At 36.7% G+C, this 72,089-nt stretch overlaps 2 protein-coding genes across 7 annotated transcripts; both read left to right on the top strand.

The window, feature by feature from the left end:
• Positions 1-30,993: 30,993 nt before the first annotated feature.
• Positions 30,994-40,607, top strand: LOC110724162 (activating transcription factor 7-interacting protein 1-like). 6 transcript variants are annotated; one of them, XM_021903555.1, is made up of 9 exons: positions 30,994-31,254; positions 31,832-31,897; positions 31,996-32,428; positions 33,041-33,176; positions 38,173-38,489; positions 38,664-38,790; positions 38,891-39,165; positions 39,247-39,348; positions 39,862-40,607. In XM_021903555.1, exons 7-9 carry the CDS (start codon positions 38,971-38,973, stop codon positions 40,330-40,332), a joined length of 768 nt encoding a protein of 255 aa, XP_021759247.1. In that variant the 5' UTR covers positions 30,994-31,254; positions 31,832-31,897; positions 31,996-32,428; positions 33,041-33,176; positions 38,173-38,489; positions 38,664-38,790; positions 38,891-38,970; the 3' UTR covers positions 40,333-40,607. The 6 variants fall into 6 exon arrangements, 3 of the variants coding, with proteins under 3 accessions (XP_021759247.1, XP_021759248.1, XP_021759249.1); XM_021903556.1 differs by lacking the exons at positions 31,832-31,897; positions 31,996-32,428; XM_021903557.1 differs by lacking the exons at positions 30,994-31,254; positions 31,832-31,897 and having other exon boundaries at positions 31,950-32,428.
• On the top strand, positions 31,868-32,361 carry LOC110724046 (B3 domain-containing protein At5g57720-like). The gene is made up of 2 exons (XM_021903445.1): positions 31,868-31,897; positions 31,996-32,361. Exons 1-2 carry the CDS (start codon positions 31,868-31,870, stop codon positions 32,359-32,361), a joined length of 396 nt encoding a protein of 131 aa, XP_021759137.1.
• Positions 40,608-72,089: the final 31,482 nt, after the last annotated feature.

Here is a 72,089-nt window from a genome sequence, read left to right as displayed (position 1 = left end):
CTCTACCTCCTGACAAAGTGTGACGACGTCTCGAGCTAGACCTCGCCGGCTCTCTTCGCCCCTCAGGCCTCGTACGGGTGTGAGAAGCAATCGGCTGACCTTGCAAAAAGAAATTAATCAGAAACAAGGTGAAAACTGAAGCATAGTGCAGAAACAATAAGTAAAGAAAAGTTACCTCTTCGATAGCGTCGTCTCGACGACAGGTAGCTGCATTCCATATCCGGACGATTTGGCTCCGGAAGGCATCTATGCATCGTGCCATAGCCGAAACCACCTCGCGTGAGAACTGTCAAGAAAAGTTAAGTCATTAAAAATACATGATAACTAAATACAAGATTCTGAATTAGAACTAGACTTACCCTGGTCTGGTGACGAGGAATCAACCGCTCCACGAAGCGCTCGCCCTCAGGAGCGGGAGAAATCATCTCCTCGATCGGCCCGTACATCCCCTGGTAGTGGATGGACATACGGGGTGGCACAAACTCAGTGGGACCATCCTGATAAAACAGAAAGAAATCAGTAAGGTGTTACTTGGGGGCTACTAAGCGAAAAACAAAAAGCCAAGAATCTTACCCTCACATCCTCGGCCAGCACAGGGGCTGGAGCTAACAAAGGAAGTAGCTCCTCAGCATAACTGCGCCCAAGGATCACATGGGGCCGCCAAAAAGAACCAGGTTCCTCAGCCATGCTCGATAACTCTCTCTCGTCGAACATGTGGCGTGGTGGAGGAACAGGAACGACAAAGACATCGGAAGAGTGCTATCTAGCAACTCTCTCTCATAAATACGCAACTGCTCCGTAGGTCCCCAGAAAGTAACGGCGCTCAGCAAAGTACTGTGCAGCTAATCCATGGACTGTCCAACCACCCCATGGTCGGTATGCTACCTCAGGTCCCTATAAAAATACCAATCGGGTAAGAACATGTATAAAACATCACAGAATAGCAAGATAAGCGCCAAAAATCGCACCAAGATGATCCGACTCCGGACGCGTGCAGTAGACAGGTCCACATGGTGGCCGCCCCAAGAGGCGCTCACTGGATACCCCCTCAGCGATGGTCTCGCCGGCGCAATGGAAGGAAAGTATTCATAGAACCAGATCTACAAAAAAGCTAAAGCATGAGTAAATGCTTACTAAACATATAGGGCTAAACTTTATAGGGAATAATGTTTACCTCTACAACTTTCCAGAAAGTGGACAAAGCGACATTCGTCCTAAGAGACCGGTGGTGACACGAGTCCCTCAGTGCGCGAATGAAGTCAGTATGGGCCAAGCTAGCCCAGTCATAAGTCCCAATCCGCCGGAGATCGCGAACAGCAGGGAGATAGTAAAGCAATGCCCTACTACCCCTATCAGGGGAGAATGTCCCTGACAATAACATCAGCACAAAGATGCGCACCCGCTGCTCTCGAGTGGTCGCATCGTCATCAAGAGCCGCTGCCAGCGTCGAGCGGCGAATCCCTCTAGCACTTAACTGAGTCGTCTCGACCTCAGCTCGAGCCCGAACAGCAATCGGCCCTAGTAGCTCCTCGACCTCTGAAGAAAAGACGTCGATACCGCCGCCGAATGGCAGCGGCACGGAAGAGAATTCCAGTCCTGTGATGAGACTGAAGTCTGTAGGAGTGACCATCATCTCACCCCATGGAAAATGAAATGTGTTGGTGGTGTCCCAAAAGAACTCCACCATAGCGCGTACTACGTGGTGACCCCCGCTGGAGGCGACCATAGCCTCGGATGTCTCAAACAGGGCAACCAACCCGCAAGACTCCCATAGGAGTCTTGTCTCTCGATCTCTGGCGATATGCATCCTATACAAATCGCCGAGACCATCGCATCCAGAGCCGTGATGTCTCGTCCTTCCCGGCTCGGTTCCCCGTCTCACCCTCTCAAAAATGTGGTGGACAGGGGCAAAGAACAAGGGCTGCTCATCCCATTCTGGGAACTAACCAAGCGAAGTGGACGGTGTAGTGTCGTTTTCCACGGGCTCATGCTCTCGTCTAGTGTTTCGGGACCGTGAACCGGAGCCTCGTTGTCTAGCCATGCTACATTGTGCAGAATCATCATAAATCAAGGTTCTATAGTATCGCAAAAACAGAGTACGTAGTACTAAAACAGAGCACAGATTCGAATTAAGCATGATAAGCATTTTTCAAGCAATCAAACAATTTCTTGCAACACTATAGTGATCATTGTGACAAATTGAACAAGAATTGCTAGCAAAAACATCAAGAACAAGCCACATTGTTTTCACGACCTTAGGAGATCCAACAATGGCGGATTGCTCATTTCTTCGCCAAATTGAGTCAAACAAGTCTCAAATTACTCACAAGGCAATATACAAACATAAACAAGCAATTTCATGGCATAAAACTTGATAAACAAAGCAAATTGAGCATTATAAGTTTTGAATTTTCATGAAATTCGTGAATGAACATGCCAATAATTCATAAAAACCGGTGTGAGTTGGAAGGAAACTTACATAGATCGGGAATATGGATGAAAAGAGCTTTGATTTGCAACAAATTTGAACGAATTTGGTTGAGAAACGAATGAGAAACAATCAATTGAACTTTCGACTTCTTTCGAGCAGCGTTCGCAACAAACCAGAGCACGAAACGAACTGAAAACGGGAATTTAAAGTGATTCCCGTGCTGGCGCCAATCCCTAGGCATTGGCGTCACATTATGTTCTTGGCAACAGACGCCAATTTCAACGCATGGCGCTAATACCATAAAACTGGCGCTGATCTATTTTCAGCGACGCCAAAGCAGCCAGCCACCTTTTGGGGTAGTGCTAGCCTTCTGCAATATTTTGGGTTCCTTGGTACGCCAGTTAGCCTTCTGAGCAATTTGACATGATTAGGTAATCAGCTTGATTTCATGAAGTGATCTACCTGATGAAAAGATCGTCTCACTAAGCTTAAAGCGCCTAAGCATTGGCTCATTAGCAAAAGGCACCGACATACAGGTTTATTAGCAAAAGGCACCGACATACAGGTTCATTAGCAAAAGGGCACCGACATATAGGTTCAAGAGAAAAGAGCGCCGACGTACAGGCATAGCAAAAAGCAATGTTCAGGCGAACTTTTAAAGATCGACGGGCGTGGATCTTCGGTATTTTCCTTTGGGAGATTATCACATCAAATGAGGATGACTTCAAGAGAAGATGTCTTCGACATCATTCCCTAGCTTGCGGAAAGTTGTCACAAAAAACTGAAGGTAATTTCAGGGCGAAATTGTCTTCGATCATAGTTCCTGAGGCATGGAACGTGATCATAATGCGGATGAGAATTATTTCAAGAGAAATAATTTTCGATGGTATTCCCTTGGACGTGGAATATTATCATGGTGGAGAGGATAGTTTCAGGCAAAGAAATCTTCTAATTTGGAAGTAGTTACAAGGCGTAGCGGTTTTCAAGCGGGATGACATTCTCTAGCTTGCAGGAGGTCATTAGAGCAATCGGTTACTTTCAGAGACGTGTGCTCGACGGTGCAAGATACGCGTTTCTTAACTCTTTTATCTGTTTAAATAATGCTAGTTTTGCAGGTATCGGCGTTATAAGATTGATTTAGGATCGCAGAACGTTCTGAATCATTCTCCGTCCCTATCGATACTTTGACTTTCGTTTTTCGAAACTTGCGTTTCTCCAAACTCAGTCAAAGTGGGGGCTTCTGAAGACATCCATTTGTGTCTCCCCAAAACAAAACCCAGTGATGAGTGCCATTCACGTCGATTCATAATCTAATGAAACGAAAGTGTGGAAAGGTCTAGTGTTGCGGAAAGTTTTATTTCTTTTCTTTTCTTTTCTCTTCTCTTATCTCTGTTTTTGAAAACTTTATTTTAAGAAAACAGCCAATCCAGTTTGGTTGGTCCATGAAATAGGTCCACTAGTGGTGTAGTTGGATGGGGCTTGCAAATACCTTTCCAACGATATATTATAAGCCCAATTCCGATGAATATTGAGGAATTTATGACCAAATTTACTAAACTGGGCCCGGTTTGAGTTTTAAGTACGGCCCAATGATCTAGGGGAGGGCCTAATATGATTATCATTCGTAATGTAATTAGGAATGGTTTTGGTCTTCTAGAACATTCTAGAAGGTCTTATCATTCTTAATTCAATTAGGATTCTTTAGAGTTTTAATTAGATCAAATAGCATTTTCGACTGAAATTATATTATTTTATCTTCCAATACAGTAAAATTATCAGATTTTCGAAAACGTGTAAAAAGCCGGTTTGGCGTCCAACCCCAGGCCTTGGCGCCTTGAACCAGGATTGGCGCCAGACGCCAGCCATTGGCGCCTGGCGCTAGCCACTGGTCCTGGCACAAATGAGCCAGGGCTGGCGCCAAGTTGTTTTTGTGATCTTCAGACTCTGTTTTGATAAATTATCTTTTTTGGATGTTTTTCTTTATAAATATCGTATCAAAAACTCCGTTTTAAAGGACGGATTTACATTTATCATTCACTAATTCTCTTTATTCTTAAGTCTTCATCAACTATCTTCATCATTCACCAATTAGCATTCATCTACAGTCAAATAATCCTTTTCATTCATCCCTTTTCTTCAACTTTCATCATCATTCATTCATTCTTTCTTTTCTAAACTTTTCTTGTTTAACATAAAATTCCGCATTCACAAGATCTTGATACACCTTGCCATATTCGAAGTTGCCTTCGCCCTCGACGTGAAAGGTTTTAATTTCTGAGGGTTTGGTCCCAAATCTCTATTTCAATTATTTAGTTTAATTGCTTTTGTTTATTATTTTCCTTGAAGTTACTAACGTGTGTATTTTGTAATTAAAAAGAGGTACGAGGCGTCCAAGTAAGTACTTTATTGATTAATTGATTTTATGATGTAGACATCATGTTTATATTGTTATTATGATATTACGAGTATCATGTATAGGGTGTTTTTAATATTAAGCATGATTAAGAATATGATGATTCCTATGTTCTTTCTAATATTTATGATTATGATTGATGATGATTATTCATTATGTTGCTTGATATGCATATTATTATATATTGTTATTGCTTGATCACCTTTTATTGCAGGTTAAAGGGAATTGGTATTTGCAACCACGCTTAATAAGATAATTAATAATCTTGTTAGGTTAATTGTGATTATAATTCAAGTGATCGCCAATAATAGTTTATTTGTGCATTAATATTCAACCAGCATAGATAAACAGGTTTAGGGTTAATCCTATTGATTGCATGTTAGTCAGAAAGCGCACATGAATACAAGCAGAATAAAGTAGAGGCCTATTATTAAGGCAGGTTCAATCTCTTTTAGGTTGGATTTGTACCATCATCCCCGAACCCTTATTTGGTTCATGACCTTATGGAGTTGACGATCTCTTGGATTGTTAAGGGGTGTAACCTTCACCTCGTGAACGGTTTACAAGTTCCTTAAAATCTTGTTGGCGACTCTTTTGCTCTATCTTCTTCCCTTTTGGACGCCACCGTACTTTAGTGTATGATCACAGTGGGGTTCAAGCTAGTGGGATTTTTAAAAACTTGAAACTATTCCCTACACTACTGTGACTGAGACACTGAAACTTCTCGCACTCAAGATCGATGATCCCGTAAAGCAACAACGGATGGACCTCATGCAAGAAAGCTTGAGCAAGCTATCTAGTGACTATAAATTTCAGGGCATGAGTTCGCAAGGGGTCTCGCTGGACAAGGAACTTCTTCCGCATAAGTTCAACGCCACTGACATCCCTAAATTCAAGACAACAGATAACCCTTACTTCCTAAGATCTTTCGAAACTATAATGAGCATTAAGGGTATCGATAAGAAGATTTTCCCCTCTCTGTTCCCACTATCTCTCGAAACCGTTTGTCAACAATGGTTCTTTTCTCTCGAGAAAGGAAAAACTTCTTCTTGGGAGTCGATAACAAACGCTTTTATAGATAGATATAAGTGCAACATTCAAGACGAGACAGACCATAGACAACTTGAGATGTTAAAACAAAAGGAAAACGAAGGGTTCACTTCTTTCTTCAATAAATGGAGGGAAACTTCTGCTAATATGGTCAAGGCTCCCACTGAAAAAGAATCTGTGAGGATGTTTATCAAGAATCTCCAAGGGAAGTATTCAAAGCACTTAAAGTACCAACACAACTTGAATACTTTCAAAGCTGTTTATAATATAGGCATTGACATTGAAGATGACCTTCTGAAAGATAATAGTGCAAGAGGAAAGAAGAGCGACCATCCTTCTTCTTCCTCTAATGAGGTACATGCTACAAACACCTCTAAACCACGAATCCAAAGATCAAAAAGGGTGTTCACTCCACTTGGTATAAGTTATGAAACGTCTTTCGAGAAGCTACATCACAAAGGACTAGTCATGCCCATAGGGCCCATCAAAGATCCGGTTCCAGAAGCCAGACCACCTAAGTGGGATCCTAATAAGCACTGCAAATATCATCAAGGAAAGGGTCACGACACTGAAGAGTGTTGGAAACTCAAAGAAGCTATTCAAGATCTGATCGATAACAATGAAACTTCCGAGATTCTAGCTATCGAAGATGACCAAGCATCCTTTGATCCTCACTTCTTATCACACCTATAGGAGAGCCTATGATCGAGACAGCTTATATGACCTCTCTCGATGAAGTGGCCATAATTAAGGAGGATGGAAGTCTTTACTTAGAAGACTCGTCAAGTCTAAAAGAGGAAATTCGAAAACAGCAAGATGTCGTTGCCATTTTTTTGAAGGTGGTAGAAGGATTAGCAAATCGGGTGATGGCCATCGAACAAAATTCTTGCCAAGAGTTTAATGAAGAACTCAATGCTCGTAAACCACAAGCAAAATGGACCGTTGAAGAATACACACCAATAAGAATGACTTACAATGAAGCTTTCGACTGCCTTCACAATCAAGGATCTAAAAGGAAACCCAGGCGAGAGTTCACACCCGTTGGAATGACCTACGATGCTGCTTTCGATCGTCTCTATGATCTAGGATTAATCAAACCTATTGGCCCTACTAAGGATCCAACACCAAAAAATCGATCTTCGAGATGGAATCCAAATTCCTATTGCAAGTACCATCGAGGAAACGGTCATAACACTGATGAATGCTACAGGTTTCAAAATCTCATTCAAGACCTCATAGAAGCAAACAAGGTCACATTGCCTCTAGTTAGCAATAAGACTGGGTGATGATGAAGCGAATGACACAAGACAAGAGGCGAGCTGCAACGACAAGATTTCATGGCCACTTTTTTCTATTTCTTTTTCATCTTTTCTTTCCCCAATAAGTCTAGCATAGGCACCTTTTTCCTTTCCTTAGATTAACTTTGTGGATTCTTTATTTTCTTCTAATAAAATGAGCATTTAATTCCTTGCATATGATCGTTTCAATACATTGCACAAAAAAAAATAAAAAATAAAAAATCCATGTCGAATTAAGCACAAGGTATACCGAGGATTTGAGGCACCCCTTGTAGCCACATCATATCTTCTTTCACCTTTCAAATTTACAATCCTTTCTTCATAAACCACTTTGAGCCTCGTCTAACGATAGACCCTTCTTTTTTCAACCTACATCTACCTAACCTTGGGATGGGATGGTGTGTAACTTATGCAAATTTAAGAAAGCTTGAGCAAATTCAAAATAAAGCAATAGAAAAAAATAAGCAATAATAAAAAACGAAAACAAGTGTACAAAAGGGTAAGTGTTCCAATGTCTTTGATATGAAAGTATCTTCGATAAGAACATGTCTCAGATTGCGTCTCTTATCGAGTGCTCGGTACCGTGCCTGAGAAACATGAATGCCAAGTGAGTGATAGACCGCATGATCGAGATTGCTCACACTTATTAAAATAAAATAAATTCTAAAGCAAGAAAGAGCTAAAAAAAAGAGTAGAAAACCTCAAGCATAAAAATACAAAGATTCAAAAGCGAAGTTGCACACCCTGGGGGGTTATCTAGGGTCTTGAGCCTTTATCCCCTTCTTCTTCTATAACCTTTATCCTAACCACGTTACAACCCTTAAAAAGATCTTTTTGAGGTATACACACTTGTGCGAGGTTCGGCTAGAGCTACGTTTGGCCTGATTCCTAACGGATACGTAGGCAACATTACATCGAGGTGCGGCCGTAATAAAAATGCATTCATATTCACATTCACACACTTACACCATGATCATATCAAGGGATATCCTATGCTCATCCCTATTCACTTAGAGCTATACTTGGGGGTTTGATCACTACATCATTAGCTTACCTAGCCTAAGAGTCACCATTATTTGGCTCTTCTAAATATTTTCCAACACACTTAGCTCTTGCGGCCTAGCTTTAGTGTCACTATCACACACCGCACAGATACATGACTAAATATACTTCCCTTAGGAACCCTTTGTCATGGAATCTTAACACAACGTTGAAGCATGCCTTATCATATCAACATCACTCATCAATCATAATCGTCATTGCATCACGAAGCATGAAGTGCTTAGCCTCCATGCCTAAGTTACCCAAATACTTTCATCATGGAGTCAACAGTTGAGATAGCCTAGGATGAATTAATCCTTGAACCTTGAGAGATAGTATCAAACAACATTTGACTAAGCTCATTCAACATGCATCTTCAAACTTTTGATTTTCTTTTTCACGTCTTTCTTTTTCGGGAGAAATTCGGTACCCTCCACAAAAATGACGAAATTTTTTTTGCATTTTTTTACTTTTTTGGCATTTTCGAGTCTCACATTACAATGCACACACGAGTCATATTGAGTCATGTCATGTCATATCACTTTGATTTGAGTCACACATGTCATTTCACTTTGAGTCGAGTCAACCTCGAGTCAGTCAATCATAGCGAGTTAAGTTTATGCCTTGAGTCGTGTCAAGTTGATAAGTCAAGCTACATTAAGCCTTAGGTCAACCCTAAGATAATTTTAAGCCTTAGGTCAACCCTAAGATAATTAAAGAAATTGCCAAAGTTCTATAGTAAAAAATAAATACAGGTGTAGCAGAACAGGGAAGACCCTATCACAGCGTTCGGCGACAGAATCAATTATTGGCGCCAGAAATATCTCAACAACAACAGAGCTCGAAGCCTCTCAGAAAGGTGATTTCGACTTCATACAGCAGTTTTATGTTCCTTGGTGCGCCAGTTAGCCCCTATAAGCAATTTGACATGGTTAAGTAGTCAGTTTGATTACAATTGCAATAAGTGATCGACCTGATGAAAGATATTCTCACTTAGCTTAAAGCGCCTAATCACGGAGACACCGACATACTGGTTTTAGCAGAATAAAGTTCAGGCGAGCTTTAGAGATCGACAAACGTTGGTCTTCGGAAATTTTTCTACAGAACATTATCGCAACAAACGTTCAAGTACTGAAGCTCTATTGTTCATAGACGCGTGAACATTTCCATCAGAAGCTCTTTTGTCCAGAGACGCGTGGGCATATCATCAAAGCTCTTTTGTTCAGAGACGCGTGGCCAATCCTTTTCAAGCTCTTTTGTTCAGAGAAGCGTGGACATTTCCTATTATCAAGCTCTTTTGTTCAGAGACGCGTGGACAATTCATTTCAAGCTCTTTTCTTTAGAGACGCATGGACATTCCCTATTTTCAAGCTCTTTTGCTCAGAGACGCGTGGGCATCCTATTATCAAGCTCTTCGTTCAGAGACGCGTGGACACATCATTCAGAAGATCATATCAAAAAGAAGCACTTTGTTCAGAGACGAGTGAACATTGAAAAGGCAAGGTGGCGTTCCCTAGATTGTGGAAAGTTGTCACAAGCAACTGAAGGTAATTTCGGGCGAAGTTGTCTTCGATCATATTCCCTTAGGCATGGAAGGTGATCATAAAGCGGATAAGAATTATTTCGAGAGAAGTAATTTTCGATAGTGTTCCCTTGGACGTGGAATATTATCAATGCGGATGGAGATTGTTTCGAGAGAAATAATCTTCGATAGTATTCCCTTGGACGTGGAATATTATCATTGCGGAGGAGGATATTTTCAGGCGAAGCAATCTTCTAATTTGGAAGCAGTTACGGGCGTAGCAGTTTTCAAGCGGGATGGCATTCTCTAGCTTGCAGGAGGTCGTCAAAACAACAGCAGCAGTAGCAAATCGGTTACCTTCAGAGACGTGTGCTCGACGGTGCAAGATACGCGTTTCTTAACTCTTTTATCTGTTTAACTAATGCTAGTTTTGCAGGTATCGGCGTTAAAAGATTGATTTAGGATCGCAGAACGTTATGAATTATTCTCCGTCCCTATCGATACTTTGGCTTTCGTTTTCGAAACTTGCGTTTCTCCAAACTCAGTCAAAGTGGGGGCTTCTGTAGACACCCATTTGTGTCTCCCCAAAACCAAACCCAGTGATGAGTACCTTTCACGTCGAATCATAATCAAATGAAACGAAAGTGTGGAAAGGTCTAGTGTTGCGGAAAGTTTTAATTCTTTTCTCTTCTTCCTGATTTTGAAAACTTTATTTTAAGAAAACAGCCAATCCAATTTAGTTGGTTCATGATATGGGTCCAATAGTGGTGTAGTTGGATGGGGCTTGCAAAGACCTTTCCAACGATATATTATAAGCCCAATACCGATGAATATTGAGGAATTTATGGCCAATTTACTAAACTGGGCCTGGTTTGAGTTTTAAATACGGCCCTATGATCTAGGGGAGGGCCTAATATAATTTATCATTCCTAATGTAATTAGGAATGGTTTTGGTCTTCTAGAACTTTCTAGAAGGTCTTATCATTCTTAATTCAATTAGGACTCTTCGGAGTTTTAATCAAGATCAAATAGCATTTTCGATTGAAATTATATTATTTTATCTTCCAGTACGGAAATTTATCAGAATTTCGAAAACGTGTTAAAAGTCGGTTTGGCGTCCAACCTTAGGCCTTGGCGCCTGGAATCAGGATAGGCGTGTAGTAAACGCAGCTTAAACACTATCATTATTCCAAAACCAGATGCCAGCCATTGGCGCATGGCGCTAGCCACTGGTCCTGGCGCCAATGAGCCAGGGCTGACGCCAAGATGGTTTTATGGTCTTCAGACTCTGTTTTGTTAAATTATCTTTTTTGGATTATTTTCTCTATAAATATCGTATCAAAAACTCCGTTTTGATTCATAAACAATCAGTTTTCTTTCGTAATCATTAAGTCTCTAATTCTCTCTTAATCATTCACCAACTCACATCAAGATTTTATTAATTATTCTCTCTCTCTCTCTCTCTCTCTCTCTCTTTCTAAACTAGCCTTTTCTCAAATACAAAATTCCGCATTCACAAGATCTAGAAACACCTAGCTATATTCGAAGTTGCCTTCGCCCTAGATGTGAAAGGTTTTAATTTCTGAGGGTTTGGTCCCAAATCTCTCTTTCAATTATTTAATTTAATTGTTTTGATTATTATTTTCCTTGAAGTTACTAACGTGTGTATTTTGTTATTAGAAAGAGGTACGAGGCATCAAAGTAAGTACTTTAATGGTTTTAATTGATATTATGATGTAGATATCATGTTTATATTGTTATTATAATATTCCTAGTAACATGTCTAGGGTATTTAATATTAAATATTATTGTTGTGATGCTTCCTATGTTCTTCCTAATATTTATGATTGTTAGTATCATGTTAGGGATAAAGATTTGATTTTTATCGCTTAGTGACATGCTAGGGTTTGTTATTAATCTTGTTAGTATCATTCCTAGGATCTTGCTATTTTTATTATGCTTTAATATTAACATGAACATGATTATGATTATAATTGTTATAATTTATGATGATTATGAATATTATTATTATTATTTTTATTATGATATGATTATTAATTATTATTCATGATATTGATTATGTATTATGTTGCTTGATATATTTATTTGTTCTTTATTGCTTGATCACCTTTTATTGCATGTTTAAAGGGAATTGGTACTTGTAATCACGCTTAATAAGATATTTAATAATATTGTTAGGGTTAATTGTGATTATAATTCAAGTGATCGCCAATAATAGTTTATTTGTGCATTAATATTCAACCGACATAGATTAAACATGTTTAGGGTTTATCCTATTGATTGCATGTTAGTCAGAAAGCACACATGAATACGAGCAGAATAAACTAGAGGCCTATTATTAGGGCAGGTTCAATCTCTTTTAGGTTGGATTTGTACCATCATCCCCGAACCCTTATTTGGTTCATGACCTTATGGAGTTGACGATCTCTTGGATCGTTAAGGGGTGTAACCTTCACCTCGTGAACGGTTTACAAGTTCCTTAAAAACTTGTTGGCGACTCTTTTGCTCTATCTTCTTCCCTTTTGGACGCCACCATACTTTAGTGTATGATCACAGCGGGGTTCAAGCTAGTGGGATTTTAAAGGCTTGAAACTATTCCCTACAAGTTGATTTGGGGCCAAACCCTCAAACAGTTCTACCTTTCACGCCTTGGCTTAAGGATAGAACCACGAGTAAAGTATGGACTCCTTGGAGTGCTTGAAGAAGGAATTTTGAAAGAAGAAGGGTAGGCTAGTGTTTAGGCTAGAGCATAGAGGAGAGAGAAATAGAGAATTAATTGATGCCCCGTACATAAGAAATGAGGGGGTATTTATAGAAAAAATGTGCTGAGGGAACACACGAAACCCTAAAAAGATAAAAACCCTAAAAAAGTATACCGCGACACGGCAATGTATATCGTGACACGGGAAATCCCACCGTCAGACGGGGAACATTCCCGGGACACGGTGTACTGCTGTGTGACGCGGGAAATATTTAGTGAACGGGGAAGAAAACGCGTTAAGGGTTTTCGCGAAAAGGACACGGAAACCCCCGTGTCACAGTAGGTGCCCCGTGTCACGGGGAATATGATGAATGGAAAACTAGGTTGTTATCTAATCTTCCCTCGGTCAAACTAAATTTATAAACACTTAACAAACCTAAATATTAGCATAAAGGCAAGTCTATGGTCGAACCCAAAGGAACGGTAATGTTCAAGAACTTTTAATTATGCACCTAAGCTAGGTCAAAATCGAAGGCTATATGTAACACTAACAACTAACGAAACAAGTAACCCAACAAATAAAACACTAGGAACGGGGATCAACAAGTAATCATGTCAATTGCAACAACTTGGAAGAGCATGACAATCAAAGGTTGTGGGGATTAATGATAAGAACAATCATTTGGAATCAAAGAGATATCTCCTAATTGTTAAGCTAGGGTTCACTATGAATAACAATTTAAGAGAATCACAATCAAAACTAATCAATAATTGCAATTACTAAATCAATTGTTCGTGTCATTAGCAATTACAATGAAATCCAGCATAATTCTCAAGGCCGAATCAAATTACACACATGCAAACCTTCATTAATCACTTTAATCTCAATAATCGATTAACAAAATTCCCAAATTAATCACAATTAATCAATCATACAAGTTTCACCCAATTCCTAGCCAACAACTACTCTATTATCATCATCTAATCAACAATAAGCTAAAGAAATCAAGAATTCACAAAATATCAAGAACAATTACACTCAACAAGCATTAAACATCAAAATCAATTCAAACAAACATGAAATTGAATAAAGCAATAAGGTGAGGTAGAGTTAAGAATGCTCATTGATAATAGAGAAGATCTTGAAAACAATTGTCACACTTGTATCTTCAATCTCTCAATCACCATTGAAATCCTTCACTTTCTCTCTCTAAAACTACTTCTAATCTAGCCTAATCTAGAGAGAGAAGCTCTCAACCTAAGAGAGAGAAAACTATTCTAAAACTAAGAATTACGACAAGAATGAATGATAGTGAAAACCCCCAAAAACTATCTATAAACAAAAGGAGAAAATAAGTTTAAAATCGTAAAAGACCCAAAACCCCGCCCCCGTAGAGGGGAACGGACACCCCAGAAGCCGCGTCCACGGGGAGCCCGCGGCCAGCCCTCATGGACTTACTGCCCAAAATCGGCAGAAATAGGTTGCGGCAGATTTGCAGGGCCAACTTTGGAAAGTTGTAACTCACAATCTAGGAATTTTATGAAGGCATGCAACCTATCATTAGAAAGCTCTTCAAGTCTAATTTCCAATCCAACTTGAATCACCTCAATCCGATTTGTTGAACTCGAGATATGGTCAAAACAATGCACAAAGTTCCTTTTTAATACTTTGCAAGCCTTCATTTTCCTTTGTTTCTTGGATTGGCTTAACTTGCATGCTTGGCTTCCCTAACTTGGCTCCGTTAAATTCCTTGAATGAACTTGAGCTCCCTCCTTGATGATTAAATCCCGGGAAGCTCGACACACCTACAAAACAAGTCAAACAAACGGAGAAGCGAGGGAAATAGCCGAGAAATGAATAAAATAATAAGAAAACCATTAAAAGCACGCATTTCTCTAAACTAACACACAAACACGCAAATCAATCATTATTCCCTAAAAACACGACATCAACGACTAAAAACGAGCATAGAAATATAAAGAAAACATAGCCTAAAGGTGCCATAAATGGCACGGATCAGCATCCCACCGTAAGACGGGACACTTTCCCGTGAGGTGGACAGCTCCCGTGACGCAGGAGTCTTGGTCCATTTTTCCGTTTAAATTCATTTTTTAACCTTAATTTCGCTCAGCATTTTAAGTGCCAATTGATAATTTTGGGCCATTTCTGATTTATTATTATTGTTTGGACTAAAATAAGAAAATAAGTAAATAAAATAAATAAAAGGTTTGGGCTGAAATTAAAAACTATGCTTTGACTAAACATCAAGAGTGATCCATGGATTATTCAAAAATTAAATTAAATATGATTTTTTAAGTGCTCTCGGGATTAAATACTAAACCCGACCAATAATGGCGGTGAAAGGTTATTCATCATCGGGTTTGGTTTTGGGGAGACATTTTTAGGTGTCTAAAGAAGCCCCCACTTTGACTGAGTTTGTAGAAACGTTAGTTTCGAATAATGATAGTCAAATAGTCGATAGGGACGGAGAATGATTTAAGACATTCTGCGATCCTAAATCACTCTGTATATGCCGATACCTGTAGAAAAATGTTAATTCCACATATAAAAGAGTAAAAGGATAGAATACGTATCTGGCAATAGTGTATCGGTGACAAATGAGTTTGGCAGTTTCCTATGGTTGAAGGAATCCACCGGATGACGTTCGTTGAAACGCTTTCCATGCCTGAGGAAAGCCGACTGACAAATTTGGTAGCTTTCTAAGCCTGAAGAAACCTACCGGGTGATACTTTCCATGCCTGAGGAAAGCGGATTGATGAGTTTGGTGTCATTCTATGCTTGAAGAATTCCACCGATAATGCCATCCATGCTTGGGGAAAGCCGACTTGGCGGTTTTCTGTACTTGAAGAAAAATCCACCCATAACGTTTTCCATGCTTGAGGAAAGCCGACTTGACGATTTTCTATACTTAAAGAAAAATCCACCGATAACGCTATCCATGCTTGAGGAAAGCCGACTTGGCGGTTTTCTATACTTGAAGAAAAATCCACCGATAACGCTTTCCATGCTTGAGGAAAGCCGACTTGGCGGTTTTCTATACTTGAAGAAAAATCCACCGATAACGCTTTCCATGCTAGAGGAAATCCGACTTGGCAGTTTTCTATACTTGAAGAAAAAACCACCGATAATACTTTCCATGCTTGAGGAAAGCCGACTACTGATATAATTATCCCCGAACGTTGGCCGCGGATGATTCACACCTTCAAGTCGACCATCCGACCATATTAGGTGTTTAAAATGTCGGCAAATTGACTTTGACGCTTGTTAGGGGTAAAATAGTAATTTTGACTTTAAATGTCAGTTAGAATTTTCCGCGTAATTTTACTGAAAAACTAACTATCCAATTTGTGCGGAAAATCGTGCAATTTTGGTCAAAATTCCAGGAATATTCGCTGACAACTTCAAGGAGCGTGCAGGTCATGCGCGAGACTATCCTGTCACGAAGGAAAACTCCCGTGACACGGTAGCTAGTCCCGTCACGCGGTATAAGATCCCGTCAGAATTGTAACGTTACACGGTAACGGTCACCGTGGCACCGGAAACGGGGATGTGTAACGGGATGCTATTCTCTTTAAATTTGAGCTTTCTTTTGCCATTTCACTTCATTTTGATTGCTCTTCTCAAAATTTCATTTTTCTCCTTCTTTTCTCTTATTATTTTTTTCATTTTTCCTTGCTCAGTCCACCGAGTCACGTCGTCTTTTCACCATGACACGCGCCGCAATACCGTGTCGCGGCGGTCTGCTACTACTGCTGCTTTTTTTTTTAGTCGTTGTGCGTTTGACAAACACCGTGACTCTTTTGAAACCACCGCGCCACGTTGCTTCCCACCGTTACACGTTGTGTACTACCGTGTCGCGGCGGGGCTGCTGCTGCTGTCAGAGATTCATCGCGACACGAGACTCACCGCTATTGTTCGCTGCTGCTGCTTGAAGGTCTCCGCACGTGACACGGTAGTACACAACGTGACACGGGAAGAGTAACCGTGTCACAGCACCTAGTGCCGCGCCGCGGTGCTGTTGCTGCAGTTTTTCGAGCTCTGGAGCTCAATTCTTCACCCAATTCGGCCCAATTTTTTGTTGTTTTCCTCATTTCCGATTTCTTACAAGGATTCATGTAAGTTTTCTTGCCTTTTGTCTTGAATTTTCTTCAAATGAATAATATCATGTAATAACCCTTAAAAATCAATTTGGGGTTTTTTGATTTTGAGGTTTTATGTTGAAATTCTTGCTATGAATTTACTTGTATATGTATGTATGTGGGTTTGTGAGCGATTTGAGATAAAAATTACGTGATTTGGTGAAGAATTGAGCAAATCTCCCCTTTTTGTACTACTTTGGTGAAATGGTGTTCTTGTTATTTTTGTCATTCCTTTGCACTTGTATTGATGACATATTGGTTGTAGATCTTGTAAAATATGCCATGATATGTCGATCTATTGTTTTCGTGCATGCTTTGTTTTCTGTATGTACTATGTTGTCATGGAGAACATAGTATCATGCGGCTAGGAAAACTGTAGTATTAGTTTTTCATGGAGAAACTAAATACTAGTAACAATTCTATTATTTTGGTAATTTTTTTCCTTGAGGTAAAAATTTAGCATATAATAGAAAATGCAACTTGAGATACCTGTTAAGTTGTTTTTGAATAAATAACCAAATTACTTAGGAAATGATGCTAAGTATTTAGATTTATATCTTGTTTGAACATAATAGCATGCCTAGACAACGAGATCGAGACATTTCTACTCGTGGCCGGCTTGGGCCTTTCGAGAGGACACTCCCACGATTCTCGAGGGTATGGATGACGACGTCTTAGAGTCTGAGCCTCGACTCTCTATGGGTAGGGGTAGGTGGGCTCTAGCTCCGTGGACACCAGACAAATTGGTTTTTCTGTCGTGAGAACCAATTATCGTCTTAGTCGGCGGCGTGCTTCGTAACCATGGATCAGGAGCTAGAGACTTGATTCCTCGGCTGTACGGGATCATCATAGGAGATCCTGTCATTAACGCCTTGTGGGAGTCTGCTGGTTTAGTAGATTTCTATTCTGCGGTCGTGGGATTTCGCAGCCCCCGAGGTTGTGGTTCGACAGTTGTTCGAGCATTGTTGGAGTATTTTTGGGATACTACCAACATTTTTCACTTTGCTTGGGGGGAGATGACGGTGACCCCTCTAGATTTCAGTATGATTAGCGGCTTGCGCTTCACCACTGGGTCGTTGAGCAGATGTCTGATCTTACTTGGAATTCGAGCCAGGTATTCGAGTTGTTGGGTCCTATTATTCCTTATATCAGGACTCAGCCGGTACCCCGGGGTGGTCTTCAGAGCAGGCGATCAGAGCTGGCCTCCGTCCTTGCTCACGCCTTCGACATTGATGACACGACTCCTCAGCAGCGAGTACGGGTGTTCATACTGATTCTTATTTCCGGGACTCTTTCTCATGATAGGAGTTCTCGCACGATTCTCTGCTACTTGACCTCTTTGGCAAGGTTGGTGAGATCGGTTCCTTTAGCTGGGCTAGTTTAGGGTATGCTCATCTGCTTTTGTCACTGCAGCATGGTAGTTGGCAGCTAAGTGATCAGTCTCCTGTTTCTGTCTTCGGCCTTTGGAGAGTCGTGGAGGTGATGATTTTTTTCTTCCTTCGTGTTTTGCTCCAATTCCTATTAGCTCATATACTTATAGATTACTCTTGTTAGAGCTTTGGTTCTATGAGTACTTCCCAGGATTGGCTCCTCGACGGCGCCGAGGAATAGCCCGCGACTTTCCCATTGGTGCCATTTGGCGTGACTGTGGCGAGTCTCATATGGAGTCGGTGCCGAGTCTACGGGGGTTCCTGCGTCGGGGCACCACTATTGTTGGCGTAAGGCTCGACTTTATCCCATATCCTTTATGGTTATGATGTTACCTCGCGGTATTCATTGCAACTTTGTTTATGGTTTTCAGGTCTCTGTCGATGTTCAGTATTGTCCTTGGCCTGGTTTGACTAATCTTCCTGAGGCTATGGAGATTTCTTCCTATCCTACTATGCTCTTTGGTACATTACGACTCGTTTGGTACCTCGGAGAGCGTGTAGCTAGTCAGCATAGTACCGACCATTTTGTAGTGCCATTGCCTCCACCAGAGTCGATGTTACATCCGACTAGGTTGGTGTCTCTCGTGGGCAGAGGAGAGCGATATCAGTTTTCTTGGCGAGAGCTCGTGGGATGCTGACTATTCTGAGGAGCTCCTTCCTTACTTAGCCCCTCCACCGCGTATTGCTGTGGTTTGATTTTCTTTGAGAGTTTTGTTGCTAGTCTCTGTTTAAATCGTCCAATAACCTGATTATCTGATCATGTTTTCAGACGACTGCTCGTTGTAAGGGGAAGGTCGAGGTCCCATCTCAGTATGTCAGTTACTCGGGGCCGATTCGTATTGTTGAGGAGCACATTGCTGATGCACCAGAGGGTTTTAGGCAAGCGTAAGACTCTCTGCCTGATGTGTTCGAGCCGGTAAGCTCTTTGATACCTCTTTCATTCCTTTTGACGGCGCTTGTTATTGACTTTTCCCTTATTTTTAGGTTACGAACTCGGACATGATGGGCTTTATGAAGGTGATCGATGCTCTGAAGCATTATGTCATCATGCTTCGACGTGGTGCGAGTTGTCGGAATGGTTCTGGCGATGTTCTCGAGGTATATTCACCCGTTTTCTCATATCTTACCATTTGATCTATCTTGCATTATTGATTTCTTCTCATTTTGTGTCTTTCAGGAGCGACGGAGGTCTCACTCTCTCTCGAGGCATAGAGGTTCGGACGAGGGAGAGCCTAATCATCGCAGACGTCCTCCTTGGGTTCATCGGCATTCTCAGACTCAGGGGCAGCCTCAGCCTTCTTAGCCATTCCAGGAGACTCAATGGCAGCCACAGCCTTCTTAGCCATTCCAGCACTTTCAGGCTCAGGGGCAGCCTCTTTCATCTTCTCAGCCATTACTCCTGTGGACCAGGGCTCATTTTCAGTTCCATTGTCTGGGACGCTGCCTCCTCCAACGCTCCCTTCATCTTGGGGTCAGCTTATGCAATTTACCAGCTGGGCAGGCCCTGCTTTGAGCATGTATTCTACTGGGGCTACGGGGACTAGTAGGGACACTACTCCTTGTACCCGGATGATACGGGGTATTTTTGGTTTCCCGTTCCCCTACTCGCAATCTCAAAATGAGACTGACCCTAGTTCAGAATCTGAAGAGTATTGAGCGAGGGTTTTAATTATGTACTTTGATTGATGACTCTTGACACTATCTATGTACTATGACTCTCTTTGTATATTTTATTCACACTCTATGCCTTTGACTTTATTAATGAGTATGTTAGTGTGTGCTTGAGACTGATTGTGTGTGACTGTGTGTTTATTAGCAACGCAAAATAAATACCGTTATTTTTTCATAAGTGGAGGGTACCGACCTTCTTAAAAAAAACGAAAAAAGAATTTAAAAAAAATGGGACAAGTTTTACAACTTCCCCAAAAATAGAAATAAAAATGGGGCAAGTTTTACAACTTCCCCAAAATAAAAATAAAATAAAAAGGGAGAAGTTTTGAACTTCCTTGTTGTATGGATTGAATTGCTTTTCTAGAAGATAATGTATGCATGATATATGTTCTTAGGCCAGGAGGCTAAGGACAATTACATCATGTGGCACGATAGATGAATGAACTTAGGTCATGGAGCTAAGCATCACATATGGTGTAAAGAAGCGATCTTGAACTTCACTTAGGTCTGGAAGCTAAACACGTATATAAATGTTGATTAGTTCAAGGAGCTAAGCACAATATTCCTTGTATGATTACAAATGATTGATATATAAATGTTGCTCAACATATTATGCGATGTGTGAAACAATGAACATTGCTCATGTTACGAAGCTAAGCAAGTATACAAAGTTTGAATGTTGTCTTTAAAGATGATGAAGCATGCGCGGTAGAGAAACAAGATTCCATGATAAAGGGTTCCTAAGGGAAAGATGATATGGCTATATATGTGTGAAAGAAGTGTGTGAAAGTGATACTAAGGTGAGGCTGCAAAGGTTATGGTGATGGAAATATATGTGTGAAGAGTCAAAGATGATGACTCTTTAGGCTGGGTAAGCTAATGTGATATGGGTTCAAGCCCCTTAGTCAAGCTCTAAATGAGTAGGGTCATGGGATTAAGTATTGGATATTCTTCGACTCAATCATGCATATGAATGTGGCCGCACCTCAATGTGAGGTTTCCTACGTATCCGTTAGGAATTAGGCCGAACGTATCTCTAACCGAACTTTGCACAAGTGTATGTACATCTCAAAGAGGTCTTTTAAGGGTTTTAATGTGGTTAAGCTGATGGTTTAAGGAAGAAAGGGGTAAAAGGCTCAAGACTCAAGTGAAGCCCCGAAGATATGAAATTGTGAATTTGAAAAACTTGAATTCGCAAGTCTTATTTTTTCACATTTATTATTTATTATTTATTTTCTTATTTTTTTAATCAATGTAGGCAATCTTGGATCATGCGGTCCATCACTCACTTAGCATTCATGTTTCTCGGGCACGGTACCAAGCACTCGATGAGAGACGCAATTCGAGACGTGTTCGTATCAAAGACATTGGAACACTTGCCTTTAGACATTGTTTTATTACTCTTCATTCTCTTTTTATTTTAACTTTCTTTTTGAATGTTACACAAATTGCATACCATCCCATCCCAGAATAGGTGAATGAGGGTTGAATAAGGCCAATCGTTAGGCGAGGTTCAAAGTGGTTGATGAAGAAATGGATATGTGATTTAACATTTAATGGGGAATGAATGGGTCGCAAAGGTGCCTCAAATCATTGGTGTACCTTGTGTTTAGTTCGGCAATTTATTTTTTTTAATAAGAAAGTAATGATCAAATCAAACACAATGATCAAATCACAGAAAAAGAAATCTAAACACTAAACTCAGGAAGGGAAATCTATGCCAGACTTGAATTGGGGAAAGGGAAAACTAATAAATCATGAAATCTTGAGCGAAGGACTTGTTGTGCGCCTTGTCTTCATTGTTGTTTGTTACTTCTTACCACCTGGAGGGACTGGAAGTTTGTTAGCATCAACAAGATCTTGAATAGTGTCCTTTAAATTCCAACATTGCTCAGTACTGTGGCCCCTTCCTTGATGGAACTTGCAATGGGCATTGGGATTCCACTGTGCGCTCTTTTCTTCAGGCTTTGGCTCTGGAAATGGCCCAATAGGCGTGATCAATCCTTGACCATAAAGGCGATCAAAGGTCGTATCATAAGTCATTCCTAAAGGAGTGTTGGTTCTCTTTTTCTTGGGCAATGGAGTATCAAGAGCTAATACTTCATTGAGATCAACTTGACATATATTCTTTGTAGTATTTGTGTGCTTAGAAGAGGAAGAAGAAGGAAGGTCGTTCTTCTTGTTTTTCCAAGTGTTTCTATTGTTACTACCAGCAGTCTTTATTAGATCGTCCTCAATATTAATGCCAATATCGTACACAGCTTCAAAGGTGTTCAAAGGCAGAAACTTTGAATGTTGCTTGTACTTATGAGTAAGATTTGTAATAAAGAGGCAAACCATCTCCTTCTCCTTAGGAGGATCCACCAAGAGTGCAGTTGTTTCTCTCCACCTGCTTAGATAAGTAGTGAAGCCTTCATTCTCCTTCTGTTTGACAATGGAGAGTTCACGTTCAGAAGTCTTGGCTTGGATGTTACACTTGTAACAATTCATGAAGCTTTCAGTAACGTCCTCCAAGTCGCAACATGTTTGGACTCTAGAGAGTAGAACCATTGTTGACAAGCATGCTCCAGGGAAAGAGGGAACACAGTAGGGAAGAGTGTCATATCTACTCCCTTAAGAGTTATGGTCGCAGAAAAGGCCTTCAAGTGGAAGAGCAGATTATCAGTAAGCTTGAACTTGGGAATGTCAACAGTGGAAAACTTCTCAGGAAGTTTGTCGCTTATGGACGAAGAAGTGACAAGTTGTTCCACATAAGTGAACTCTTCAGAGATCCTACTGATCTGTTCCTTATTCTTGTTCATTGCAGCGACAGTGACATTGTTTTGGTTGTCTTGCTCTACCGTGCTGACTCTAGTGGTGAGTGATTGCATCATGTTAGACAACATTTCAATTGTCCTGTTGATGTTCTCGATATCTTCCTTAGTAGCCATTGGTTAAAAGTAGACTGGAGATGGATCTTGTGGAGATGATTATGGTGGTTTCCTTGTATGCCTCTTTGATATAAGAGGTTGTTGAGGTAGGGACTCAAACCGCAACAATCTACCCCTGTTTCTTGACCAAGTGCTATGACATTGAAACAAACGCACCTTTAATGACTAGACTCATCCTTGACCCATCCGGAAAATAAAATGAAAAAAGGTTTGAAAAGAAAGAAGCAGGTATGGGAGGATACCATCCAACTTACTCCTAAAAAAAATGCAAGACTTTCCTAATATGCGGTCACAAACAAAGTAGTGCATGACTCAAAGAAAGGTGTGTGAACTCGACATGACTTGTGAGTTGTTAAGTGAGGTTATGGGCGCGTGTTATGACCGTACAACTAGACATGACACCAAACTGGACACATAAACCACATACGTACGCACAAATACCAAAAATGGACTGACGGGACACTTCTCCTAGGCACCGTGTCACGGTGCTGACTCTCGTGACACGGTGCTGACTCTCGTGACACGGTGCAGTCTACCGCAGCCGGTAGAAAGTGCCGTGTCACGACACCGTTCACCGTGGCGCGGCAGGACTTGTTGTGACATGGTGCTTAGTTCCAGGTCTTTTTTGTGAGTTTTTCGAGATTTTAATCGATTTTAGGTCCGTACTAATTACTATGTGGAAATTAAAAAAAAAATCCTCGGTCTGGTCAGCCTAAAAACAAAATGAACAAACACATATGGGTTAGCACCAAATAAACTACGTAGCCTTTAGTCACGATGATGCAAAAGAATTTCTCAACCTAAGGTCAAGTTCTACGTTTAACTATTGGTCAAGCTTTGGGTGTCAAAAGGGTACCATGGTTAAGAGTTTGGACGCATTAGCAAGGCAGCCTCCCTTGAGGGTGTATGCCAACGGGCGGCTCTGCAAGTTCGTGATGAAATCGAATTCGACTCCATTTTGGGTGGATTTAATAACTCGGATGAACCCTTATTGCCATGAGCGTTTTTGGGTTGATAGAGCATAAATCCCCCGGGGCTAAGATGTATGTAGAACACACACGTTTTTTCAGAAAAATCGAAGAAAGTTGACTGTAAGAAGATAAAACAAGCCACCTAACTGATTTTAGGACTGACGTGACACGGTAGAGAGCACTGTGCCATGGTGCTGCTCACCGTCAAACGATGTACTGCACCGTGACACGGCAAATTCTGCCGTGGCACGTCATTCAGACAATCTGACTGGTGCCCTGTTTTCCTTCGTACGCAATCAAGTTATTCAATTTTTCCTACGGGACAGACCTTAATGCGACGTTAAAACGTCTATGCTTATGCAACAATGCCAAATTAATCACAGGAATATTTTTCAAGAATCTTTCAAGTCTCATCCACTCATCTTAATTAAATACCGATCACTCAAATCGATAAATAACCAAGAATCCTCCCCAGTGGAGTCGCCAAATTGTAGGCATCGCTCGAAGTGCGCCTACATTAAAGCATGTGGTGAATATGCTTGGCACTCATAGGAAGTGGGAATTGACAATATACGATTAGGTACAAGGAAAGTAGGGAGCCGCAAACAAGTTTTTAAGGAACTTGTAAACCGTTCACGGATCATAAAAGGCAACCACAATAAAGGGACAACAAATACAACAATGATTGACACGTGAAGGTTACACCCCATTCATAATCCATGAGATTACTAACTCCATATGGTTTGGAACCACGAAAGGAGGATCAAGGATGATGGTACGAAGTGAGTCATGGAGTCACATTCGTCCATATTGGCCTCTACTCGATTCTTATAGTGAAAAGTGATTCCTGTGATCTCAAAGGCATGCAAACAAAATATTCAATTTTCTCCAAACTATTATTATGCTAAATTGGTTTAATGTTAATGTAACATATAATTCTAAAATATTTGTGATCACTTGATTAAACAACAAGATTAAAAAGGAACCTAAACCGGTTGTCCAAATTATCTTATTAGGCGTGATTTTCAATTACATATTCCCTTTAAACATGCAATATTGTGATCAATAAATATAATAGAATAAACATTAATATTGGAAGCAATTTAACAATAATTCCAACAATATAAAATCGTTAGAAAAATAATTGAAATAAAAGGAACATAATTCTTACTTTGATTCTGTTAGCTTGCAACTATAAAATAATAAACGAGTTAGTAACTTCAAGGAAATAATAATAAAACAATAATTAAATTAAATAATGTAGAGTTGATTTGGTGCCAAACCCTCAAACAGTTCTACCTTTCACGCCTTGGCTTAAGGACAGAACCGCGAGTAAAGTATGGACTCCTTAGAGTGCTTGAAGAAGGAATTTGAAAGAAGAAGGGTAGGCTAGTTTTTAGGCTAGAGCATAGAGGAGAGAAAAATAGAGAATAAATTGATGCCCTGTACATCAGAAATGAGGGGATATTTATATAAAAAATGTGCTGAGGGAACACACGGAACCCTAAAAAGACAAAAACCCTAAAAACGTATACCGCGACACGGCAATGTGTACCGCGACAGGCAATGTAGCGTGACACGGGAAATCCCACCGTAAGACAGGTAACATTCCCGTGACACGATGTACTGTTGTGTGACGCGAGAAATATTTAGTGAACGGGGGAGAAAACGCGTTAACGGTTTACGTGGAAAGGACACGGAAACCCCCGTGTCACAGCAGGTGCCCCGTGTCACAGGGAATCCCACTGTCGGACGAGAGAGTTTCCCGTGACACAGTGGACAGCTCCCATGACGCAGGAGTCCTGGTCCGTTTTTTCGTCTAAATTCATTTTTTAATCCTAATTTCGCTCAGCATTTTAAGTGTCGATTGATATTTCGGGCCATTTCCGATTTATTATTATTATTTGGACTAAAATAAGAAAATAAGTAAATAAAAGGTTTGGGCCAAAATAAAAATAAAAAAGGTTTGGGCTGAAATTAAAAACTATGCTTTGATCATCAAGACTGATCCATGGATTATTCAAAAATTAAATTAAATACGATTTTTTAGGCACTCTCGAGATTAAATACTAAACCCGACCAATAATGGCGGTGAAAGTTCATTCATCATCGGGTTTGGTTTTGGGGAGACATTTTTAGGTGTCTACACTTGTGTGTATATGTATGTTTTGAACACTTATGCAGGAAAGTGGAACTTGCTTAAGGTAAGTTAGCAGCGCTGCCTTCAGTTTCCCACACTCGATGAATTGCTTGTGGGGTTGTGGCTAGATGCTTAATACCTTGAAAAAGCATAACTTTTTGATAATGCCAAAAGCGGGAAAAGAAGAAGCAAACTTAGAAGCTGAAGTTGTTCTGGGTTCCAGTTGAGAAAGTATTAAAAATTTCTTTTGATATGATATGATGCCAAGTAGCTTAGTTCTATTTATGTTTTGTTTTCTGTTTTGTTTGTTTATGTTTTTTTTCTTGTTTTTGTATTTTTTAATTTTAGTTATGTGTTTACTTTTTGTCAATAAATCAAAAACACAAAAATACGCCATTCTATTGGTTTTAACTTTTCTCAAGAGTTTGCTTAAGTTTGTCATCGTCAAAAAGGGGGAAATTGTTGAAGCTTAAAGGTTTTGATGATGATGAACTTAAACTAAAGCAAACTCAACTAATAAAGGTTTTTAAGTGTTTGATTAGTTTAGGTGAAATTGATCTTAGTGATGGAAGAAGTAACTTGAGCTAAGAAGACTAAAGGAGCCTTTAAACAAAAAGTTAAAACAAGTAGAAGAAGAGTTCTCTAACAAGAACTAAGTTCCCTAACAGGAACTTGAAGACAGCAAGCTGAGGTGTCAGCCTGGACTGCGAGTGAAGATAGCAAGTTCCTTTAGGGACTTAGCCTACGTGACGCCCAAGTAATATACCTTATAGAATATGGAGCATCAATATTATTTAGTTAAGATTTTATCTTCTAGATTTGTTGTTAAATATGTTAAGTAGGTTATGCACGAGATTCATTAGAAGCGTGACAAATTGCTTGGTAAAAAAAAGATAACATTGGAAAAGATAAAAGATAGATTTTATGAAAAAGATTTTATTTAAAATTTTAATAAATCGGTTTTAAAAAGAATTTTTTTTTAATATTTATCTTTCTATCTTATTTTCAAGAAAAGATTTTCTCTAAAAATATTTACTTAAATCGTGTTTTAAAGAGAAGGAAAGTTAACTTGTTTATCTTTGAGAAAACCAACTCTATACAAGTCATACTTGTATGAATATTAGAGATCGAAATGGTTTAAGGTTTTTGTAAGTTTAAGCGTGGAGAAATCACAGAGCTTTAATTGAGTAAGTTTACCAAGCTTCTAACCTTGTCATATTTAGGTGTTATTACTTGTATTGGTTGGGTTATTTTGGTGTGTGTGTGTTTAATTTTTACATACAGTTTGTGTAAGCTTCTAGTGTGAAGCTGAGATTTTATGTACTTTTGGAGTACGAGTGAATCTAAGTGTGGTGCTTAGATTGGGTAGGATAAGGTCCTACTGTATAGCAGGTTTGTTTTGGAACTTATGAGTAAAGGTCTGATTATAGTAGGTTGTAACTTGGTGTTTGCCCTATTATAGTGAAGTTGTTTGTGTTTGAAATCCCTAAGGTAGGGTCGAGGTTTTACTTCCAGTTGTGCCCTGGAAGGTTTCCTCGTAAAATCTGTGTGTCTTTGCAAGTTCCTAAAAGCATTGTTTTATTATTCCGCGAAAAGTAGTCACTAGGAACTCACATACAATTCACCCCCCCTCTTGTATTATTCTTCTCAACTAACAGTCACCTGATCGGCTAAGAAATCTCCCTAATGCTGCCAGGTAACCGGTTCACTTCTGAACTTCCTTGACAGTGAGGGGTGACTTCATGTCAATTATCGCCTGTATCTTCTCGGGGTTAGCCTCTATCCCCCTTTGATAATTAGGAATTTGAGAAACTTCCCAGACTCAACACCAAAGACGCATTTCTTGGGATTTAAAATGACCTTATGCTGCCTGAGGGTGGTGAAGGTTTCTCGGAGGTCGACAAGGTGATCCGTCTATAGCTTGGATTTTACTATCATATCATCAATGTACGGCTCTACATTCTTCCCAATTTGATTAATGAAGATTGTATTAATCATACGTTCAAATGTAGTAGGAACATTATTCAAGCCAAACAGCATCACAGTATAGCAGAAGAACCCCTGATCAGTGACGAAGGCCGTCTTTTCTTGATCTTTTTTCCACAGGGGTATCTAATGGAAGCCAGAGTAGGCATCAATAAAACTCATCAAGGCATGGCCGGTTGTAGAGTCGACTAGGTTGTCAATCTTTGGAAGCGGATAACTTTCCATTGGACATGCCTTGTTGAGGTTTGTGTAGTCAACACACATATGCCAGGTATCATTCGGCTTCTTTACTAAAGCGACATTTGCAACCCAATCTAAGAAGTTACATGGACGCATGAACCCAGCGTCTAACATCTTTTTAACTTTGGCAGTTGCCACCTGACTTCTTTCCTCACCATGGTTTCTTTTCTTTTGCCGAATAGGCTTCTTTTTTGGACTCACGACGAATTTGTGGACATCAAGATCCGGGCTAATGTCGGGCTTCTCTTCCACTTAAAAGGAAAAAATGTCTTTAAATTCTCTTAGTAGACGATGCAAATCTGCACCCAGCTTAGCAAAGGCAGCCGTCCCCACCTTAACAATACGCTATGGACGGCATTCATCCAAAGCGAGGTCCATGTGCTCACCAGCCGGGGACGGAGCTCCTCTAACCACTCTCCGGTCAGTGATTGCTATTTCTTTTCTTTATTCACCTCCACCAGCTAATTAGACATCCACTTTTTTCCGGTTGCTGGTGGGGCTAGGTCGGGATCCTTGACGTCTTCAAGGTTTACTGGCTCTTGTCCTTGGCCGGATGAGGCCACGATGGGCTTGACGGATGAGAGAAAACATTCTTGAGTCGTCTTTTAGTCCCCATCAGGGAGACAATAGAACCATCATCCCTTTCATACTTCAGCAGCATGAGGGAAGGGATAATGACGGCCTTGGACTCGTTCAGAGTTAGACGGCCTATAATGATGTTATATGAAGTTAACTCCTGTACTACCAAGAACTTGACGACTAGGTGCCGCCTTTCTCCTTTTTCTCCCAGTCAGATAGGTAAATCAATCATGTCGACTAGGTACACCATTCCACCCCCAAAACCAACCAAGGGATGGGAAAGCGCATGCATGCTGCTGGGCTTGTACTTCAGCTTTTGCAGGCACTTATAGCTGATGATGTCCGAGGAGCTACTAGTGTCTATAAGTATCCATCCAACCAGTTGGTTGGCGACCTTATATTCAATGACAATCGGATCGTCATGCGGACGGCAAACGCTACCCCGGTCCTTCTTAATATTAAGGACGTGTGGGAAGGTTTTGCTGGCAGACGCCTGCTCTTTACTAGAAGCTTTGGCCATCTTCTTCAGATGGTCCTTGGTGCCCCGAATAGTTGGGCCACCACCTAAATCCTCTTGATGTGGTGTAGACCGGCTCTTTGTCAGTGTCCGAGCTATTAGTAGGTTGGATAGTCTTGGACGACTATCCCGAGTTCTTCTTATTAGTCCCTTTGGACGTAGAGATATAGGACTTCAACATCTCTTTGTCAGCCTGACCATCTAACGCCCGCTGAGGCTGAAGCAATCGTTGGTGTCATGGCTAATCTCCTCATGGTATTGAAAAAATTTATTTTTATTCCGTGACTGAATGGAACTTTTCATAGGATTCGACTTCTCAAGAGTCAGCCGGTCCTTAATCTCTATGAGGATGAAGTTGCAGTCCTTATTAAACTCGTACCATAGGGAGTACGGTTTGAGTTCCTTCTTTTTCTCCTAGGACAACTAGTCAGATTCATTAACCGCCCAAACATCTTTTCTCTTTTTGGTCTCTTCTTATTTCTTAGCCGGTTGAGCAGTTTGACTATCTTTTTTATTGTCAGACTTCTTGGATTCCGATAGGTTGCTAGGCGATCAGAGGTCGGTTGCTGGTATAAAGCTTTCCGCCTCTATCAACACCTGCTGAAGGGTGAAGACCCTCTTTCTGACGAAGTCGAACTTGAAAGTTGACTCGTCCTTTAGACACTTAAAGAAGTCTATAAAGGCTACTTCGTCAGACAGCCCCTGAATTTGGATTCTAGTCAGGTTGATTCTTCTGACGTAAGAACGGAGCCCTTCCTTCTCCCCTTGCTTAATAGTGCTCAAGTTCAAACTTGTTTTCTTTGTAGGGATGTTCATGGAGAAGTTGGACGCAAGCAGGTAGTCAAGCTTCTTGGAGCTGTCTATGCATCCGGCTGGCAAGTTGCCAAACCATTGTTGGGCTATGCCATTCATTGTGGCTGGAAAGCAGCGGCACCATGTAGCATCATCTAACCCTTGTAAATACATGAGGTTGGTGTATGCCATGAGGTGAGTTAAGTGACCATGAGTTTATTTTTTTTCCCTAAAAAAAATATAAAAAATATTACTATACATTAACATTTGAAAAGTAAACTCATGGTTATAGGTGAGTTAAGTGACCAAAAAACTTAGGTCGGGTCCTTAAAGGTGGGAAAATAGACATAAGGTCCTTAAAGGTGAAAAATGTCAAAGTTAAGGTCCATTTGATTGGCTTAACTCTTATAATTATTACTTACTTTATAAATTTTCCTTACAAAATTCTCTTCTTATCTTGTTCATATAATATTCCTTTACATTATCTAATTTAACCCCCTTTTAAACCGCACCATGGTGTGTTAATTGCCTTTAATTATGGGACAACAATGCCTTTAGTGGTTGGGATTGTTTCCTTGAATTTAGTAGAGTGGAGTCCATTACTGAATCAACGAGCAGAGACCGTGAAAGTGATGCGCGGTAAACCAATGATTCATAAATTTCTTAAAAGCTATATTTTTGTAAATCATCCTGCAGATAGCCCATAGACTATTACATTTGGTGTTTCAATAATAGTAGTAATGAAATCTTTTATTCGTAACTTTGTAATGCATTTTAATTTTTTTAATAATTTTTTTTTAAAGATCCACAAGGGCTGGTGATGAGAATCGATTCCAAGATCTCTTGCAACCGGGAGGGGAGATCTAACCACTAAAGCTATCCCTCACTCTCTTAGTTTTTTTAAATATTTATAAGACGTTTAATTAACTGAAATTTTTGGGTCTAGATTATATTAGTAAATTAATGTTACAAATATATTTTAAATAATAAAAATTGAATTAAATTAAGAGGGAAACATTAATTATCCATAATTTGTTTAAAAGCAAACGATCAAGAAAATCTTTTTTAAAATTTAAAAATTGTGTTTTTCGCTTGCTAATTCTTTGTCCCTCTGACTTCTCAACCCCACCCATATTATATTTTTTAAGAGGAAACATTAAAAAGAGTAACTATCCTTTTGTTTAAAGTACTCCGGTGATAAAGATCAAACCCTAACATTCATCTAAAATCCATTTCTCAACTCCGGCAACATCACCACCAAAGGGTAAATCAATCAAAAAAATTGATTCTTTCCATTTCCACTGTAGAAGAATTTGGTTGCGCTGATTACTATCGGAATACGATAACTCTCACCCACAACGTAATTTCCTTATATGCCTTTTAAGTAGATATATCTACATGTAATGATGTTTTTAATTATAGAACTTGAGTGTTTTTTGAATATTTAGAGTGTTCTTTGTTTGAAAAAACATTCAGATGTGGTGTTGCGTGTACTCAAGATTCCAACTACTTATGTTATGTATTTAGATCTGCTTGATTAAACAATCGTTGTTGTGAATCGGTGATTTTTGAAAAAATAAATTATTGTGTTGTTTTTTTGAAACTCCGTATTATTGTCTTATATCTTTAGATCTGCCCAATGTTTCCAAATTATTGTTTTTTAATCATTAAATTTGCTCATGTTCTAAATACATTTGTTTTTATTAAATAAGTAACCCTCTAAATTTTAGCCGCTTATATAATTTTATATACAAATATTTACAAAAATCGAGTCCTGGTTACTATAAATGGGATATAATTTGTATACATTGTTGTGTATGATGTAAATGTTGAGTCCCTTTCATTTTTATCTAGAATTTATAGAATCTTGCACGTGTTAGAATGACGGATGACTAATTAACTATTTTACATAATACAATCTTTAATTAAATTTATAGATAATGCCGGAGGAAGGTTAAACATGGTTCACCGTCATGAATAACTATGAGAAGCAGTGTGAATTGGTAAGCAATGTCATTAAATTAACACAACTTAAGTATAATCATAACAAGTCTTGTTGTAAAGCTTAAATTTTAACATGTACTTTAAAATCTTATACCAGTTTGTTCCAGAACGAATTAGTAAACTCTTTCGAAGGAGTAAAGAAGATGTTGGAGTATATAGAGGAGATAGCACACAGATTTACCAGTTTAAGTGGAACAAGATTAGAGATAAATTTGGCATAGAGATATATTTTAAGGAGGGATGGTATGATTTCGTGAAGGACAACAGTATAGAGGCTAGTGATATACTGGACTTATTGTATATGGGTGATGGGGCATTCAAGGTACTTATTTGGCGTGATAGAAAAGATATCACTAGTGAATTTATTGAGATATCTTCTGATTCTTCGGAAGAGATTGAGCCAAAGGACAATGATGCTGAAAGGGAGAAGGCAGAACTCAACTACACTCGTCATTCCAGATAACAGGTGTAGCTAGATAGCGAATTTTGAAGTCATATACACAAATCCATACAGAGCAGTTGGTAGGATGGTATGTTGTGGTTGAATTGAGTATATAATGACAATCATAATACATTGTTTGTTTAACAATATAAATAAGCTTATGTTTGTGTGCTAATTTTGCAAAATGTGCCTCTTAAATTTGCAAGGCTCCACATTACAAAAATAGGGATATTTAGCTACCAAAAATAGCTATGTTTATATAATTGGTAGCTAAAATAGCTACAACTATAATACATTGGTTGCTATTCTACAAATCCCAACTTGTCCATTCAAATTTTGGTTGCTAAAATATATAGAGACAAAAATTTATCATATTGGTTGCTAAATCTAGACAACTAAAATCTATTCATTGAACACATTGTTAAAAAGAAAAAGAAAAAAGAGAAATTTTTTTAAAAATTGGTCACTAAATTTTTATTATGGCGCAAAAATAAAAATTTTGGCGGAGCCTAAAATTTTTAGAATGAAAATTTTACTTTTTGAAATAACAAAAGGACCAAAAGCATTTTATGAGTACTGAGTAGCTTCTCTCTCCAACATTACAAACCCTTTACATTTTACTGTGCATAGTTGCTAGTTGCTACCTCTTTCTATGTCAATTTCTCCCTAATTTTTATTTTTTTGCAAAATTCGTGGTCAGACCATCTCAATTCAGCAAAAGACTTACAATTTGATGAGCATTACGGTTGCTTTGACGAAAGGATTTATGCTTAAGATGGAGAATAAGGGTTAACGTCGTCGACTTAATTTCACCGTCCATTAGTTAGCAATTTCAGGTATTCAAGCCTCTCAATTTATTTGAATTTTGATAAAATTAAACAATTTAGCAATTGTTTGTGATATAGTATCTTAATTTTTCTGGGCTAATCTTATTTAGTTATACACAATAATTGTGCTTTATTGGTTAATTGTGTGTAGTTCTTGTTGTGATATATCATATGAAAGTAGTTTTGCTTGTTAATTTACAATACTGAGTGAAGTATTATTGGTCACAATCTATCTATAAATTTGCTATTCAAGTGTTGTTATTAATTTAATTGCTACAGATTTTATGCGATTGTATTTTGTTAAATTACAAAGATAAATGGCTTATAGATAGTCTATGCTTTGTTCTGATCACACATGAACCTGCTTAGTTATAAGAAAATATCTTACTTTTCATTTGGGAGTTTCATTTATTGAGTAGATATTTAGCTTGCTATTTTTACACCAGAAGTCAAAATGTTGTTTATTTCTTAATATATAATTGGAATATAGCAAGTCAAAGTTTGATTTCTATAATGAGGTGGTTTCCACATGATTCTAGATGTGTTTAGTGAGCTTACTTTATTATACATCATTAGAATAATCCAATCATTGACATAATGCGTAAGACTACTACACAACTCACAAGGTACTAATTTGCAAGTTCATTATAATAATCCTATTATTTCAATATACAAATCATAACTTTGCAACAAGTTTAATCTTTCCACCACTTTATGTTGGATAACGAGTAAACATTTATAGTTTTATATACTAAAGTACCTATTATATAAGTCAATGATATACTATGAACCAACTATTATATATCTAACCACACCTTATGGCAGCTTATCAAAGTAACTAGCTACTTTGTTAGTAGAAGTATAGTTTTAGTTTCTAGTTTACTTTAATAAACATGAGTAAACAATTATAACACTTAAAAAAAAAGAACAAACTAACAAAAATTAATTTGCAGCAGTATGAGTTCAGATCGAGGATGGATGTATAAGAGACTTGATGATGGAAAATTTCTTAGTTCAATTTTTGTTAACAAAGTTGATGAATTCATTGATTTTGCTAGTGTCCAAGAAAATGTATTGATAGATGGCTTAATGAAATGCCCTTGTTCAAAATGTGAAAATATCCCATATCAAAGTGTAGACACCATCAAGTTACATCTTTACAAGAATGGCTTTCAACCTGATTACTATCGTTGGACATGTCATGGGGAAGACTACTTTCAAAATATAACTTTAAGTAGTTGTTTCACCACTACACCAGAAGAGTCTAACCCCTACAAGGACATGGTAATGGATGCATTTGGACATGAATATGTTGTAGAAGATGTTGTAGATGAGGACCCACCTCTAGAGCAAAAAAAGTTCTTTGACATGTTGGCAGCTGCAGAGAAACCTCTATACAATGGATCTAACATGTCTTGGCTTTCTGTTGCAGCAAGAATCACAAATATCAAATGTGAATATAACATCCCTCATAGAGTTGTTGATAGTGTTACATCTTTAATGAAAGATATGTGTCCAGAGGAGAACAAGATGACTGATAATTTTTATAAGACTCGGAGACTACTTGATGGACTAAAACTACCGCATCACAAGATAGATGTATGTCCCAATGGATGTATGTTATTTTGGAAGGAACACAAAGATCTTGTAGAATGTGTTGTTTGCAACGAAGGTCGTTTCAAGCCTTCAAGGGCAAATGGTAAGAAAAGTCCTAAAAGTATGCTTCATTATTTACCAATTGCTCCAAGATTGCAAAGGTTGTACGCTACCAAATCTACGGCAAAGCAAATGAGGTGGCATGCAGAGTTTAAGCGACTAGAAGGTGTAATGGCTCATCCGTGTGATGGAGAGGCATGGATTGATTTTGACAAAACATTTCAAGATTTTGCAAAAGAATCAAGAAATGTTCGACTTGGCCTTTGTACTGATGGGTTTTCACCTTTTGGTAAGTCAGGGATTCAATATTCTTGTTGGTCTGTGATTGTAACTCCTTATAATTTGCCACCATGGTTGTGCTTGAAAAAGCCTTTCATGTTTTTAAGTTTGCTCATTCCTGGCCCAAAAAGCCCTAAGGGAAATCTCGATGTCTTCTTGCAACCTCTGATTGATGAGCTAAAGATGCTCTGGAATGTAGGGGTGCCAACTTATGACATCTCTAAAAAACAGAATTTTCAAATGAAAGTTGCATTGCTTTGGACAATTAGCGATTTCCCCGCTTATGGTATGTTGTCCGGATGGAGTACGGCCGGTCGACTAGCATGCCCATATTGCATGGAGAAGACAAAAACATTCACTCTTACTCATGGAAATAAGCAAACATGGTTTGATTGTCATTGACAATTCTTAACCCATGACCACGTTTTCAGAAAAAATAAAAGTGGGTTCTACAAAAATAGAATTGAGTGTTCTTCCCCTCCACCAAGATTGAGTGGAGAGCAAATTAAGGAGAGATTGTCATCTTTGCCAAAAGTTGAAGGTTGTTCATGTGGAAATGTTAAGATTCAAGCAAATGGAGTGAGCTTGATGAAAGAGACCCAAGAAGAAGTTTTGCAAAGATATGGCAAAGAGCATCATTGGATAAGGAAAGTATTTTTTGGAAGCTCCCATATTGGAGCAAGCTCTTGATACGTCACAATATTGATGTCATGCATATTGAAAAGAATGTTTTTGATAACTTGTTCCACACTATCATGGATGTTAAAGGGAGAGTAAAGATAACATGGAATCAAGAAAAGATCTAAAAAAGTTTTGTAAGCGGCGGAAGTTAGAAGTTCAAGATGTGATTTCTCGTGATGGAAAGTCAAAGAAGCAAGTGATGCCAAATGCTTCATATGTCTTGCCTAAGGAGAAGAGAAAACTTGTATGTGAATGGGTGAAGAAGTTGAAGTTTCCTGATGGTTATGCATCTAATTTAAGTAGATGTGTTGATACTAAGGAATGCAAGTTATCAGGATTGAAAAGTCATGATTGTCATGTCTTTATGCAACGTTTATTGCCAATTGCCTTTAAGGATCTTCTGCCTATCAGTGTATGGAATGTTGTGACTGAATTAAGTCAATTCTTTAGAGATTTATGCTCGGCCACTTTGAAATTTTATGAGATGGTACGATTAGAGAACATATTGCTGAGATTCTTTGTAAGTTAGAAAGAGTACTTCCACCTAGTTTCTTCAATTCCATGGAGCATCTTCCTGTCCATTTACCATATGAGGCAAAAGTTGGAGGACCAGTACAGTTTAGATGGATGTACCCTTTTGAAAGGTAAATATACATTCATCTTTACTTTCCTTAATTTTTATTCTGGCATATTTTCCTTCTACTTCAATATATGTCAAAAAAAAATCAAGTAAAAAAAATCAATTATTTTTGTTTGTTAGGTTTTTATATCATTTGAAGAAAAAGGTAGGAAATAAATCTCGAGTTGAAGGGTCCATTTGTAATGCCTACCTAATCGAAGAAATTTCAAACTTTTGCTCTCTGTATTTTGAGAAAGATGTTGACACAAAGGCTAACACTCAAGAATTAGTTGATCCATGTGTTCAAGAACACTTAGACCTACCTGAGATTTTCTCAAGCATTGATGGGCATAGTTCCTCCAACGGTAAATTTTGTTATCTTGATGAGAGGGATTACAACACTGCACACAGATATGTCCTTAATAACTCTGAATTACTTTCAGAATATGAACGGTAATTACATGTCCAACAACTTTTATACACTTTCATCAAATAGTTAGTTTTTTAAGATATACTAAAGCAACCTTTTAATAGCATTTTTGAGGAGAAAATTATTAGAGAACATAGTTGCGGAAATGAGGCTGAAGTTTGGTCCAAGTATGAAGATAAATTTCCTAGTTGGTTCAAGGAATATGTAAGTAGCATACTGGCTATAAATTTGTTACATTTCTATTTGAGGATATTTTAAATTGGCTTTAAGAGTGTATCTTTGGTATAGGTTCTTGCAACGGGCACAAACGACGACATAATTTATTCTTTGGCACTTGGTCCTTCAACAAGGGTTCAAAAATTCAAACAATATCATGTTAATGGGTTCCATTTTCACACATTTGACTATGGAAAACATAAGTCTAACATGAATTATGGTGTATGTGTGAAAGGTGTTCAAGGAAATGATTACTATGGAATTCTACAAGAAATCATAGAATTAGTGTATTTTGGGGATAAAAAGTGTTTTAAAACACTCTTATTCAAATGTGATTGGTTTGATCCAGGACAAGGTACAAGGACACATGAGAAGTATAAAGTAGTTGAGGTGAATCATATGAGAAAATATCCAAAGTATGATCCATTTATATTGTCTTATCAAGCTGAGCAAGTGTATTTTACTCCATGTCCTAATACTAGCAACGAAAGAAACCAATGGTGGGCTGTGTTTAACATCAAGGCAAGAGGAATTATCGATGCACCAAATGTGGAGGTGGAATTTCAAGAGGATTTTATTGATAATCCATCCTCACTTTCTGATGTTGATGTATACATTCAAGAAGATGAATTTACCTTTGAAGAAATATATGGAGAAGAAGCAGCTGACAGTGTCGAGGAAGAAGAAGAAGAGGACGATGGAATGGATGAGGATGATGACGATGAGGAAGTAGATGAGTATGAGGATGAAGACGAAGATGAGGTTGAGGATGAAGAAGAAGATGAGGATTTAGATGTGGATGACTGAAAGTTGATCTTTTTTGGACTGCTGCTATTTTTATACCCTGTTTAATTGATAATCTATGACTGTTTGTATAAGTTTTTGATCTCTAAGTTATAAGTTTGTAGGGAATCTGAACTATTATTTTATTATCAATGTTAGTCTTTTTTGGACCGCTTGCTAGGCCTATGTTGATGATGATGAATTTTTTTTTTTATTGATTCTTTTACATTTTTATAATGTTAATTTTTCATAGCATATCTTTCTGTTTCAGGTTATATGTGTTAATTTTATTTACATTTACAGAGCTATTTAAAATTTTCACTTTGTTTGGATTTGTGCAGAATATGTCCAAGTGTAGACGCAGAGGTGGCTATAATGGGATGGGTCCAATAATTCGACATATACTTGTTCATGTGCCAGTTAGCCACTTTCAATTTCCACCACCAACAGAGCAAGAGAGTGACCAGAATGTGCCACATGATCATTCTTCTTTACAACAACCTCACTTTTCTGATCATGAGATGGAAACTAACAATCATGAGGAGGAAGCCAACAATCATGAGACTGAAATAAATAATCATGAAATAGAAAATAGTATATCTGATGAAACAGGGAATTCTGCTAAGGGAGATAAAGTTCTGCATCCTACTAGTTTCTGGTAGGTTTAAGTAATGCTTAATGAACGATGTATGGTGTGGTTTGCGATTGTACAAAACTGAGAGTTAAGTTTGAAAAAAATAGTGTGGTAATTATGCTCAACATATTATTTCAATGCTGATGATAAGAAGGGGTTTGAATAATTGTTTCATAATAATTAATGTTTATGAAACAGGTTTCATGATTCCGAGGTTGTTAATGCAGTCGTGAATACATCATATAAGATGTACTTTCTTGGACCATGGTGTAATTGGTCAATGGTACCTCGAGAAGCTAAGGTTTTATGGTGGAATGCCTTCAAGGTGAGCTATCTTTTTTTTTTTTTTTTTTTCCGTTACTAGCTTTTCTTTCCTTATCCTCCATGTACTCTAAGTTTTTTTTTTTCCCATGGTGATATTTTAGAAAAAGTTTTCTTGGGATCCCTTAGTGGCTAAGGATGGGAGAGGAAATGTAAGAGGCGATTGTCAAGTATCATAAGTTCAATGTGCACATCAACAAAGTATGATGCAAAATGGTGCGCTCCTAGCATAAAGACTCAAATTATGCAGCTTAGAGAAGAAGATGAAGAGTTCAAGAAGAAGTCGAAACAATGTTCTCTAAACAAAAAGAACCCTGAAAAGGAAATGCCTCCTCACTGCCAAGGATCTAAACCAACGGAGAGATTAAGGATTGATCTGGTAACGTTATCTTTCCCATGCACATGTTAATATTACTAACTCTCTGTAATTTTACTATATGTTTACTTTTTAAAAAATTAGGAGAAAGATTTAAAGCGCAAGGTAACTCCAAGCGAGGTCTATCGAAAAGCTCATGTGAACAAGGACGAAAAGTTTGTTGATAAGACTTCTGAGACTGTTTGGGTATATTCTCATTTTTAAAAAAAATATTCTGCAAGTATTATTCATTGATCTGAATTCAATTATTATAATTGCTTTGAAATCTCATGCTTTGTTATGAAAGTAAGTTAGTTTTTTCATAATTAAGCTTCTTTGTTATACCGTTTGGTCTTGTTTTTTTACATACGTACACCTATATAATTTGATGATGATATATAGAGCAGGTGCTAATAAATTTTCTTTTTCACCTAGTAGTGGTCATATAACTTTCTTGCCCATAAACAAGAAAAATAATATCACATTTGGTAGTACTTGCCATATTTTTGCATTTATATCTGATAAGGCTCAAAAGAAGATCAGGTTTTGATCTTAGTCATATATATATATATAGTATAAATTTTGGTTTGTCTATACATAATTTTTTTCTACAAAACTTATTTTAATTAATGTTGTTCCTACGTGTTGCTTACCTATCAACCTTGGTAAATATTATGTTTGTTTTTAAAACATGTATGTATGTTTTATCTGTTTTATTAGGCTGATTTTGAGAACAAAAAAGCTGCTAACTTGGAAAGTGAGGATAAACGATCAGAAGATGAGTTGTTGTTGGAGGCTTTAGGAGGGTGGAAGCAAGGGAGGATATATGGTCTTGGTTCGGCAGCAACTACAGTTTTTGATAAGTCTCAAAAAGATAACAATGCAAAGAAAGCACGAATTGATCATGTTAATCAATTGGAAAGCCACGTTGAGCAACTAAACTCAGAGAATTTGCAACTAAGAAAAGAGCTCGATGCTGCTAATGAGAAGCTTGATGCAACAACTCAAAAGCTAGATGTTACAACTGAGAAGCTTGATGCAACAAACCAGAATGTAAAGACTCTACAGGAACAGTTCCAGCTTATTATAAGTGGGCGTTATACTTTAAATGATCTTGGTTCGTCCTCATCACAACCCCGTCAGCCTTCATATTTGCTCCATCTAAACTATAAACATTGGTATTTGACTTGAGGGCTAATTTTGGTGGAATCATGAGAACATTATTTCAAATGGGTCATTTTGGCATACAATTGCAGTGTTGAATATGCACATATATGATGTAGTTGGGGCTTTTTTTTTGCACATGATACATGATCTTTAGTTTGAACATGTTCATTATAGGAAGGTACTTTATAATTGAAGTTTGTGGGTATGCTTTTTATAGTGAGCATATAATTATTTTGCTATGAAGTTTTTACAATTGTAATGTGCCACTAACGCTACATTTTGTTAAATAATGAAGTATATTTTGCAAATGTTTGTACATTTTTACAATTGTATTATTAGTTAGTAGGTTGGAGTATAATGATACACAAAACATAATCCAATTGAAGTATTATTAAAAATATTATTTCTAATTTAAGTGGAGCAACAAAATTTCATTTTTGGTAGCTAGCTATCTTTAGATACAAAAAATTAATTTTGGTCGCTAATGTTAACAAAATTTCATTTTTGGTAGCTAATTTTAGCAACAAAATATTAATTTTGGTCACTATACCACTAAATTAATTATATAATCATCTCTTTGTGTAGCAACGAAATATAATTTTATGGTTGTTATTTTAACAATGAAATTTAGTTTTTTGGTCGATAAAATATAGTGACGGATTTTAAAACCGACTCTAAATTAGCAACCAAAAAATGAAATAGTTAGTCTCTATTTAAGGCTAGCGACCAGCTATTTTATGACCAATGTGATTGGTAGCCAAATTGGTTGCTAACTATTTAGCAACCAATAATTGTTGTTTAGCAACGAATTATTGTGGTAGCTAAATTCCTTATTTTTTGTAGTGCCACTTCAGTTTATTTGGATACGAGAATTGTGCTGAAATTTGGGACAAAATAAAAAGTGGGAAGCAAAACTTTTTGTGAAACGAGACTCTGATGGGAAAATTGTGTTGTGCAACATTAGAGAAGGGGTTAAGGAGATGTGTGGTGAAAAGATTAGGGCTGGGAAGAAGGTAATTGTCCAGTTGCTTCGAAAGAATCCCCTCGCCTTCAAGTTCTCAATTGAGTAGTACATTACCAACACATCTCTTTTAAGGATAGTTTAAATTTCTTGTGGTAATGTTTGTGAAGAACAGTTATGTCCCCATTTTGTCTGACTTGTATGCTAATTAGGTGCTCTGAATCTGAAGGTAATTTTTTAGGTTTGATTAAAAAATTACCATGTGCTACACAATGACTTTATTCTGTGTATCATACTTGTGCTTGTTTCTGATCTCGTTTGTGAAGTATATTGCTTTCTGATAATTTCTTAGGGTAGTTGTATTATTTTACATATTTGTTGGTTCCCCATTTAATTTATACATAACATATGTATAAATTAGGTTTCCTATATGAGTTATGAGAAATGGATATTTATAAGAACTATTTTTTGTAAAACAAATTACAACAAAGTCAAAAACTAATGAAATTATTCTTTGTAAAACAAATTACAACAAATTCAAAAACTAATATGCACACTAGTTAAAATACCATTATTTTGTTAATATATTTTGGACTTGTTTTGATTTAAGAAAGCCTTATCTATTAGGTGATTATGTCTTTGTTTATTTTAATTTTGCTTCAATTATGTTGGTATGTCAAATGTTCTAATTGTCACAATCCAGTTAAAGGAAGTAGTACACTCAGTTGACTTGTAAGTTATAGATATCTTAATAAAGAGGTAAGGACATGTTATTTTTCAGCGTTGAGGACCTATTGACACTTTACCGTTAAGGACATGTTATTTTTATTTTCACCGTTAAGGACCTATTGATACTTTACCGGTGCAAACTAGTTTAATTCACTAATATTTTTAGTTTTGGAGAAAAATAAATTTAATCATAAGAATGACGCAAAATATCTAGCTAAAAAATGTAATCATATTGGTATTGAGAACAACTACAAAATTGGCTTAATCATCAATTAACATATGTTAGGTACATAAAAAGAAGCTTAATTTTTTTAGTTTAAAATTTAATTTAATTTATAATTATATTTTGACATATAACTTTAAATTAATTGATTTGGTTGATCAATTTTAGGCAACTTAATCTTCTCATGCAACTACTTCTTATTCACATTTCATCGATCTTCCTTTATTTTTCCTTCAATCAACTTAGCCGATGATTATAATTTTAGCTAATAATGTTATGATTCTTTGCAAAAGGAGGGTTAGAATTTTTTGGAAAAAACTTATAAAGAAAAAACTAATACAAAATTTTGTTAACAATTACGGTGATTAGGTCCATCTTGTATGCATAACTCCCGAAATGCTTACCTTAGGTCCTTATGCACAACTCTCTTATTATGAGGTCATTAAGGGTAAAAAAAATCAAAAACTTTGGACCTTAATGTAAGCTCAACTCTCTTAATAAATGGGAAAACCCCCATCGACTTGAAACAAAATTGGACCCCGACTTGATCGGATATTCAATAATTTTTTTCCTTCTAATTGTTGAATATAAACAATAATTTGATTTCTAAAATATGAGATGCAACAAAGAGCATAAGTCAACACAGAAACATAAATGATCTTTAGTTCACAATAAAGGCAAATTAACATCAACATCAAAAGCTAATTGTCATAGAACAAAATACAGTCCAAACATTGACCAAATCTTCAATATCAACTTGAAAAAAGTAATCTAGTGCATTGAGCCTGATTAATTGGGACGACTTGTGCCTCCAGTGCTTGTAAGCCCTGCCATTTCAAATTCATATTCATCAAAGTACACAAGTTGTTACGAAATATTTAGCAAATAAAATAAGACTACATTTGTTAGTCAAAAAATACTCCGTACAAAATTAAAACATATTAACTGTTGATACGAATTAGAGTAAAGGCGATTAAAATTATAATTACCCTGCATGATAACATTAACCACTGAATTTGGGAAAATGGTTGGACGATGCTCCATCATTATTGCACCGGGATCCCATAGAAACACCTCCGTTGAAAGAATTGACCGGCGTCGCCAAGTGATAATACCTCCCCCTGACTTGATTGATCATAGCAGCCACATTCTCCCCCGCGTGCTTGATCTCCAATAACACGATTACTGTTGGGTTGTGAGCCTTGCATAGGTAGTTGAAATTCGCTACGAAGAAGGTCTTGTAATTCCCCAAACATTCCAACAAGCTATACGAGTATCAGGGCTGAGGGGGGTATAACCCAACTGAAATGGTGGACAAACAAGAGGATCCATGATGACAGTGTGGAAAGGTGCTCTATAATAAGGGAAATTATTACCATGGTGTGAAACCTTCAAGCCTATGACAGAGAAATGAAGTGGTGCATCAACAACCTGCAGAGCATCAAAATAGGTTGTCATACATAGGTAAAGCTTTTCAAACATAAGCTTAAACCTTGGTGTGCCAAAATTTGGTTGGGGTTTTGGGTCAAGGAGTTTAAGAAGGTGGGGAGGAAGGGCGTGATAATTCTGGAGGTACGACTTGATTGCATTTTGGAAACTTGTCGGAAGGGGGTGGCAATCACGGATGCTTGGGAGGTGGGCAGGTTGGACCACAGTATCCGCACCGGATGTTATCATCTTCAAGTTTCGCAGCGAGTATGATGAATTTTGGGGCTTAAGGATAAAATTGGAAATAGTTTCTTTGGACACAATCTGTTGTCGGCTATTACCTGAGACCCCGGTGTGGAGGTATGTAGTTTGGTTTATATCCAACTCAAAATCAATGTCACCTTCACCTCCACCATGAGGTTTGAAAAAACAAATTATGGGATTCCTGCGAATTTCGAAGGAAAAGGGGGGAGGCATAGTTGAAGGTTTTTGATTTTTGACTTGGAAGATGAAGGTGAATAGCTGTAACAGTGAGATTGAAACTCATTATAAAATAACACAGCTGGTTGTTGGTCGTACACGTGTGAATCAATCCGACCATGTATATTCACGATTATTGAAATCCTTACTAGTAAATTTCGGGCGATTAATTTCCTTTGTTAATTAATTAAATTAAAAAAAATCATCACTTAAATTAAATTAATGTATTTATTATTGTTACTGAAAAAGAGTTTTATGAAATACATAGGGATGTCTATCGGGTTTTAGGTTCAGTTTCGGATTCATTTTATAGGTTTTCGGTTTGAAACGAGTCAGTTTGTAACAGGCTGGATTTATGAACGAGTCATTTTGGGTCGGTTCTAAATAACAGGTGAGTTTAGTTTTATGTTATTACAATTTCTTTTTGTTTTTGGCTTCTAAGCGGATCGGGTTATAATAGGTTCGAGTCATAATCGGTTTCGATTGTAATCAGTTCAAGTTAAACTACAATCGGTTTGACGTATATTGTATAGTATATCCTAGTTTTAAATGGGTTTCGTTAACGTATATCGTATAGTATAACCTCAATATTCTTTAATAATTACCCCAGTAGATCATAAAGAGTATTAATTAGTGGTTTCACTTTATGTGCGTTTTTGGTTTAATGATTTTAAGGATCAAATAATAATAAATAATACAATATAGTGCTCCAAAAGGCATTACTCGTTAGAGGACAAAAGAAAAATAGTTTATCATTCAAATTAAACACTAACGTTTTACTATTAATAAAACAAAAAAAGAATTCAAAATAAATACATAAATAAAATTCATCTGTAATAAGGGGGTACGTACTTACAGATTATAAACATTTCAGTTATAACTGGTTACGGATTGTAAACGGTTCGATCATAACTTATTAAGGGTAACGGTTCAATCCTAACTTGTTACAGGTTGTAAACAATATGGGTTTATCGGGGTTTTGTCATGTTTAAACGGTTTCGGTTAACAACGGGTTGATTTTATTTTTCATGTTTAAACGGTGGCTATCGTGTTCTAAATTACCCGGTTCTTCAAATGTACCCGGTTTGGGTTGTTCTCGGTTTCAGGTTGTCTCAGATCTGCTTGATATCGGTTTAGCAACAATATTCCTTCACATCTATTTGCTATTTTAGTACACAACAAAATGGAATTTAATAAAATAATGAACATAATGAAAACATAATATCCGTACTGTAGACACCCATTTGTGTCTCCCCAAAACCAAACCCAGTGATGAGTACCTGTCACGTCGAATCATAATCGAATGAAGTGAAAGTGTGGAAAGTCTAATGTTGCGGATAGTTTTAATTTCTTTTCTCTTCTCTCTATTTTTGAAAACCTATTTTAGGAAAACAGCCAATCCACTTTGTTTTGGTCCATAAAAAGGGTCCAATAATGGTGTATTTGGATGGGGCTTGAAAAGAGCTTTGCAATGATATATTATAAGCCCAATTCCAATGAATAATGAGGAAGTTATGGCCAAATTACTAAACTGGGCCCGATTTGATACTTATATGCGGCCCAATGATCTAGAGAAGGGCCTAATATGGATTTATCATTCCTAATGCAATTAGAATTGATTTTAGTCTTCAAGTTTCTTCTAGAAGGTTCTTTTCATTCCTAATTCAATTAGCATTGATAAATTGACTTTGGTTGACTTTTTAGAGTTTTAATTAGAATAAAAGAGTGTTTTTAAGGAAAATACGATTTTTCCCTTCTATATGGCTAAATTTTATCAGAATTAAGAAAACGCGTGAAAATAATTTCTAAAAAGTAAAGGCCTATTATTAGGGCAGGTTCAATCTATTTTAGGTTGGATTTGTACCTTCGTCCCCAGACTGCCAGTCATGGTTCCAGACCTATAGGAGTTGACGATCTCCTGCATCGTTAAGGGGTGTAACCTTCACCTCGTGAACAGTTTACAAGTTCCTAAAACTTGTTGGCGACTCTTTTGCTCTATTTTCATTCCCTTTGGACGCCACCATACTTTAGTGTATGATCACAGTGGGGTTTAAGCTAGGGGTAATGCTTGAAATATTCCCTACACGTACTCATTTGGAATCGTTGCGGTTTAGGGTTTAGAAGGGTTAGGAATGGTTACAAGGGTATGTAATCGTTGCGGTTTAGGGTTAAGAAGGGTTACGAGGGTATGGAATCGTTGCGGTTTAGGGTTAAGAAAGGTTAAGAGGGGGTTAGAAGGGATATCCGTACTCATTTGGCTTTATTATACAAAAAATACCAAAAAGATATATATGGGGGGTGGGAGTACAGCAAAAAAATATGGAGTATAGTAAAAATATGAAGATAGACCAAACGGAGAGAGTAAAATGGGGGAGTTTGATGGTTGACAAGACAACTCAAAGCTAATAGGGTTATTGCATTTGTCTTGTCACAAAATACTAGGGATATAGTATAAAAACTAAAAAGGCAAAAGTTGTACTCTATAATTTGCGTGAAAACCAATAAATATTTTCGAACAAAGTAGAAGATCTTTTAAAATACTCCGTAGCAGTTGTGAGAGAACAACTGGAGTACAGTAAAAAACGATGGACGGCATGAAAAAGGAAACCACCTCTACTAAACTGTAACATGCCCATGTGAAGTCGTACTCGACCCGAAAGTGAAACAGAAGTTGCAATGACCCTACAAGTTACTAGGCGTCCAGTTTATTACTACTCTGTATTAAAAATAACTTAATGATAGAATCATAGAATTGTGTTGAAATAAAATTGAACACCAGGGAATGTGATTAGTGTAATTAAAGTACGACTATTTTGTTTATTTGGCACTTTGAAATGTGGGGGTCAGATGTACTTCAAGTCGGTCAAGGATTAACAAGGTAAACACGAAGTATACGCTAAGTCATTAAATAACATTAACTAACGTAATTAGAGACGAACAATACGCTATTTCATTAATTAACATTAACTAACTGGCCAATTCCAATACACTTCATATCCATGTTTGGCAAAATTTTAAATTGAATTAAGACCATGAAATGTTATTGTAAAAGTAGAGTTACAACAGGGTTAATTTATGATCGGGGAAATGGTCAAATCTTAAAAAAAAATAAGTTCGGGGTCAACAACATTTTGATAATATAAGTTTGATTAAAATCATTTTGGTTAAATTGATTCAGTACTCCTTAGTAGTTAAGGTTAGTTTGGTTACAAAGCGGGATAAATCAGATCACTTGCAGTTCAAAACCAGTAAATTTATATAAATTTGAATACCAATTTCGGTTCTTATATAATAGGTTTTTTTAATTCCATAATTAGTGACAACGCATATAATATTATCTGGTTTTATTCCACACAGTTATGAGAAATTTGGTTTTAAAATACTCAGGACGACTAAAATTGGGTAATAGTTTTATACTTATAAGTTTATATGAAACAATGTCAGTTTATCGATCAACGCAATTAGGGAAATGCACAAATTTGGTTACATGTTCAAATTTTTCATCATTAGTATTCATTTCCAAATTTTATCCATTATCTCTCTAACAATGATGTTATGATCTTTAATTGTTTTATATATATATATATATATATATATATATATATATATATATATATATATATATATATATATATATATATATATTAATGTTAACAATGTCACCAAATGTTTAACCTAGTTATATAAATGGCTTTCTCACAAACCTAGTGGGCTTATAATTAAGCGTAACTTTTATCCCTCAATAAATGCTCCTATATAAAGGAGTGTTGTACAGGCTCCCTCACCACCAGCCATCTAAACAAACTAGTAACAAAATGCCCTCCTCCTCGAAAGCTGATGTCATTTCCTAAGGTGATAGTTAGAACATGTGTGACGACGCTACATCTCGGACCAAACCAAAGGAGAAGACAAATGGTCTTTCTCCCAGTAAGGAAGATAAGGGCAAAATGAAAAAAGGGTTAACTGAGAGTGCAGACAAGGGAAAGGCGGTTGCCCTCCCCCCTTTTGATGCCTTTCCCCTAGTTGTTGGTAAGGGAAAACGCAAGTCGCTTGCCTTTAAAGAAGATAAGGACAAGGGAAAGGTTGAAGAAGGGATCTGCAAAGATAAGAAAAGGAAGGGGTTATGCCAGCCAAAAAGGCGAGAAGGTCAGCCCGAAAGAAAATAAAGTTGGAGTCGAAGAATGCTTCTTTAAGCGTGTCTGCCGGGGTGCATCCTTACTATCGAAAACAGGAGATGAATCCTTGTGTGGAAAGAAAGGTGCTGGATCATCTGAGGACGTTTTTGGGCAAGGGGAATAATGAATCCTCCAATAGTAACTCCTCCAGCTGCAATGAAGATGAATTTGAAGGAAAAACCACCATAGGAGAGTCCTCCAATGTAGGCCTTAAAAATGCTGGTGAAGAGCTTGGGGTGATTGTGATGAGCTTCACCTGGAGACATTGGTGTTATGTACACTATCACCATTGATCAAACCTTTGATCACATCTACAACGACTATGCTGCTAGACTTGGATGTCGTCCGACGTCCTTTTGGTTGTCAAAGGAAAAAAATGGTGTGCCTGTTGATGCAAAAGACACCACTCGACAAGCTTTAATTAAGAATGGATCAATTTTAATTGCAAATGGGAAGGTACTTGTGTTCTTATGTAACTTTGATTGTTTTTTTTACTTAGTTTTATGTGACTAAATATATTTGATTGATGGTACTTGTGTTATTATGTAACGTTAATTGTTTTATGTAGGTATTATTTGTGACTACATAAATTAGATTAATGGTAATATATGTGACTACATATACATTAGATGATTGGTAACCAAGTAACTGGTAATATATGTCAGTATGTCACTACACAAAGATTAGAGTTTGTTTGAAAAAGTGTTTTGTAAATCTAAAATTCTATAGATATAATTAAGATCTTTTTAATTGTATTGTTATATTTTTTTTAATTTTGTAGATCTAATTATGTTGTTTTATGTATTTGACTTCTAATTATGTTGACATAAAGTTCGTGACTTATTATGTTCAAATCATTTGTAGATCTAATAAATTACATTTTATCGTTTTATTATTTTATTTTGTAGATGTAATTATGCTCTTTTTAAGTTCCTGATTTATGCTAAAAGTGTTTAGTAAGAGCTAGATAAATTTAAGTTTTTTTTTATTCTTTTGTTAATATAGTCCAAATTTAATTTGGTTTTTGGTTATTACTTATTTTGCTGTTAATCTGTTTTATTAATTGTTTTTTGTAATTTAGTTAATAAGGATCCAGAAGCCAACATGGATACAACAATGAGGAAGTTCTATCTAGCTGATGTCAGTGGATCTTCCAAGAAGATGAAGGTTCAAACACAACTCCATGTCAGAATGAAGAAAATATACTACATGGCATCTGATATTTTCAAGGTTGATGTTACTTGCATTGTCCTCTTGCACAACAATATGATCTTAACACCACAACACACGGTTATGAGCGCGGGTATTAGGAACCGCAAGCGTGTGTATATCCTTCCCATGAAGTGGTAGGTAGAAGGTGGTGCGGTGAACACCGTTGTTAGGGTAGTATGACCTGACATTGTTGGCTGCTATTATTAAATAATATGGACTAGACTTGGGAGTTGGCTGAAATGTGTCCATGTAATGTGTTGTGTTGTGAATGGTTTCATGAAGTACGTTGTTAGACTAGCATTGTTGGACTAGACTTGTTGTGGTAATGTTAATGGTTTCATATAATGTTATGGACTAGACTTGTTGTGGTAATGTTAATGGTTTCATATAATGAATTGTCTGTGATTTAAATTATAATAACATCTAAAAAACCAAAACTTATGCTAAGAGGCCCAATATCAAAAATTTCATAAGCCCATTAAATAATAAGGGCCAAAATCCCATTTTCCAATAAGTAAATTGGGCCATTTTCCAATAAGTAATTTGTTAAGTTGCATAAATAGGCATTTCCTTATTTGGGCCAAAATCAACAAAGCAAATTACCCAAACAAAATCCAATAGTAATTTCCATGTTTAGGCAAAAATCAACAAAGCAAATTACCCAAACAAATGTCCGAAGTCCATTCGCTGCAAATCCTTTTCCCAAATTCTACGCGCAACTATCAAACCCAAACCCAAAATCCCAAAAATAGCAAAATATTTCAAGTTCTACACTGGCTCAACCATATGATGTGTCTATTTTATATAGTGTTTTACCCCCGTCCCTTAGTCGTAGATATTGTACTTGGTAAGAAGGTCGTGCGGGACCTAGATAAACTAGCGCTTTGCGGGAGGCAACCCGTATTTCTTGCTTTCTAGACTAGTTTTCCTTTTTCTATTTTTTTTTTATTTTAGAGAGGCGAGGAGAGTGAAATTTCATCATTTATAAGTGTTTTTGTACATGTATAGGTTTAAGAGGTCAAAAGACTTAGAAAAATTTGAAGACGAAGAAAAAGCTAAGGAAATCTGACTGGGCAAGGGAAATCTCAGCTTTAATTTCGCCCGATCGGGTGTGGCTGCCCGATCGGGCACGAAAGAAGACTTGGAAGTCGAGCAATATTTCGCCCGATCGGGCGACGTTGCCTGATCTGGCGCGCAAGTGCAGTCAGACACTCGAGCAAATTTCGCCCGATCGGGCGAGGTTGCCCGATCAGGTGCAAATTGAGTGAAGGAAAAGATATGTCGGGTACACAACTATGGTTCTGGAAATCAAGATTATCCGCCCGATCGGGCGAGGCTTGCCCGATCGGGTGCACCTATTTGGCCGTCCCCTTTAAACTTTTCCTCTTCTTTCTTTCCTCACTTTCTTCTTCTTTCATCTTCTTCTCCATTACTTTCTCTCTCTAAAACCTCCATTTTTACACCTTCAAACTCACTTATTTTTCAAGATCTTCTCCAATCCTTCCATCAAAACTCAAAAAAAATTACATATTTTTAATCCTTTTATCTTTCTCTACAATCTACACCCAATTTCTACCATTTTCTCTCAATTTTCTCTAAACCCTAAGAGAGAGAAACCATTCAATTCCTATATTTTCTAATCTCAATGGCTCTCAAGAGATCAAGAACGGTAAGGGGGGAAAGCTCAAGGCAACAAGAGGCGAGAATTGACCCGGATTTGCAAGTTTCGGGATGGGAGAGGGTGGTCATCACCACCCAAGAGCAAAAACAAAGGATGCTCAACCTCACTACGAGGCAGGTAATTCCCACTCGTTTTATTCATCACCCTACCCTTATTAGATTAGGAATTGATAAGCATTTAGAAAAATTAATCAAGGGAGTTGGCATGAGTGGTTTCTTTAACATGCATTACGATACTTATGATTATTTAACCTTCGAATTCGTTTCTAGTTTTTAATGTCATAAAATCAAATGCTTTAATTTCTCATGTTCAATTTCAATTATTCAATAATGATGTTAGATTGACATTGAAAGAATTTGGTAAACTTTTTGAGTTGAAATCGGATAGGCCCCTTGAACAGCCCCATGACAACATTGCCGTTGTCTATCAATCCCTTACGGGGGATCCTAATTTGAACCTTTAACATACTATGGGCACTTGGATACAACATCCCGTGCCAAAGATTTGGCAACGGTTTATTGGCCTTACCATTTTTGGAAGGCATGAACCCGCCAATGTTAGGCGGGATGAGCTTGAATTGCTAGGGTCATACATGATCCCTAGGAGTGAAAAGCTCAATATAGTCCACAAAATGGCCAACCACTTCTAACGGGTGGGCAATGCGGCCGAGGCGGGTAGGTCTAGGGTACCCATTTACTTTGGTGTCCTAGTTACACACATAGCGGTCAAACACCTTAGCTTTGTCCCTAACGATGACGGTAAGGTAGTCGGCCCAACTATTATGTACCTACCCTATTTAGGTGGCCTTAATTGGATTAATGTCATGGGAGGGGAGACTTGGTAGGTGATTCAACGGGAATCGGGTAGGAGAGATAATGATTTCACTTTACCCAACCCCACCTTCACCAAATTTGAGATGGGGAAGCCTTCTTAAACTTTCGAGCTTAACGGTCAATGTGAGGTTCAACCACCTCACCCTTCACCTCAACCCCACCAATCTCCCGTAGACCACTCACCTCATCACCATTCACCACATTATCAACCACCTCCACCCTTTACATACGATATTCCCACTTCCTCTACCAACTAAAACATAGACCCCAACGCCCCTTATGACTTTTCGGCTTTTAGGAGCCAATTAGATAGGATTGATATGGGGCAAGGGAGAGTTGAGGGTTTGGTTAGGGATTTGGACGCTAGAGTAGGGTCTCTAGATAGAAGGGTAGGGTATGTGGAGAGGAACCTAGGGAGGGGTTTATACCCCATGTATGATGACTACGCCCGTCGGAGGGCTATTCCCCCCGATTCACTTGTCCCCGATTGGTTCCAATATCCGCAAGGTGGATATACGAACCCAAGTGCCATTGGTACCTACGCCGACTACTCACCGGCCCATGGTTATGGGACCGATATACCTTTTGGTGGGCTTGGGGGGAATGTGGACCCTAACTACTTTGCAGGTGGTTCGGGTTATGGAGGTGGTGGCTCTAGCCATGGAGGAGCCGGTTCTAGCCACGAGGGGGCTATTCGAGGATGGATGAGAGGAGTAGGTTACACTCCCAAGTCAATGAGGGCATTGCTTGATTTGGCTTGGGGGGGAGTGTTCTTTCACTTGGTAATTCTCTTCCTTTTCTCTTTTTTTTTTTTATTTGCTTTCTAGTATAATTTTTATTGCTTTCCTATATATGAAAAATACAAAAAAACTGAAAAATAAAAAAAAAATCCAAAAATACGTACCAATGAATTGTAAATTATGCTTCCCAGTGCCCCTTACTTGAGAAAATTGTTTTGATTCATGGTATTTGATGATAGGCATTGTGGATTAGTTGATCATGATTTGATGTTTGATTGCCTTGAAACCTTAACATGCGTCAATTTTGTCCAACTATTTGTGAATATAGTGCTTGACTAGTTGATTTGGTAAGGAATGTGTGATAGTTCCATAGTTCCTGGTCTGTCAATGAATTTGAGTATTGGTTTGCAACTATTAATAATGTTTATATGATTCATTATTATGCACATTGTGGAGGACGAAGGCATTTGTTCCTTTAGGTAGCCTCCAGATATTGTAGATACATTTGTTCCCTTCTTGCTGCCCATGTTGTTGCCTTGACTTTTTGTTGTTTACTAGCCATATTACAAGCCTATTTTGCCCCATTGGTTACTAGTCCCAAGCTTGGCTTGGGGGAGCTATTAGTGAGTGAGGTGAGGGAGTTTGTAGTGTGCTTATTATTTGCACAATTTGGGTGGGCTTTTGAGAAGTTGTTTTGTTGTTATTCATGTTTATTTTTGATAAGTTTAAGAGTTATATTTTCTTGAAAAAATAAAGCATGATATTATGAAAAAAAAGAGAAGTTCAAAGAAAAAAAAATGTGAAAAAAATAAGTAGAACTTCGAAAGAAAAAAATGTTCAAATGTTCTAGTTGGAGGTTGATCAAAAGAAAAATAATAGAGCTTCAATGAAAAAAATATTCAAGTTTGAAAACTAAAGTTTGTTTATTCACTCTACTTCTTCATTATTATATCTTATGAGTGAAATTGTAAGTGTTGGGATTGTTTATATTGTTTGGAGTATATTTGGTTGATGTTAGAGTTGGTTATGTAGGAGATGTATGATCATTATTTATTTTGATCATGGGTTTTATTAGGATATGGCTCCTTTAAGCATAGCTTTTCTCTCACTTATTCCCAAATTTATCCGACCCTTTACCCTAACCTTACATTACAAGCTTTAAAGACCTTCCGATCTTTGTGCATAGAATTGTATGAATGTGAAAGTGTTGTTTATCAATGCAAGTAATGATTTGGCATATTTCGAGTCGACTAGTAGGATTGAGCGTTCATTGTTTTATACACACGAGAGTGTGAGTTGGGAGGGCATTGTTCACATAAAGGGGTTGGATGGAGAGCGATCGAGTACATCTTTTACTCGCCACAAAAATGAGAGTTGAGTGCGTGAGCAGTAGTCTTGAATTCTATATGCTCTTGTGGTTTGCTCTGTTTGACAATTGTTAGGGAAGATTGGTAATTAGATGGATTTGATTGGTTGATTTTGAAACATGTTTATTTGATTTACCCTGGATCGTTGTGCTTGATTTTTACTTTTGGGGTGAAGCATGTTTATTGATTCGTTGATGAGATCTTTGCTTAGGGACAAGCAAAGGTTTGGCTTGGGGGAGTTTGATGTGTCTATTTTATATAGTGTTTTACCCCGTCCCTTGGTCGTTATTAGTAGTGTTTTTGGCTCTTTTGGGCCACTTTTATTACTAATTTGTGTTTTCTAGTGTTTTCGTAGTTTTAGTTGTATTTTACAGGAAATTGCACTCTTGGAGCATTTTCCCGGGCATTATGGATCGACTACGGAAGCTAGAAGGACACGACCACTTTTGAAGCCCAGGATCGGTGAGAGCCGATGATTAAGGGCTCGGTAATTGGAATCCCGAGGCTTTGGACCGAGTATTCAAGACCCGAAGAGGAAATCCGGATTGGGCCGAGAAATCAAGCCCAATCGAAGTCCGAGCCTCAAAGTGAAGCAAGCGCCCGATCATGCGAGCCTCTAACACGATCGGGCGACGCTGATGGGAAGGAATGCGAAGAAAAAGTCGGGCCCGATCGGGCGGCCCTTCGCCCGATCGGGCGCGTGTTTTTAAATGACCTGATTAGTTTAGCCTTAATTTTTGTTTTAGGAAAACGTTTAAGTACGATTTTTGTACGGATTTTTAGATTATCTTCTTTCTTAGACTTTCTCTCTCTACTTAGGATTTTTCTCTCTCTTAACTTTTCTCTCAACCTTGTTCTTGTTTATTTTCCATTAATACATATTAGTTTGGTAACGATTTCTCTTTTCTTAATCTTAGTTACTTACTTTACTCCTTCCATCATGACTTGTTTTATTACTTTGATTAGTTTAGATTTAATTATGTCTGAGTAGTTTAATTCTAAGGTTTATGGGGATCCTTAAATAATATGAAGGGGTAATTTATTGTTGTTAATTATCAATGCTAGATTAATTTCCTATTGATTGATTTAATGCTCTGTGACTGGATTAGGCCTATCTTTTATGCATGAGTTTGACAACATTGATTCAAGATGAGAGTTGATGTTTAGGTCTAGTTTCAGTAGGCAGATTAATTTATAAATGGATAAGTCGAGATTCGAAAGATGAGATTTAATACCGGTAAATTAATTGTGTGATTGTAATACGTAGCGAAAGCCCTTTACAATCTGGTTAATTGATGTATTGATGATTGACTATTATTGATTATTGGTATTGCATGATAATTTCTTATTGAATTGTTTTAACGTTTTACAATTGCGGCTTGTAAAAATATAGCAATATTAAATTGATGAATCGAGCAGATGTTAATTTGATATTAAAGACTATTTTCAATAAGAACTTAGATCTAGTAAATTGCGAGAGCCTGTTAGATCTATGTTGATTAATAAATTGCGAGAGCATGTTAATCATGTTATTTATGCAATGTCAATGATTGATTACTATGTTTTACCCTGGAGTATTATTTATTGGTGAACCTATACCCTAGATCCTTTCATATATTGTTTTCTCTCTATTCTCAATCTTAGTAGTTTAGTTTCTTATTCGAATATAAATATTGGTTACTTAGATAATTTAAATTATAATAATTAATTAGGAGTAAAAAGACTTGTTTCCCTGTGGAGATCGACCCTACTTCCCTATCTACTTTAGTTAGAGGATTTAGGAATTATTTTTGATTAGGGGATATGACTTTACCCTGTCACCATACTACCAAAGTGGTATAATAAAGATAAAGGATTAGTAGTTTAAAAAACCAAAATCAATCATATTGATTAGCACCAAATCATCACCAACTTCTTAAATTGTTAAACTTAAACCATCTATAGAATCTTAAATTGTAAAGCTTAATCATAAATATTACTACTAGATACTACTGATACAGAAATATTATACAAACTTCAGAAATACAACACAATATTCGCATGGTTAACCTCAAAAAGCTTCAGAACTCCCTTTGGTCCATTCCATGCTGTTCGTGTCCAGCACCAAGTCTGCATCATCAGCAAGGCTTACCCTATCACCATATTGGATGTTGCATACATCAACATCATCACCCCGAGTCAAATCCATTTCCTGGTTGGTATAATTAAACAGACAAACAAAATAGAGTTTTAAAAACAGCACGCACACTTGAGTAAAGCAGCGTAATGTACAAATTGTTGTAACAAGAAGAAATATACCTGCAACTCCCCCAGCTCATCATCCTGCTTCGCACCCTGTTCATCAAAATTAAAGAAAATATGAGTTCACTTCAAATAATAAAGCAACATGAAATTCATAAAACATATTGACCTCACACAGTATTTACCTTGGTTTTCCTGGTCTTAGGTGGTTTGTAACCTGTTTCAGAAAGTGGTTTATTCCTGAAACCTTTAGGCCTTCGTCGGGCTCGTTTTCTTAATGGGTGGATCTAAAATTGTTGCTTGTTGATTGTTAGAGGAAGATGGTTGACATGAACTTTGGAGCCTAACTCTGACTAAGGAGGTTCAGTAGAGGGAGGGTTTGTTGTAGCAATTAACTCCGTGTATTTCTTTTTCCTCTCCTTCACTTTGATATGGAGTTTAGATAAAGTTTTGACGACTATGTCCATTGTAACATCATCAGCAGCTGCAGCATCATCACATATTGGCTCAAACACATTCATCATGTTGTTGAACTTTATAACTTCTGGGGTTTGCGTGGGATCATGGTACGCAACCCTCACTCTAGTGTGCTTTCTAACAATATCTTCACGCCACCTATCGACAATGTATTTGACAGGAATCTTTTCCACCTTGTTCTTATCCAAGACACGTATGCAGTGCTTGCACATGATGCCATGGGTTTCAAACCTTCTATAGTCACATGAAACCTCCTTTGTCACTAGATTGAATAAGACGGAGTAGTTACGATGTCGATCAATGATCACTTCCTCGCTTTCACCTTCTGGTACAATCCAAACCCTATCATCAATCACATAATGAATCGTATTATCATCAATGACACTAACCTCACCATCATAACAGTATATCATTCAGGTAAGTTCTCTTTAAATTTCCTAAAACTTAGCATCGGTGTATAAATTCTGAAACAATTTTTCATGTTTGAAACCCCTCACAAGGCGTCTGATAAATTGGTAGCTTTCGCATCTACTTCAATCTTATCTGTAACCCTCTTCTTCATTGCCCTTGTGTAACGTAGAGGGAATTCACACAACCTAGTTTTCCGATTAACAAACCCATCAAAGAAATTGTTTAAGCTCTCCACTCGTTGCGTGGTTTTCATCCCCGCCCAAAAATACTCTCACATAAAGGCCAGAATCCACATATGTCTCTCCATAAATAAGCCATCCAACCACTCATTCTTCTCCAACTTGTATTTTTTAATGCACTCGTGCCACCTTCTTTTAAACTCCTCAGCAGTAAAACTCTCATATATTATGGCCTTCAACGGGCTCTTGAACTCTTTGTACCTATTGTGACATAATACACTCAAACATGAAGTTTTCAATAAAAAAACTTTGATAGTGTGGTAATTTCAACATAGACATATGTAAAACACTTCAAAAATAAAATGAATACAAGACTCACAACCACACACAGAGTTACATGCATCATCGGAAACATATACAAGAATAAAGTAAATCAAAACTCAAAACAACCACAAACAATGACATTAAAGTATTAACCGGGGTACTTACTTGTCGCACTTTCCTAGTTTATCACCAAACTTCCTGATAATATTCCATATACACCAACGATACCTAGAGTTGGGCATTGTTTCTACCAAGGCCTTCCTCATGGAGGCTGCTTGATCAGTCAGAATTGCAAGTGGAGGTCTGTTGCCCATGGAAGCAAGCCACTGTCGGAAACCTATGCGTATGTCTCCACATCTTCTCGCGAAACTAGTGCACAACCCAACAGGATGGATTGCCCGTGATGATTCACACCCACGAAATTCGCAAATGGAAGTTCGTATCAATTTGTTAAATAGGTAGCGTTAAAGCAGACTACATCCCCAAAGTACTCATATGAAGCCCGACTCTTGGCATCCACCCATAAAACATCCTTCAACCTACCATATTGGTCTAAGTGGTGACAATGGTAAAAATTCTGATTGTCCGCTTGCATATGCTAAAAATTAGCCTTCATGGCTGTCGCATCACCCCCCCTCCATTTTAAGTCCCCTAGCTTTATAAACCTCATGTTCCATGTCCTTCAGTGAAGGCAAGACCTTCTTCGTATGTGACAGACCATTACGAATTTTGGAAAAAGGTACATCCTCTTCATAAAAATTTATCAGTGTCTTTCTCACATTTGAGGTGTAGTTCTTCATCCTATATTATTTAACTAACACTGCATTACTGAGCTTTTGGTCCTGATTATGCTCATTAAAAACCTTCCTTAACTCCCATTCCCCATCTTCATTCACCCCGGCATATATCATAACGGGGCAGTAACATTTCTTTGACTTCCTCTTGCCTTGGGAATGCTCTTGCAATCCTATGACTCCATTAACATTTCCTCCACACCCATCAAAATCCATCGCCTTTGCCCTCTTTTTCGCCTCCCTTTGAGCCCTCATGTTAGGGGCACCCCAACACTCACACCTCCATGTTATGCACTTACGCTCATTGGTAACTTTAGATTTCGTCCCTTGCACCCTCGTAACCCCAAACCCCTCTTGTTCACCATACTTTTTGTAATAAATCTCTATATCCTCCCATGTTCTGAAGACCATGCCAACTTTAGGGTATTCAACTACAGGGCCTAGACTACTCTTATTAGTTGATACTACTGTCTCTATAGTCTGCATTGTATGAATGGGAGAACGGTATTCAACAACTTTAGCATGCATATTGTTCTTTGCGGATTGGGGACATTGGAGGCAAAAGATCAATATCATCCATGTCATCTGCATAGTCAGATCAACACCCCTCACCACCCACGTTATCACAGTCAGAAACCATAGCATCACAATAGCCATCCATAATATAAAAAATGGTCACCAGTTAATACCTAGTTATAACATTACCTGTAGCACAACATTAATATTATACATTAATTAATACTGCTGAATATACCTAGTAAACCAACGACTTTAAAATTACATTACATTTACAGAATATAAATAGTAATCCATTTTCCAACTATTATTGAAATCACATTAACTGCAATATGCTAACTTAAATTGATCCATTCTTAAATGAAATCGGCCTAAGGCGTGATCTTACAAAAGCTATTTTTAAACATTTAAACAATCGATGGATTTCGCACTATTGAACATCACTCCCCTCAATTGAAGCTAATATGTCCACAACAAATCACAGAATTAAACCAATTTAAATTAACATTATCCACCTCATTTTCGCACAATTAAGCCAGTACACAGAATAATTTAGCTTGACTTCCCTCACACCCGGAAGTTTACTAGTCTGAGTAAAGCTAAATCGTCAAAATCAAATCCCACAAACCCTAAGGTATAAAACATTACTTTAATAAACTAATTTTAAACAACAACATAACAAGTACCAACAATGAAGAACACCCATTGCACGAATCGACGAGATAAATTACCTCAATTTGATTTCAGAATTTTAATGGGCTACTCGATCGATCTACCTGTTAATGTTGATTTTCATTTGCTTTCTCCTTCATTGATCAATTTCGAGCTCTATCCATTATTCTCTCTCTTCTCTCTTCTGACAAAAGTTACTCAATTTACTTTCTCTGTCATGGTAAAAAGTTAACGCTCATTTTGACGATCCTTTTTTTCCGTTTCAAAGGTCGTCAACTCCGCATCCAAGCCAAAACATTAACTCCAAAAGGCATATTTGCACATGGGATTTTTAATCAATTGTTTGCGCATTTCAAGGTAAATTGTTTACGATGCTGCCATTTGATTTACGAAAATTGTTTACCACTTTGAGTAACCGGGGCTCCCTAAAAATAACTATTGTAATAATTTAAGGTAAAAAATAATATAAATATAAAAATATGATGTCATTGATTAATTTATTTTTAAATATCACTAGGTTAGAACCCGTGTGATGCATGATTTATATAAAACCTATTTTTAATTTGTACATTTTAATAATAATCGCTATTATATATGAACATAAATAAGAATTACGTAAATTTTGTTACTTAAAATATTTTATTTTCATCAAAACTATGATATAGTATCTGACGTCGTCTAATTCATATTTAAATGTAGGAGATTATTTATTAGTGTGTTATTAAAAATTGTTTCAATTTCCTACGATAAATTGATACTCGTAGGTTTTATTTGTAAGATAGAAGCTTCTAATATTTAAATTTCAAAAATGTTAAAATAGGATAGCACTACAAAAAAAAATGACATCATCATTGCATTTAGGCGGGAAATTTTTTATTAAGTGAATGACATCATCTTTTAGTAATAATTAATAGATAGATGTGACGTAGGGTCAATACAGGAATGTGAGCTTTAGTTGTTTTGAACAAAATACGCAGCCAGCCCCCTCCCTTGCGAAGGGGAAAATGGCACCAAAGAAGAAACAACAGCAGCAGAAACAAAAGCAGCAGCAGCAAAAGAATGATTCTTCAACATCAGCAGGAGGCCCAAAGCTGCAGTTATCGGCGGAGAATGAGCAGAGGTTGCGCCGCTTGTTGCTCAACAATAGCAGCGACGCTGCCACCGTCCGCCCGACGTTCGAAGAATCACAGTCGTCTTCACTCTCCAACGCACAGAAAACCAAGAAGCTCAAATCAGTTTACGAGAATCTCTCTTGCGAAGGATTCTTTGATGATCAGATTGAACGTGCTCTCTCTTCGCTTAAGGTAGTTTATTTAATTTATTTTTATTTATTTTTTTATCACTATTATTTTAGTTGTTCAATTTGATTTAGCATGCCAATTTTTGTTTAGAAGTCGAATTAGTGTAATTGTTTGGTTTTTAATTAGTTTTGTATCTATGATGAATTGGATTTTGATGTAAATTGTATTTGATTGTTTGATCTTGAGAGGCTGAGATGGAATACATATTACATTATTATTGATTGTTAATTTATCATAGTGATGAAGGAAACAACTTACAATGCTTTATTTAAGAACTATGAAGTAAATAATTTGTCAAGCATACTCGAATTAAAGGGTGTTTTTTTTTTTTTTTTTTTTTTTTTTTTTTAATATATATATATATATATATATATATATATATATATATTTATTTTTTTTGAGGCAATTATTTCAATGTGCAACTGAATGTTTTGAAGAAACAGGGAGCTATCAGTAATTGTTCCATTAGAAATGGTGTTAGTCAGTTCATTGATTTCTATAATGTTCAAGTAGATGTAGGTGCTTTGATTAAATATAAAAAAGGAGTCCCTATTGTGTTTGACATTGATTTAGTTTCAATGTAAACCTATGGAATGACCATCTTAATTAAGGCCTTGTTATTGTTAGATTTTTTTTTTTTTTAATATATAATAATGGTTATAAACTGTTTTTTGTGGATCTTACTTTTCTTTTTTGTTCCACACATCTGAATAGCTACATGATACATATATTTATTTCAAGTGGAAAATGATATACTATAATCCGATTATATATTTTTATATAACTGAAAACATGGGTTACATCTTCAAGCATAATATATACATAGCTGCTGATTTTTCATATAACTAATACTTAATATTGTAGATTGCGGCCTAATTACATATATAGCATACTTTATAGTTATTAAATTAGTCTTAACACCCAAAAGCATTATAGTTCCTAGCTGGTTGCAAAATATTTAAGTGCCTAGTTTAGGCTAATTTCTTTATAAGTGGTGTTATTTAGGAACAAGTAATTTTAGTGTACTTGTTCCTAGTTAATTCCATACATTACAAAATATTTATAAAATATATTTTTGAGACTATTGATACTTGTTGAAGCTGCTGTTGACATGATCTTCTGTGAGAGTAGATTCATGATTCTAGGAATCATCTTGATCATCATCTTGCAATATGAGTGTTCGGCGCCTGGTAACCCTCTCCTGCTTGACTTTGCGTAACATGATTTCATATTTCACCTGCTCCTAAGACTCGATAGCCTTGCATTTCTTCTCATCTAAAGAAGCCTGATCTGATTCCAATGCACTGTCAATGAATATTTTGGTAGCTGTGTCTTCAGCCGCCATTTCAATCACTTCTTTCGATGGTGTGTGGATATCTGATTCTACTTCATTTTCAAGTCTCTTCCGTTGTGAGCTGATATCTTCAACACTGTCTTGGTTGTTGGTATTTCCTGTAATCAAACTTTCAGCAAAAAGACAAGCATCTTCTTCCTCTTGGCTGGAGCTTGTAAGATCATCTTTAAGTGGCGTTTCTTTCGTGTCAGTTGTGCTTGCACGTTTTGCTGATTGGAGTAGTGTCTTCTGAATCACTTCACCCTCTACATTCTTTGTGCCGGTGTCTGTTGCTTCTTTCTTGTTTTCAGAACCAGAAATAGCATTTGATGCGCTCAATTGTTCATTAGTGGCTGCTGTTGGTTCCACTATCCTATGCACACCCTTAAGTCCCCATTGCAAGACCTTGTTCTTTGACAGTGCAGTTGTGGGTCCTACTTTAATCAGGAAATGCTCTGTTTCTAACTTGTAAACTACCTCCTGGAATTTGTCAAGCAGCACCTGATCACATAGAAATCAAGGATAAAGAAAAATTCACATTTGTAATATGTAGTGAGGTTAGTGTTGTATAATGAAGTGATAATTAATGGAAAACATGTTGTATACCATTGTTTTCATTTCATAGATGTCTTGAATAGACATTCGGAAAAGCTTATCACAAACTTCAGTGAATCCAGTGAGTTCCAATGATCCTATTCCATTAGAGACAATGAAAGTTATGGTTTTCCTGCTCAATGAAAGCAATAGTGTTAGCATGATTAGATGTATAACAACATTCTTGTGAAAAATTCATTGAATATACTATTTTAATGATTATTATACCTATGCAAAGCATGTATGTCTTTCCTTGAGCATGCTTTGCAGCTGTAGACAGTTCCAAGAGCAAGATCTGTTCTCTTTCCACAATGGGAGAATCCTATATATGCTCTTAATCTTTCAAATTCTATATCAGTAGTTATAACATTAAACCAAAACACTTCTTGTGGAAGTGTACCTGCTGACTGCATTGTGCATATATAAATCAAGGTTGTTATGATGTTAGATATTAACATGTTCTGAAATAGTGCTGCTGTGTTAATTGATACTAGCTAGCATTTCAAAGATATGCTGCAAAAAATACCTTCTTGGCTTTCAGGCAGCCAATAGTTGCCACAGTTTTTTCTGATGTTGGATTGAAGACTTCCTTGATTTTGTGTTGTTCATTGATCAGCATACATCGATGTCTTTTTGCCCTTTTTCCAAGAATAATAAAAAATAGTAAGAAGATTATGGTCTTGTAAATCACTGTATGTTCAATGTTGAGAAAAACTTCAACATTTGAGCTATTATTAGTAAATCAAATTAACAGGTGAAATATCAATGTGTGTTTTATACAAATCACAAAAACTGTAATTTGAATTTCTCTTAAATTTTCGAATTCATGTTTAAGAAATTATTATGCAAACACTTTCAATATTCAGAAAAGACATTTATACAAAACTTTACCATTCAGTTAAAGCTTCTTCCTTTTCACCTTGAGGGTCCTTCAGAATGAAAGTTGACATGGTTGATTCAAAAGAAAAGCCTGACATTTAAAAAATACCAAAGATGATGTTATGATTCTGATATTTTAGATATGTTTGTTATTTAAACATTTAAATATGATATAAGTTGTTATATCACCTTGTCGAGTAACAGGTCGTAGAGTTGTGATACCAATTACTTTGAAAGAGTCATTGTTTGAGACAATTGATTCAGGTTGTATTCCAGCAAGGTCGTTCTAAGTGCATACTTTCATTGGCTGATCAGTGCTGAAATTAGAAGATTTAAAATATTCACTTTGTGTTAGTATAACATGTATTGAAATGAATGCAAAGATATAAGTCCGTCATTATCAGCAATTACCTGTGTCTATCACCATAAGATCTCGAATTGATGTCTCTTTGTTAGCTGCTGTCACTATTCTTCTTGGCTCTTCTGATGCATAGAGAACTATCACGAGAATATCTGAAACAGAAAAGTAAAAAAACTAAATATTTGTATTCTATATTATGCCACTCTAATATAATTTACATATTTTATGGCTGTATATGTAAATTATATAGTCTGTTTACCATGTCTGTCATCGTCTACAGGGATGCTTGGAATAGAAGCAAGTGTTTGATATCTGGGGTAAATTGTTTCTCCTTTAGGATCCAAAGACCGAATGACAGTTTTGCTTCCTAATGACAAATGGAATGGAAGATCATCTTCTCTAGCTCTCCATTGTGCATCCAAGTTCCTTACTACAACATCAGCAATTTCATAATTTCCTCTGAAACTAATAACATCCCAGTATTCTTGAATTTGTTCACCAAAAAGTGTCATCTTCATTTTGTTCTTCTGTAAAAAAGCAGGAAAATTTTCATTTTTTTCAGTGTTTTCATTAACTTGTGCAAAATGAGTATTGAGCTTGAAAATTTTTGTAGAATCAAATTGATATACCTTGTCATCATTGAAAAATATACACTGATATCGTGCATTTTTTTTTTCTGATGTCTGTGGACGACCTTTATCTGCAACTCTTACTTTGACCAATAAATTTTTTGTAGTAGTATCAATTTCATCTAGGAATTTTCGATGTGGCGCCATGAAACCGTTCTCTGTGTAACAATTTTGAAATAATATGATCAAAGTAAATATATTTAGAAACTACAAACATGTCTCATATATCATGCCTTAAGTGGATGAAATCTGAATTTAAATTGACAATCTTTATGCATGGAAAATGTTTGAAATATAAATATCATCAGTCTTTTGATTTTTATTGAAAAATATCTAATGTAGATGATTTTTAAATCATTCTACATTCCTTAACTTGATGTTCAAAAAGAAGAAAACAAAAGATAATAATGCATGCAATATGTACAGGTTCAAATACATTTATAATTCTTTGGTTATTTTTTTTATTTTTTTTTATTTTTTTTTTGTATTTTTTATATTTTAAATGTATAAGTATTACATTGTATGTCTTAAGTGTATGTTTTGCAAAATTAAATAAAAAATTGTTGTGCATGCAAAATGTTAGACATGAAAATATCATCCCTTAAATTATTGTACATTATATGATGTCTATGATTTATAAATCAGTTTGCATCCCTTAAATTTTTGTTTATAAGGCATAAAGGCAAGGTAACTATGCATGTACCTGTAGGTATTCATAATGTATTACTTATTATGCAAAATCTGTAAAATTTTTGAAGCATGTTATGATTTTAAAATAAAAGTTTCATACTGCATGCTTAAAACATATTCTTTGCAAACTTAAATTAGTAATTATTAGCATGCAGAATGTTTATAACAGAGAAAATTAAGAGTTCATATACTGAAAAATAACAACACATGCAAATCTATCTAAATTCATGAAGTAAAAACAGATTTTTTGGTGTAAACATGAAAATTAGATTGATCATACCTATGAAGTAGCCAATGATTGATTGTTGTGTGTTGAACCTGGTACAACTTAACTAATTGTTTATGTATTTGATATTTTTTGATATGTAAAGCATAAGTTTAAATATAGAGGTTTTTTTTTAGAGAATGTAAATGATGCTATACATTGCTTATATAGTGGAAAATTAAGTGGAAAAAGAATGCATGCACAAGTTGATGTGGGAACTTCCATCCCCTTTCTAACCTAAAAGAAAATTTCATGCATGTGTAACTCTCTCAGCATATAATACTGTTCCTGTCTCCTCCTTTTTCTTCCTTTTTTTTAAAAAAAATTGCCCATTTTTTTCCCCTTGTTAATAAAAATAAGATTAACATATCTAATTTTCCACTATTTACGTTTACATTATAATATGTGGCATTATTCTTACACAAAATACCATCCCCTTTTCAATCTAAAAGAAAATTGCAAGCATGCATAGCTATCTCAGCATGTAATAGTGCTCTTGTCTCCTCCTTTTTCTTGCCTTTAAAAAAAAATCCCCCTTTTTTTCTCCTTGATAATGAAAATAAGATTAACATATTTAATTTTCCACTATTTTCACTTACATTATAATATGTGGCATTACTCTTGATTTTTTTCAATTTATATGTACATGAGTTAAGCTGAAAAATAACCCAAAAATAAACTACTTAGGCTGAATTCCAAGCTGTTCCATTACTGCAAACATATAGGAAAACAATTAGAAGTTATATATAAATTAAAATAATCTCACAAATGGTTTTTAAAAAAAATATACACAATCTCCTAACTATTATGTATGAAAAAATGATAATAACTTACCCGTTGAATCTACTAAATGATTCCTGCAAAACGAAGAATATCATAAGATACTATATTTTTCACCTTTGTTGCATCTTGTTGCTTAGTGTTGGCTTCAGTTATTACACTGACATTAGCTGATTTTCGAGCTCTAGAGTGCGCAACATACAATTGTCCATGTGAAAAACATGATCGTGGTAGAAAAACCACAACTTGACTAAGTGTCTGTCCCTAAGCTTTATTGATCGTCATTGCAAAGCTAAGTTTCAAAGGAAACTGTTTCCTCTTTAATTGAAAAGGATAGCCTGCTGAGTTTGATGGGCGTAAGGATATTCTCGGAATTAACACATGCTGACCCTTGTTATGTCCAACAGTAATAACACACTCGATGAGATTACAAAAAAATCGTTTACAGATTAGTCTTGTTCCATTACACAAACCAGATGATGGCAGAATGTTTCTTAACAGAATAACAGGACTATTTACTTTCAGCTCTAGAAAATGAGGACTTATACCACCAGGACAAAGCTTGTTTAGAAATTCAGTAGGATATACTGCACAATATTCATCAATCATTGTGTCATAGCTTTAATATACTACTGATTCACCTAGAAATTTGCAAATCAAGCTTGAATTAATAGCATCAACATCCTCATTCATCGGTGTTAGTATAGCTCTTGTTGTAAAAATATCTGAGCTGAATGGAAGCATATCCATTTCTAGAAATGCTACAGCTGTTAGATGTACATCATCAGCTTCTCCATTATAACATGATTTAACAATTTCCGGTGGTAGCTCAACAAATGCATCCTCGGTGTTTTGCAATTCACCATTTCCCAGTGCCAACAAAAAAACGGCATATGCAGAATCATCTTTAGCTCTTAAGTTTTCAGTAAGCTTGAACTTCAGCAGCTATGGCCACAGAGCAGAAGTGACTAAACTCGCAGTAACTGCCTCTCACTGTGTTTTGCGTGGAACAATAGGAAGAACTTGTCTAAAATCCCCACCAAAAACTACTATTTTGCCTCTAAATTAAATAATTCACTTGAACTACAAATATCTCTTAGTAGTGAGTCGAGGGATTCATTATTCTCCTTTTTAGCCATAGAAGCTTCATCCCAAATAATCAACGTTGTTTCCCTTATAAGTGCAGCTAGACTTCCCTGCTTAGGAAAATTACAAGCAAGAGAGCCTAAAGGATCTAAAGGGATTTTAAACCGTGAATGTGCAGTTCTACCTGAACGAATATTGGCTGCAACAATACTTGAATTGGTTGTTGGTAAAACAATCTTATTCATTGATCTGATTTCTGCATATAGAGCATTATATAAAAAAGTTTTCCCTGTATGAAAAAAGCACCAGGTTTCCCTTTGTAACATGATCCATAATGACAACAAATGCAACTCGTTGAGCCTGATTTGACTTATCTTTACATTCCAGACTTTCTGGAGGTATCGGTGCATTCATTGCATCTTCTATGTCTTTGGTTACATGTATTAAATTATCATCATCTTCTACTAAATTATGTAATCCAAATGCTTTCAACGTACTTCCCATTGACTCAACAAACTACTAAACTGATCTTATGGTTAGTTGTTTCACTCTTGCAGCATCTGTAGGATGTTTATGTCGAAAATCCTCTGAAAATGAATCATAATATTTCAACCACAAAGACAAAGGATTGCTAGGCTGACAGAAAATAAGTAATGTAGCAAACAATTTTCGAATAACATGAGGCATCTGGATGGCACATCCTTCAGTTAAGCACAACTCAATTGCATCAACCTCTTCCATTAATCCCAACTTCAGTGCTGCCAGTTGAAAAGTGTCACACACGTATCCATTGACTATTCGTAGATCTTGAAACAACTTTGCACTCCTGACATTGTGAAGCAGTAACCTCAAATAGTATCTTTCACCTTTAGAAGGCCCAACAAATACTAACCTTCCAACCTGAATTTTCTTATTCTTTCTTTTATACCACATCTTATCTGATTAATCCCACCGATAATGCTCTGAAAATTCGTTGTATAGCCATCCTGTTCCCAAAGCTGATTTACAATTCATTTTAAAGAACTTTGTTAAATAGGTCCTAGTATGCTTATCATCTGAAACAATTGATGTAAGATTTTCATGAGGTCTCATTTGTATCAGTTGAGAGTTAGACAAGTGAACAGGAAGAGGTAAAATCGATGTATACATTTCATATAAATCAAAACCAAAAAGGCGCCACGCAGCCTCACAGGGTGAAACCCATCAGCCTGATTGATACTCTTCAATTTCATCCTGCATAGGAACTCTATCTTTTGTCTGCACAATATTGAATGATATCTTGTCATGGCCTTTATAAACATACTTATACAGATACTTCACTACTTCAATAGTTGAACAAACTTCAATATTTAGATGACAATTGAAATGTGCTAAAAGATATGGATTATATAAAATCACCCATGAATTATCCATTTCAACACCCCGAACTTTAACAATATCACACGTAGCTCTCCTTCGATACATAGGATATCCATCACTATTAGTCTTTGTTTCTTCACAATTTTTCTTTAAATAACCATACTTACAACGTCCACGTTGTTCTTTATGTTTCATACAAGGGCATTCTGGATTAAGATGACCACATGGACCATGCATCATACGCTTGATCACAATTTCTCTTAAATATCCATTCTCAGAAGATGGAATTTCAGCACAAACAAACTTATCAAAGTCATCAGGAGTCTTTATTTTGAATTCTGATTTCAAAATAATGAGAAAATGAGCATGAGGTAAACCTCTTTTTTGGAATTCAATAACATATATCATTGCAGCTACCTCTCCAAATATTTTTTTCTTCCTGATTAAGTGTTTTAAAGCAAGTACCTTTGCTCTAAAACTTCTTGAGACAATATCTGGCCTATTTTGTGCTTCTTCTCCAACAGCAAGTTCTTGTTTAATTTCAGGCCAATTAGGATTGCATGTCATAGGTATGAATAAATCAGACTTGCCAAATCTCTGAACTAATGACATCGCATTCAGATATCTCTTCTTCAAATCTCGAGGACCACCTATAAATGTCGCAAGCAATATAACTCGTCTTCCAACATTTGCTACAAATTCTTCTCCACAGTCTATTGTATCAAGAAGTCCGTGATAAAGATCAGCCCTTATTGTCTTTTGGTTTCTTCGGAAAAAATGTAAGCGTGTATTCTCTTCCTTGACATACATATCAACGATATATTGTTGAAAACACCTTCCAGCTCTGAGCAAGTAATTTCCCGGACGACACTGAAGTCTATATGCATAATATTCTCGAGCTGAAATATGTTTATCTGCCTTGGATGAACCTCCATTTGCACCTACAAATCGATATTTGGAAAAAAGGAAATAAATAAGTAATAAAGGCATGTATATGACATATATAAAATCAAATATACTATAATAAAGATATGAACTCATACGCCTAGCTTCTTCATCTAACAACTCTTCGGTAGTATGTATACTACAAGAAGAAACTAGATCTGTCTGAGATTGTAACTGCTGTATTCCACCCATAGACATCTTCTTTAGACCTTGAGTCCACCCACAATCACCATATGGAAATAACAATGGATACTGCAAAGGATCATAGCAACCATAATAGTGTTTGATCATATGAGGAGAATCATTTACACCAGTGACTGATAAGTGTGGACTTTCAGATTCACTAGAAGAAGTATTCTCTGGCCAAATAAAAGCAACCTCATCCGAAGTTGGAGCATTATAAACACGATGATTTGGAACTGTAGTCTTATTCAACTGTGTTGAATCACTAATTGTAACTCCCCTCAAACTTGGAAAGAACCTGGCATACAGATTCAGATTTGTAATCTCCATCAACATAGCCAAAATATTTTCCCTTAATGTAGAAAAACACTTTACACGATTAGCTATTTCCTGCTGTCCATCATAAAAGTACAATTGCATATATTGTGGCCCTTTTTCTTCAGGAACAAAACTGGGAATATTATGATAGCTTTGTGATCACCGCCCAATGAAGTGAAAGCGAACAAATTATTATACAATCGCTCGTACTTCCTGAAAGTTTTCGCTTCTTTATTTGTAGAAGTTAATAACCACACAAGCAGTGGAGGGTACTCATTAACAGCAATCTTGATTTCTCCATCATCATGACAACAAAAATGAAGTGATTCTAAAGCAAATTTTTTAGCCATACACCTATGACAGTAAGTATGTGCAAGAAGCAGATAAGACTTAGTAGGAATTTTTTTTCCAATTAGAGCAACACATCCCCCTGTGAAAAAAAAGAACAATGTTCATTTCAGGGTTTTTAAAATACAAATATTTACAGTAAAATTGCAATATCAACAAAGTAAAATAAAAAATTACTTATCGCTTGGACTTTATTGATTTCTTTATTCTGAAAACTTGCATCTGATTGTTCCTTTGACCTTTAAGACAGTATTTAAAACACATATTCAGTCAAATTCTAACTATGAAAAAAATATCAATAATATACCATGAAGTCTTTAAAAACCTTTGTTTTTCAACACTACATCCACCCTCCAAATTTGTACGATGTTTATTCTTGTAACCCTTTGTTGAGGAAGCTGTTTATATTAGTAAACATCAAATCAATTTCAAAAGCCAGAATGTCCAAACCAGTTGTATATAAAATTTATAACATCAACAATGAACACTAAAATTACCTGTCAGTTGAACTGCAGGTAATGCAAAAACTTGAACTAAAACTCTTTTACCAGTTTTTGAATCAAGACCATTTGTAAAAAAATGTGATTCAATGAAATTTCAAATACTTTTTTTTTACATTAATACATTTTTTATGTAAAAACATGTAGAAATTCCCAAAAAATGACACTTTAATACTTGACACTTCAATTGTGCTCCCTCTTTCTTTTCTAGAATTTTCGTTAGATTGCTCCTGTAACCTTAAAAATAAAATTACAAAAACACATATTGAGTTTTAGTTTAAGAACATAAATCAATAACAAAAACATAGCAAAATTTAATAAACTTTTCTATAACACCAAAGTATTCAACCCCTAAGTACCTTTGCATTCGATCACTACATCCTTTATCCAAATCCATAAGGCGGCTATTGGTGTATCTTCTTGTCGATGAAGGTGCTTATTAATAATGAACATCAAATTTTTAAGCAATTATATCCACATCAATTCAATTGAATATAAAATAAATTTGCAAATCAACAATGAGCCACTAAAATTACCTGTCAGTTGAACTAGGTAATGCAATAACCTGAACTAAAACTCTTTCACCAGTTTTTAAAACAAGACCATCTGTATAAAATGTGATCAATGAAATTTCAAATACTTTTTTTTTTACATTAATACTTTTTTTATGTAAAAACATGTACAAATTCCCAAAGAATGACACTTTAATTACTTGACACTTCAATTGTGCTCCCTTTTTCTTTTGCAGAATTTTCATTAGATTGCTC

The sequence above is a fragment of the Chenopodium quinoa genome, unplaced genomic scaffold (assembly GCF_001683475.1).
Source record: "Chenopodium quinoa cultivar QQ74 unplaced genomic scaffold, ASM168347v1, whole genome shotgun sequence".
Lineage (NCBI taxonomy): Eukaryota > Viridiplantae > Streptophyta > Magnoliopsida > Caryophyllales > Amaranthaceae > Chenopodium > Chenopodium quinoa.
This window is presented reverse-complemented; position numbering and strand designations above follow the sequence as displayed.

What these genes read in the sequence shown, in the direction of transcription:
- LOC110724046 (XM_021903445.1), top strand. Translation starts at nt 31,868, where the DNA reads ATGAATAACTATGAGAAGCAGTGTGAATTG. An exon ending in ATGAGAAGCAGTGTGAATTG is followed by an intron (nt 31,898 to 31,995) that starts GTAAGCAATGTC and finishes ATCTTATACCAG; the next exon opens with TTTGTTCCAGAACGAATTAG.
- LOC110724162 (XM_021903556.1), top strand. Translation starts at nt 38,971, where the DNA reads ATGTGCACATCAACAAAGTATGATGCAAAATGGTGCGCTCCTAGCATA. An exon ending in AGAGATTAAGGATTGATCTG is followed by an intron (nt 39,166 to 39,246) that starts GTAACGTTATCT and finishes TTAAAAAATTAG; the next exon opens with GAGAAAGATTTAAAGCGCAA. An exon ending in AGACTTCTGAGACTGTTTGG is followed by an intron (nt 39,349 to 39,861) that starts GTATATTCTCAT and finishes CTGTTTTATTAG; the next exon opens with GCTGATTTTGAGAACAAAAA.